Source organism: Apteryx rowi, unplaced genomic scaffold (assembly GCF_003343035.1).
Source record: "Apteryx rowi isolate R43461 unplaced genomic scaffold, aptRow1 scaffold_415, whole genome shotgun sequence".
In the NCBI taxonomy this organism is placed as follows: domain Eukaryota; kingdom Metazoa; phylum Chordata; class Aves; order Apterygiformes; family Apterygidae; genus Apteryx; species Apteryx rowi.
Window position 1 is genome coordinate 545,737 of NW_020450650.1, and position 72,089 is coordinate 617,825.

The 72,089-nt window shown below is 41.6% G+C and overlaps 1 long non-coding RNA gene across 1 annotated transcript; it reads left to right on the forward strand.

Annotated features, from left to right (window-relative positions):
* Positions 1–17,924: 17,924 nt before the first annotated feature.
* On the forward strand, positions 17,925–53,078 carry LOC112970982. Its single transcript, XR_003255212.1, has 3 exons — positions 17,925–18,113; positions 41,173–41,269; positions 51,376–53,078. It is a non-coding gene; the product is annotated as an uncharacterized LOC112970982 (long non-coding RNA).
* Positions 53,079–72,089: the final 19,011 nt, after the last annotated feature.

The window sequence follows — 72,089 nt, forward strand, 5'->3', positions numbered from 1 at the left end:
GAGTTTCCTGCAGAGATTTAGGAATGGGAAAGAAAACTGACTCCTGAAGGTCCATCAGAGGGAGACTTGTTTGCCTGCTCTTAAAGGAGATCCACAATCATGAGCAGGGGTTCGAAGCCAGTTTGTGTACCCCCTTCTGGGGCAGAGGCTCGTGGGCCCACGGGCAGGTACAGTAGGCAGCGTTTGGCACTTGGCTCCCCCAGCTCTTGCTGACCACTACCAGCTGTTCCCATCTCTGCCAGGCAGAGGTGGAAGGGAGGAGATGGCCACCCCAAGCTCCAACCTTTCCCCACTGGCCCCGTGCTCCCAGGCCAATGGGTGGCCTGGGCTGTGATCAGGGAGAGGTACGTGGAATAACGCAAATTGTTAAAAATGAGTCTAGCTGGGGATGTAATGGGCTATGTGGATTGAGTCCAAATGGGGAGAATGTAATACACAGTCAGCAGTGGATTATACCCCCATACCCTGAGCAACTTTTGCAGACCGTCTTGTACAAGGACAAATTTCACAGCTGCAGATGAAGAGCTTTCTGATAACGGCTTCAATCTCTGAGAAATTCTGTAGGGATTTTATGGGCTCTGATCCTTGCTGTACCCTAAGTTACATTCACTTCACACGGGCTCTTATGTGTCGAAAGTCTGGTTTTGTTTTCAGTAGAAACCATGCAAAAGGCAGATTGTCATCAGCCCCTAGCAGATGTGATGAGCTGATCGTTATTGAAGATGATATATTTGGGATTTGTAATTAAAATTAAAGCTATTTGGTATAAAACATGTAGAATTTAATTCCTTTCATTAGATATCTTAGACTAATTGTTGCATCCAGCAGGGAGCAAATGGCATTGTAATTGCTTGATATCTCATGCTGGTTTGATTAGAAGATGATAGGAATAGGAAAAAAGAGAGACAGCTCTTGGAAGGACTTTATCTTTCTTTGATTTCTGCTTGGTGCCAAGCATTTCTAAAGTAGGACAGAAAATTTCAAACTGACTTTCTGGTCTTGTCTCAATGAGAAGGCTATGGGGTTGGGGAGTGAAAATGCTGTTTTTATTTACCCCTGGAGAGATGCTGAAACACTCTGTTAAGGAAAGGTGTTACTTTACTGCCGAGCTTAAAGAGCAGTCACTGGCCACACAGAGGATTTCTCATGTTGTTTTTTCCAGCTCCCTGACAGGGAAACTGAGGCACAGAAAGGCAAAATGACATGTCTCACATCACACAAGACATAAATGCCAAGGACATTCTTTCGTACAGTGCACACTAGCCAGAAGTCTAACTGGTGGTGTTCAAGTTAAATAGTGAGGTGTGCATGTCCGTGCGTGGGAAAATCCTGTTCCCATTGCAGCTCCTAACATAGCATGAAGCTTCCTCGCTCTGTGCCCGTGTAATGTCCACACCGGTCACTGTGTGGCTGCCTTGCGTGGTGGAAAGCACCAGTCCAGCTCAGAGCATTGGCCCTGCTAGCTGTGAAAGCACTACTCAGTGGAGGAAGAGTGTGGTGGATCAGACTGTGCCTCATCATGGAAGACCTACAGAGAGGTGAGAATGGGGAACACAGACAGTAACAACAGGCATGAAAGCAGATAGAAAAGTCCGGGGAAAAGAGGGTCCAAGAAGAGAGAGAGAAGAAGACAAGACAAATCAAGTATAAAGAAATATGAAAAAGCAATTCTGCCTGTGAAATACAGGGGTATGATCAACTTGGGTTAACGCAGATCATGGCTGCAAAGATATTCTAGGATCACTGTATACTTATATAAGCCTAAGAGCCATGGCCAAGTGCTTAGTGAATTAGGCTGCAAGCACCCAGTGAGTTGCAAAACACAGATGGGTGTAAAATGGAAGAAGGGATGCGAATAGACAAGGCTGATGGATTTTGGCCTTTTTATGGGAATCTGGAGCCTAACTACAGAGACAAACCTTTTCATGACAGAGATAAAGGTAGGGAGGTTAAGAGCAGCAATAAGAAGAGTGTCTTTGACTGTGTCAGGGACTTGCAGGAAGATATCACTGTGGCAAGGTGAAAATAGCAACCTCTACAGTGACTGTTCACTTCTTTCAGTCTTTATAGAGAAGACATTTTCCGCATTCCTCCTGTACAATATATAATATGATAGCTAGTATTATATTTCGCCCTCTCCTCCCCTCAGCTGAAGCGGTACTCACTGTAAATGTGCAAACCACCCATCTTCCTCTCCCACAAGCCGCTAGCTCAGACGCTGGCAAGCTTCCCCACCCCAGCCCAGCTCAGCGTGCTCGTATTTCAGTTTCACGGCTGCAGCTGTCTTTTGCCATGCAGCATTGCATCCCCTTTGCCACAGTCCCAGAGAGCCGGGATCAGTCGTCTGTCCCCACACCGCTTGGTCCTTCTGGAGGATGAGCCAAGGCTGCTGGTGAAACCTCAGCTCCCAGCGGTGACTCTTTTATCACAGTGCATGTGGCCTGGATCACAGTGCAAGAGGCAGTTCATTCCTCAGTCTTTTAAAGATGTCTTTATGGTACTTGCTACTTCAGACTGTGAGCACCTCATAATCTTTATTAACATCCTCTCCTCAGCACTCCTGTGAGATGAGAAAGTGCCACTGCCTTGATTTTTTTCCAGGTGAAAAATAGAGATGCTGATTCACAGAGGTCTTTCAAGTACCACAGCTGTCTTCTGAGCCTATGCTGAAGCTCACAGGCCTGTGCAGGCATCAAAGCCTCACACCTGGGGCAATATGTGCAGGTCACCTCAGGTGCTGGGAGCTAACAAAGTGTTCGGAGCCAGGGCTGAAATCAGCTCTGCAAAGGCTCCAACATACTGTTCTTTAAACAAAAAAATACCTCTCCCATCTTTCTACAGGGTCCCTTTTCACACTGAAGCTGGGTCACAGTGCAGGTAGGAACACAAAAGTCCTGGGGCCGGAAAGAAAACACAAGATGGACCTTGACTCTAGCCGAGTGATTGCTTTTCTGCTCCCAGCATTATTCTTGGTTGCTTTATTTTATTTTCATTAAATTTAATCTGATTTTATTTTTATTTTTAATCCAGTGATCATCTGCTGTAAAATGCTTCAACAGTGCCGGGAGCTGAGGGCAGGGACACAGGTCTTCCTGCTGCCTCATTCAGTTCCCTGGCCACCAATAATTGATTTTAAAGCATGAACGCTCCACGTGGCGACCCCATCCAGAGGCTGCGGGGAAGGGGTTAAGCCAGCTGCCTGGAGACAGGACCACAGGTGCTTGCCTGGTGTGCATTGATCTGCAAGGCAGCTGGGCTGGAACGGCCTGCCAGGGCTGCATTAATTCCCTGCCACCCCCTGCGTGGCAGGCAGGGCAGAGTGGGGAGGGAGAAAGCAGGGTCTGGGGCATGTGTCTCCCCTTCCTTGCTCTGTCTTAAGCTGGAGTTAGCTGATGTGCTTCAGAAGCTTTATGAGAGGGGAAATTCTCTTTTCTGTCTCTGAATAATAAATAGATTGGCTGTTTCTCATATCCTCCTTTTTATTTACAATGAGGTCTGCCACTGAGTTTTTCCAGCCCTGCATGCAAAGGCTTCTGCATGGCCCTGGCGGCAATCTTTCGCTGGAGTTTGTCTTCTGTCCCTGCTGCCTGTTATGACCAACTTTTGCTGATATAGGTGTGCAGGTGCTTTGTGCACTTTCTGCTTTTAACAGCACTAAATTTATACCCCACACTACATAAACTCCTTGTGCATAAAGTTTGTCCATGCTATGTGTGACGTGTTCATCTGAACAACAAATCTATAGTGAGCTGCTCTGCACAGAGCTATATTAAGCCCAGCCAATCAATACTTTTTCTAGTGAGCAGAAGGTGAAAAAGTCTCTGTGGCTGTTGTACTGTCAGCTTTCCTAACCAATTTAATTAGTTCTGTGGAGCTCCTTGACTAAATTTGCATATAATCTATTCTCCCCTCCCTTTGCTTGTTACATGCATTAATTATTTTTATGTGGCATGCTCGCAGCTCACAGATGAAGCATGCATCTCCTTGAACATCTCTGCCTCCAGGAGGCAGTCACCCAGGGAAGTTCTGCTGGGAATAGGTAGAGGAAGAGAAGATTGTGTATGATAAAACTCAAGGTGGGGATGGGCAGAGTGAAAGGCATAGAGTGGTTCTCCTCTAAGTCACAGACACAGGCTAATGGAAAAGTGACTTATGAAACTCGCTGCTGCTGCTGCTAGCTTTAGTGTCAATATTGCATGGTGAAGAGATGACCCTGCTCAGGATTTTGGCTTGGAGCACAAGTCCAAGGCTTTAGGAGAAACAAAACTCATTCTGTGGGAACTTGTGTTTTATGTGACTTTTTGGGGTGGGCACAGCACAAGGTGTGCCAAGGCTCTGCCTGGAGTGAAGGGAGCTGTGCTGCACCAGGGCTCGTGGTGCCGGGGACATACATGGTAGATGTCACCTCCAAAGAGAGTGGGTGGGCTGAAATCAGTCACAGGTTGAAGACTGATGCTCCTGTCACTGCCAAAGCACGATCCAGCCTGTCGGAATGATAACAGCCCTCCCTCCAAATCCAAGGGCTACAGTTAAACCTGCAGAAACTGGTTCTGTTTATTTGTTATATAGAGATACATGAAGTAAAAAGCGGACTGTTTCACACCAATGTCTAAAATCAGCACAGTCATCAATCAGGGCCTGGATTTCCCAAATAGGGTTTGCAGATAGAGAGAAACAGCCTGGACTGTAGCTTTGCGGTCTCTTTGGAAGGAGAGGTGGCATGTTACTGCGTGGCCCTGGGACGAGACAGACAGTGACCTGGGTTGGCAGCTCCCAGCTCTTCCTGCTGCTCCCTTGTTACGAGGAATTTAAAAAAACACAGCATACCTTTTGACAGAGTAGCAAATTTCCTCCTACTACTCAATGGTAAAATCTAGATTTACCTCCAACTTTCCCTTTGCATTTATTTGCTTACAGGGACACAGAGGAATTCAGATGAGCACCCGCCTTTTGCTCTGTCGTGGAGTCCTGGTTTGATGAGACAAGGAAGGGGACTGCTTTCTGTTCTCCCATGCATCCAAATGAAGATGCTAGCAATCTAGTTCTGCATGATAAGCATAAAAAATGGCCATTTTATGCTAGATCATCTCCTGTTGTGCAAGGTAAAATAGCTTTGCAGCTCTGTAAGATAGAGGCAGAACCACTTAAACACAGTTCAGAGGTATATATTGGTATAATCCTAAGGAATGATATTACTCATAATTAGCAGACTATCTTATGGCCAACAGTTACTTCTGATTTTATCACAGAGGGAACAGTTTGTGGGAGCTATTGCATCTTGATTTTGTTATTAATCCATATGTACAGCTGTGTTCTTCCCCCATGGTAAATGTCAGATACCAGAATTTACAGAGTGGACAGAGGAAATAATATGTCTGGAAGGCACAGATTTTTGGCTAAATAAACCTCCCCCAGGAAAGCATTTATGTGATATGGAGGGAAGGGAACAGGGGGAGACGAAAGGGGAAATCTGATTCCAAACGCAAAGAGTGGATTTAGTTTAAATACCTTGCCAATGGAGCTGACATTTGACATGAGCAAATGATTCTTTTTTGAGTGCTTTGTTTACTGCATAATTTAAAGGAAGATTTTTGTCACCCTTATGCTGCATAATTGAATTTTTATAGTGCTGTTAATAAAAATATACATCAAATGTGACAATTATTATTCTTCAATGGATTTTTATATTATTTCAGTCTGAGAGAGATATGAGAAAGCATTAAGAATAACTTAAGATGTATTCTGAAATTGTTTCTGTGATTTAGTACTTCTTAAAATTAGTAAAATACTTAGATGTCTTCTCTACTTCTACAAGGTAATTCTGGGTTTTCAGAGAAAGTCAATATATTTTAACAGTCATAAAAGAGGGGCCAATCCTGCAGTCATTTTCAGGTAAAAATCCCATTTGTTTCTGTGGGAGCTTTGTCAGGGTAAGGGAGACGGCCGCATCAAGATGCATAAATGTACGTAAAAAAAATGTCAGTTCCAGTATGTCATTTGTTTGAGTGTTGAAAACAGCATTATCCTTTCAGGTCCTATACAGTGAGGCAGTAAATCATTTTAAAAAAGGTTTGGAAGTAAAGACAAATGCATTTGACCCTTTGCGCTTGATCCTGGCCCCTTACTTATGTTGAGCAGGGCTTTACTCAGCCAATCACTCCCTTGGTTTCTGTGGGACGTGTTACAGAATAAAGCTGCAGAATTTAGTAATTTGTATCCACTAGTGGAACAACAATGCAGTTCTCTACTTCTCTTCTTTCCCTTATGAAATGTAAACTGATTGAGTTAAGAAAAATGTTTTCTTGTCTTTTTTTATTAAAAGGAAAAAAGAGACACATGGTGGTAGATTTATTTGGGACTGTTGTTTGCAGCCGAAGCATTTCTTAAAAGCATATTTTTCCTTTGAAGAAGAAATGGCATTATTTTCAGAATGGAGAAAATGATGATTTAAATATGTTTTCTGATAATGGGACACTTTGTTAATGAACAGCAATTTTCTGACTACCTCCAGAGGAATTAAGCTCATGGATTATATAATACATCTGTGAAAGCTTATCTGATTGCCCAGTAATTGTGACCTCATTGTGGGTTGTGCAATTAAGCATTAAGCTACTATTTGGCACCGTGGTTAATTGTGTTTTACTTTTCTGATATGCTTGTTGACAATACGGAACAAAATTACTGATAACAGCACAGGGGTGGGAGGAACAACACTGCCTAAGCACCGTCCCCACACAGCACCACAGGTGCCCCTCTCCAGCATGGAGGAGATAATTAAGTAGGCAAATAGCTAATGACAGTGGGGAGGCTGTCACATCTAGTGTGAAGGCTTTTAGGCCAGACACCAAAGTCCTGTTTTCAAACCACTGTGTTATGCTGAAACAGGCAGATGGATGTAACGTGCAAGGGGTTAGTTTTGCAGGACAAATCTGCTGATTTGTCTTTTGGATATTTTTCTGCAGCAGATCAGAGCTTCCCAACTATAAACGGTTGTTCGGAAACATGCAAAGCAGCATCGTTTTAGACACATTTTGAGGGAGCTTGTGTGCAAAATATAAATGTTAGTCAAGTTGAAGTTGGTTTTTTGGAGAAGCAGTGAGAGAGATGAGAAAGATGAATAGAAAAATTCATGTTCCTATTTGGAGTTTGACGTATAAATATCTCAACATGGGGAAAGGGTCTCAACCCTTCTGACCCTGCAGCCCACGTCCCATAATCTTCATACAACAAAGAGCCAAGAGATGTTTACCGGGTACCTCAGAGGACTGAAGAGAGCAAGGACTTTGGGAATGGTTTGCGGGCAGGAGAGAACAACGGCTCCCATGTGGTTACAACACTTCATTAGAGGAGAGGGCAGGAAGGTACCTGCAGCCGGACCCTAGGGCAACGCAGTGTGGACACCTTTGCCAGCCTGGCTGGGTTTCTTCTCCTCCCCACTAAGGACTTGTGCTATCTGATGCTCCCACACCAGCAGTGCACTCCTGCTTGTTGCATGACACGGCTGAGCTGGGAAGACAGGTCCAAGCTGTTGAAAAGCCACAGGTTGCCCATGTGCTAGCACGCAAAAAACAGAATGTGGCACAGGACAGAAGGAATTGGTCTCCGCTCTCATGTTGAGCGAAGCAAGAAACAAAAGCAACCACTGTGACTGATTTTAATAATGCAAAGTGAGGCGGTATTACAGGCTTTTCGTTGTGGTGTAGTCATCCCTTCTCAATTAAACACATTTTCTCTTAAACCTCCTCCTTTTTGGACTCTGCCATCTTTTGAGTCAGCAATACGCCCTTTTCCGTCATGATAGATTGCGCTCGTATATCTTCAGAGTGAGCTTTCTTTCTAATGATCTATTAGTGAAATGCATCATTTGAGTGAGGATGATGATGATGATATACTACTCCATGGATAGTGCCACCCGAAGGAAAGAAAAGGTCAGACAACAAATTCAATAGAGTTATTGTATAAAAGTCAGGCAACACATCATCTCTGAGGCCACTTTCCTAATGCTGAGGAGGATTGCTGATACAAGCAATGCATTCCAGGGACCATTTCTTTTACTAGTGTGCCTAAACTGACCCCTGAATGTCAAGGGAAAGCAGCAATTTGTATCATCTGGATTGAGAGAGTATCAAAATATTTTTGTGTTTCAGACTACACATATGACAGGTTCAGCACTGAATTCCCCGACAACATATATCTTCCGGCTGTACTTCTGTCCTCTGGGTGCACATTCACAGATGTTGCATGTATGTCTGCCTGCCTCACTAGTTTTAAATTACGCGCATCTCTGTGGAACCTGATCACTTGGTTCACTGCAATCATATATGACACTAGCAAAGAAGCTCTTTTGTGAGCTGAAGTTATCAGTTTAGGATTATAGAATAATGCCTGCAAATTTCATACTTTATTGCAGTCATTTCCTTCATCAAGTCTGAAAATATACCTTGAGAAGATCATTCCCTCTGCCTCATTTCTACAGCATTCAGAACCCTTGCTAAGCTCAGGCTGAACAAAAAATATTCAGTATACCTTAGATGGAGTTTTTAAAAAACAGTACGCATGTTTCTCTTCTCTCACATGCCTTGCTTGCTTGCTTGAAGTCCTAAAACTTTGCTGTGGAAAGGCGCTGGGAGACACACATAAATAACTTGCAAAGAGTTGTATCCCGAAATAGCTTAATTGTTTAATGCCTGCTGAAATGTAAATGAAGCTTATGAGAGCGCTAAGAGATTCATCTATCCATCCAAGGTCAATATATCGAGTAAGGTGCAATTTGCTGTGGGGGAGGGGGTCTTCCAATGAATAGTCTTGATTTTCAGAAAAAGGCTTCAGGCTGGCCTTTTCCTTCAAGCCCCTGTATTTGCATTTGCTGATAATGAGGAAAGGTTTTGTAGTGCCAAGATGTGACATCTGACTGCTTGATTTTGCCATTTCACACTCGAGAGCGATATGCAATGCAGCTGCTCAAACAGCAGGAATGTGGCCTGGCACTGGCCTTGGAAAATTGGAAAGGATGTTTTCACATCCAAGGTCAGTTCTGGAATGTATGGACATTACAAGATGCTAGAGGGCCCGTCAGTACCAGTAGCTGACCCCCATGTCCCCTTTTCTGCAGGGTGTGGGGCATGCAAGTAGCTTTTTCATCATGGAGGTGGTCAGAAATCTGCCAGCTGGGCTGTGTGTGTGGCTTATGGAGTGTTATGGAATAAATTCAAAACATGATGCATGCAGTAAATCTATTCCACTAATATTTTTCTGTTTTTTCCCCCGTATGATTGTCACTAGAGGCGGATTACTGTTAGTGAAATTGCACGGTTGGTTCTTTGGGAACCTTAGCACAACTGATCCTCTGCCTCCAGTGAGATTCTCTGTGATGAAGAGTTGCTTTTGGGGAGAGGATAGAAAAAGATTCGTTCTGCCTTGAGCTGGCTTCCTGAAAATTGTGGCCCATTAATAGCTGGCAGCAACTATTCTGAGGCCTTTAGCTAATCCAATTCTTGTCTTCTAGTCAGAGATAGCATACAGAGCACTGTGTGGGAATTACTGTTTACTACACCTTAAGTGATAGAAGTCTAAAACAGCAAAATTGCAGAAATTTACCAGGCTCTAAATAATTCCTGCAGAAAAAACTTAGAGAGTCTGTTGGCACCTCTGCCGGATTCCACAATCTTCATGTCACTTGCTTTTGTTTCAAGAACGGTATGTTCAGGAATGCTGTCGTTTCCTAATTCAAAGCCGTTTCACTGAACTTAAATTGCTTCTGTATTATTAAAGCTGCTCAGCAAGCATGATTTCTCCATGTTGAGTTAGGGGATCTAACAAGATAGAAAAATGAAGTGTGTAGGTTTTGTTGTTTTTAAAAGCTTGAGCAAAACTCTGATAGTGATTTGTCAAATGCAGCTTGTAAATTACATGTTATTTCAGGATAGCGTTTACAGCTATTCCAGACTTGATTCTGGTTAAAATAAAATTGAGAACCAGTTTAGCATAAAGAGTTGTGTGTCTGTGAATCACAGAATTAGCCTTAGGAAGGACTAATCTACATGTTCCAGTAGCTAAAGCTGTTACAAATGTAACTGCAAAATAAGTGATGTAAATATATGTATGCAGGTATAGTTAGAGAAAAGATCTTATATTTTCCACAGACAAACAACCTTTGAGTATATCTAGGTTTAGTTGAGATGTGACTCTATTATCTGTCCTGTCCTTGCACTACCTACTTTTTAGGATGACAGGGCTGATGTAAAATCAATAATTTAAAAGATGCAAACACACATCCCTGTACCATACGGTCATGAACATTTCCTTGGAGGCAGCAAAACAAAAGCTCATGCTTATCGAAGAAATCTTTCTGTATGAAAGACCAATAACATTTCAGTATGAGATATTTTTAAATATACATTTTTGCTTCTCAGCATGAAAAATGAATTTCAAGCTAACTTGAACAAGGTCCAGTTGACTGCCATTTTCTTCCTTGGTTCCAAAAAATACCACCTTGAGTTTAATAGACAACAACAAATCTTTTCCTACCCAGACTACCTTTTTATATTGGTTCCTTCCTTCACCCTCCCTGCCACCTCTCCAAGCTGTTGCTCTGAATCCCTAGTTAGCTGGGGCTCAGTTTAACCATGGCCTAAAGATGCAGTGATTCACTCTAAAGTGCCGCTGTACCCTGGTGTCCCCAGCCCTGAGTTCATAACTCATTGCACCTGCAGCCTGATTTTGTAGTATGCCAAACTTTCTCTTTAAAAATAAATAAATAAATAAATAAAAGAAATGTCATCTTGTCGCTAATGGTATTTGCGTCATTTTGCAGCTGTGTTTGCTTTGAAGTGAGCAGTCAGTGATTTTCGAGTTAGCTAGGTGAAGTGGAAAAATAATGATGGATTTGGTAGTCCTTTGTCACTTTTGGCCCTGAATTTTCCTTACATCTGTGTGAGCGCTGGCCGTTCACTGTCTGCTGGTGGTGAAAAATAGATTCCAGTGCTGGCCCTGCTGGAAGAAAAAGTCTTGGCCATTTAGTTTCTCATCATTTCCCCCTCATCCCTCCTTATAATGAGTGTTAATAAATAACTTTTGGAAAAACGACTCATGATGCTTTATCGCTCAAATGTGCAACAAGGAAAATTAAAATGGAGGAGAAACCAATAAAATGTCTAATACCTCATAAACATTCTTTGTCCAAAACAATGAATAATAGGAAATGGAAGCAGCTCTTAATGGGAAGATTTGGAAGCTTGAGACCAATCTTGATTAGGCTTTTTTTCCCCCAATTTGTTGTATAGCTTATAACAGCTCTTTCAAGACAGAATAATATAGGTCAATAGCTGACCTAAAAATCTTTAAGAACTGGAATGATTAGCAGTTTGAGCAACAGCCTTTAGCAGATTCACCAATTCATGCTCTTTCAGAGCTGAGCTTGTCTTTGGGCAAGGAACATAAATCTAAAACTCCAAACTATGGTGTTTGTATAAAATAAATCAATACTCAGTCCTACCAAGGGATGCATAGATTCGGTGAAAAGGAAGGAGGGCCTGATGGCTACAAGCACTGTTTTTATGCTGCTTTCTTCAAGAAATGAGGTTTATGATACTATGTGTGCCTGTCTGCCTGATGAAGACTCTGTTACTCCATTTCAACCAAATTTGGGCAGTGTCACAGGATCTTTAGGACACTGGGCTCTGGAGTTGGGAAGTGAGGCCTCAACAACACCCCTGAGAGGATCGATGCAGGGTGGGCTCACTGCCCGCTCGCACCAGCAGAGTTTTCTGAAGCTCTTGGTGCACATTTTCTGATGTGCCTATCCGCAGGACACCGGGGTTCTCTGGAAACCAACCTGCCTCTTCAGGCTCTTACCTTCAGCCCTTCTCAAGGCAAAGAGGCAATGCAACTCCCACAGCCCAGCCCCTGGGGCCTCCTTATCTTTCCAGCCCAATGAAGTCTTTGCTAAACTTTGAGAACGTGGTTCAGATGTTTCTGAAAGGATTGTGTTATTCTTTCTGACTTCCCCCGTGTCCCTGACTGATTCAGGACATGCAGTGAAGTGGGTATTTTCTTTGCAGAAGTGATCTGACACATGCTTATTTTGCCAACTGACTGAATCAGTGATATGGAAAATGAAATGCAAGATGAAACAGGTTACCTTAACTCTCCTCCTTTGCTGACCCAGCTTTCCACAGGATTTTTACTTTCCAGCATGTAGATTACTTCACCTTATTTGAACCCCGATCTCCCTTTGGCAAGCAGTGACCTCACTTAAAGTCACCCATCACCTGCCACCCATCAAACCATGAGCTGGCAGAGAGAGGGAATCACCTCTCGGAGCAGGTGGCCCAGGTATGACGCGGGGAGGAAAGGACTCCTCTTCCAGGCCTGCATCTGGCTTCCTTGCAGCCAGGGTTGGAGGGAGCTCTGAGCCAGAATCACGAGCACAGCCACAGATGGGCACTGCTTTCGGAGCCCTGTAGGGAAAGAGCAGCAGGGGAAGCCAAGGGATGGTTGAAACCAGGTTGGCTACTTTTCATGGTCAGCCCACTGTTCACTACAGAGGAAAATATATAAGACAGTGTTGTTGGTTCTTCAGGGCCATTTAAGGGCAGCAGCCAGCAAAGAAAGGGAGGAGGTGGGTTAAGGAGTTGTAACTTTTAGTGGTTAATAATAATCACGCTCATTTTCCTTCTTGCAAACTTCCTCCTGCAGCTCCTCTCATTAAATGGGAAATCAGGGAAAAAAGCTTTTGCTGTTCCCTATATCTCTGCACAGTGGATTTTCACTCCTCCACTCCGTTGTGTTTGGAGGAATTGTCTTCCTGGCTTGGCTGTCTGGCATGAAAGGGGATGGGAGGAGAGCAACAAGGCCCGAGCATCTGCAGTGGTGCACTTAGCTTGCCCCACATGCTGCGGTGGGGGGAGGGAAGGTGCTCTCAATTAGCAATGATCATTATCATCAGGCAAGTGATTCATAAATATTCCATAGAACAGGGCCCTGGACTGCACAAGCAACAGCAAATATTGTAGCAGATTTATTAGTGGAGCATGAAACATTTATATTTTTCAGATGACAGGGCAGATGATGACTGTGTTATGCTAGCAGGCAGGATGAACCTCATTCGAAAAGTGCCTCATAGGTGATGGCTAGATATGACAGCAAGATGAATTAAGGTCTTTGAGCATCAAGATGGTATGATAGACCCTGGGAATTGAAAACTAAACACCAGTGGTATCCTTCAGAAAGCAGCTGAGCTTTCTTTGTGCAAGTCAAGGCACAGTCTTGGTAATTGTGGTGCCCTGGTGACATTGGCAGGGATTGAATTTTGCTGTCAGCAGGGCAGCTTACCAGAATAAATGTTTAGTGCTTTGAATTGGAGTTATAGTTAGCAAGAAACTGAGGGAAACTGGTGTTCCCCAGAGATTTGGACTTTGGCAAACAACTTCCTTGAAGGAGCTGGAGCCAGTAACAACTTCCTTTTCTGCTGTCCATCAAGCACATTACTCCCCAAACTTGTCAGATGTGTCCCGCAAAAAAGTTTGGCTGGGGTGTCTTTGTATGAAAAGCTGATTGAGGAGGACAATTGAGTAAGATCTGACTTGGAGCTGCAGCCCAGGTAGAGCTAATGGAGTAAATAATTGGACGGTATTTAACTTGAACAGTCAGCCTCTTCAGACGTACTAGGGTTTAATTACACCCATTTCAGTTCTTGAAGGGAAAGGAAAAGACCATGGAGTACCATCAAATAGGGCTTTACCTCAGCCATCAGTTACCCTGATAGAAAGATTGGCATCTTTATCATTTGTGTATTTTTCACCCCCTTCTAGATTTTGCCATTTGGGGATGACACTTATAGAACGACATTTCCAGATGACAGGTCTTCTCACCTTCCACTCTGTTACCAAGTTTAAATATATTTTCTTGAAGCAGCCCAGTATGTGAATGAGTTTCCCACCTCTTTTAAAATGTGTATGCAGGTGGATCAAAACTGTGCCTGAGATGGCAGCTAGTCTGACTTATATCCTGGGAATGTGTCCCCTGTGAAACTTCACTGTATACATCAAGATCACTTACCTTTCACACTCAAAATATTTCGAACTCAGCTGCTTTCTGACAAATTGTAATTGTCTCCATCAAACCGAGAAAGGAGGAGGGTGTGCACAAGGTGTGTTTTTCTTTTCTTTCTCCAGCAGGAAGCAACTCCTGTCATCTTTTTTAATGAGAACTTTGCATGCAGTTAGAATACCAAACTCAAAATCTGATCTATTCCCCATTTTCGGTGGTGTTTAACATTGTGCATAGCTATTTCAGTCTGTACTGGACTAACTCACAATAGTGTTTGTGCTTGCCTCTATTTTACTGAGGAATGAATTATTGTTATGTACTGTAGTTAATCTTCTCAAATTTGCCCAGTCCTACTGGGACACTCGTTTCTCTGCCATCTTAAAAGCTGTATTCATTCATGTTCAGCACTAAAGGGGTTTATCTGTGATCCTTAACTCTCCAGTGACCTGACCTCCATGATGCATATTTTTGTTGCCGGAGGACTTGGGGAGAGGATGGGGAGCCTGCAGGACTTGAGCAGACTGTTCATCCTTTATACACACTGTGCTGTGGTTGTGTTAGTGGCAAGTGAGTTAGTAACCACCGAGGTTTAGCCTATTTCCATTTTCAGTCTGGTTGGCTCCAGCTACAAGTACTGCTGGACTAGTGGGAGAAAAAATACGGACAAATAAAATTATTTAGGAGGAAAGGCAACCCGCAGTAAAAAAAAAACTGCGTGCCACACTAAGTAACTGGACTAAGTAACTAAGTGACTGGAAACAGTCAGTACTTCATTTCCTTTCAGCAAATCTGGAATTTCTGCCAAAGAACAGTATTTCCTATGCTTTATTACAGGCATATTATGGCAACTGTGGCTATGGGACAGCAGAAAAATGAATTCTTCTCATCCTGGGCTGGTTGAGAATGAGCCTGAGTCCCATGCTTCATAAATACCCATCCTTTTTTCCCATTAGTCCAGCAGTACTTGTAGCTGGAGCCAAACAATCTGAAAATGGAAGTATGCTAAATTTCAAGTGTTCCCAGCTCACTTGCTGCTAACACAACCATAGTGCAATGTGGATAAAGGATGAACGGTCTGCTCAAGTCCTGCGGGCTTCCCATCATCTCCCCAAGTTCTCCAGCAACAAAAATATTCAGCATGGCCTCCTCCCTGCTCTCAGATGCAGTAAATGCCTCCTGAGCTCTTGAGTTTCCCATGTTTGCTTGCTTTTCTGACACTTCTTGGTGAAGCTAAAGCTTGTAGAGAGAGAGTATCTTTTTAAATTAGAATAGCCGATAGAGTTGGAAGACAAAAGGTGAACTTTTGGTCTTCAGTTCTCTCTAGCGTATTTGGCATTGTGAGGGGCACACGGGACTGTGGATCACACTTGCTAGATGTATAAGTGATGAAAGTAAAATGTCATAATTTAGTGTCTTCATATCTTACAGTCTGTTTCTTAGAGCAGATTTTGATACTTTCTGTGTTACAGCAGACACAGTGCTTCTGCGGCCATGACATTCCCAGGATATAAGCAAAGTGGGGTTTGTTAAGCATTCTTTCCAGAAATAGGCAGAATTCTCCTCACTCTGAGAAGTTCAAATCTAGACTTGCATTCTAGTGTCTGCAAAATGTGACAGAGCCATACATCTAATGATATGAGATGTGACATTTAGATGAATTTTCTCACCGTGGTCTCAGAAAAGCTTGTGGATTCATTTACATTGCTCAATTCATCCTCCTGGACAATAGCTGTAATCCTATTTTTAGTTACTTTGGCTGGATGATGCAAAATAGCTTTATGTACTTTTGAATAGTATTTAAATGGTTGGATAAAAGGGCCCTGATGGCTAAAATGGATTTGTTATGTCACCTGAATCTTCCAGTGCAAGATGCTCAATGCAACTTGAATTCCCTTTTGTGCCAGGCAAAAAGCATTCCCTTTTTCTTCACTCATACCATGAAATCCAGGACTAAGAGTTACATGTTTGGCAACAAGTAGGTCCCACAGGAGTGTGGATGTTAGCATAGAATGGGCTTTCATTGCATAATGAAGAGGAAAAAGGGAATGAACCCCTAAAGATTTTTTACCAGATTCTTCCCATGGACACTGTGTTACTAGAGTAGCTAGTAAGTTAAAACATCTCAAATCCTGGCAAGCCAAGAAAGATCATAAAACTGCAAGGAGCAGGAAAAACAGCATAAAGCACACAAACATGTAAATTAAGACAAAGAAAATGACTGTAAATGCCAGCAGTCCCTAAAACATTAGGGACTAATTTCTAACAAACCATTAGCTGCATAGGGAATTGTCAAACATTATTAAATGTAATTTGCTACATCTGTTTTATTATAGAATTCATTTGGCACATATGCTATTTATGTTGTACACTATTTTTTTTTTAATGGAGATACTGTTATTTTCTTTAAGCCTTACCTGACACCAAAGCGTGGTACATCGATTGGATCAGGACTTGTTTTACTCCTGCTATAGGAACCCAATTTGTGTGTTTGCATGCACACTTACATGCGAACCAGCTTCCCTCCTGCCTTCCCCTGCCTCTCCCAAGCAGCTGCACATGAATGTTTATGCATTTCAATCAGCAGCAGGCCCCCCATGAGTGCTCTTTCTGCTGCCTGATGCTGTGAATGCATGTATGGAGGACACAGTCTTCAGCCTCTGCAGGGATACTGTTACCATCAATATCATTGTGCCATTAATATTTAAATGGAAGTATGCTCTGAATTGCATTGGGTTTTTTTAGGCTAATATTCAAGAAGTAGCTGATAGCCTGTAAGCATCGGTATCACCTGCATCAGTCAGCCAATGCTGTAATCTTGATCAAAAATAATAATGTCATCCATAACACTGTAAAGATTTATTAGTTGTGACAGATCTATACATTAACAAATCACTGCGTGGCCCTGAATCCCAAGTAAACAGAACCAGTCTCAGAAGGGACATTAAGACCTTTTGGAAACTCTATTAAGGAGTATTTCACACAGGAAAAATTGCTTTGAAAACAATGCAGAATTTTTCTGTGTGTGTGCATGAGTGATGGAAGGCTGTATTTCCACTCTTCTCTTTTACAGTAATCTTCTGTCAGGAAGGAGGATGACTAGCAAACCAAAATGAAGTCCAACAGGTATTTTTTGGTGCAGAGTTCTGGTTTGGGTTCTGATGTAACCTGAATTTGTTATGACTTGGTTCTGCTTTGCCTTTTACAAAACTGCAGTATAACTCACACTGAGTTCTGTTTTGAGAAAATATAATAGTTAGGATCACTTCTAAGTTTAATTTAACTCCATTGCTATGATGGCAGTAAGGTGATCTTTTTTTTGTATCACTCATTCTGGTACGTTTTATTGGTGGGAAGTTAGGAGTTTTCTTGCTGAGGTTTTGATTTTAACAAAAAAATGTTAAAATCATGGAAAATGCAGACTTACATTATCCAAGCCGCCTCGCCCCTCGCCTCGCCTCGCCTCGCCTCGCCTCGCCTCTCCTCGCCTCTCCTCTCCTCTCCTCTCCTCTCCTCTCCTCTCCTCTCCTCTCCTCTCCTCTCCTCTCCTCTGCTCTGCTCTCCTCTCCGCAGAGCTTTGTCTGGGTTTTGCAGACTTTTCCCCCTTTACATTTAATCCAGACTTTTCTCTTCATCCACACACCTCATCCGCAGTCCCTCCAGCTCTTTCCTTCTGTAGGGTTACTTTTCTCCATCCCTTGCCGGGGGTGTCACATTACAGCTCATCTGAATGCCAGTGCAAAGATTTTTTTCTTATACTGCTATTTTTTATCTTCCCTTTTCTGTCCTCTCAAGCAGATCAGCTTCACTTTCAAGATGTTTCACAAACTGTTCATGCTCTAGTGTTCTTTTCTGTTGATAACTGTCTCCTGGATGGCCCTGGGACACCGGCCTTCTTTGCCCACTTTCTGAACGTTTCAGTTTTCCTGCTGTACATTACACTTAAGAGGAACTCACTTTGAGCATCCACCAGCCTTTATCCTTTTTCCACACTCTCTGCAGGTCTGTGTCTGGCTGAGGAGTACCATCATAATCCTAACAATGAATGATCGTACAAGAGGAATAAGGTAGGATGGCAGTTTTTATCCTTTCTTTTGCATTTTCTATCACTAAGACAGTTGCAGGAAGTGGAAATCTCAAGGTAACAGCCACCACTGGCTGAACAACTGATTTTACGTGATCTTAGGGAGGATCAGCCTTTGCCAATCAGTTGTGTAAAGGGTGGGAATGCAAAAATTTGAGGTTGTTCTGTAGAGCTAATTTACCAAAGATACAAAGGAAAATTTGATTTTGACTAATTTCATTCTTTGGAGAAGAAAAGAAGTCCTTCCTATTTGTCAGTGTCCTGTTTTGACTCTTGAAATATTTTTAAAAGGTTTAATCAAAGTAAAATGTTTAAAAATGAGTGAAACATACTGAGAGACCCTCTCTGTATTTTTTGAATACTAGTGCAAAAAGATTTTTGAAACTTTGGTTTTGGTTCTGAGCTGAGACAGAAGGAGAAGTACATAATCCTCAAAGCTTTGCAGACTGGGTGATCCACTTCCTGCCCAGCAGAAACCTTCATTGTCAAGGTAGTTATGGAAAAAAACAGGCAGTACCAAAATTCACTCTCATAATGGTGTTTTCTGTGAGGTTTCTGCTTCCTAGTCAATTTAAACGATATGGCTGGATCAACTGGACAGAATTCTAACCTGTATTAACTGCTGAAACATGTAATTTGTGGAGCTGTTACAGATAACATGTTAGAAAAACACTTATTAGAGTGCTTACCTTGCAGGTATAGAGTTCCTGATATTAATGGATAAATGCCTCATAAACTCTGAAGTTCATGGCTGAGAAAGAAACAAAGTACTAAAATCCTCATTTTAGAGATGGTGAAGTGAGACCAGAGTGGTGAAGTGATGTGCATAAGGGCGTACGCCTACTCAGTGATCGGGCTGAGGTCTGAACCTAGATTCCTGATGGCACTCCAAGTACAGGGCTGCCTTTTCTTCCCAACTCATTCAGAGAAAAGTTTTCCACATGGTTTGGGCACTGAGATAAACATCACATGCAACACTTAATTGATAAAATTTTCTACTTGGGATGGGATGCTGTGAGAATACAGAGGAGGCCTGAGTTACTTTAAAAGCTTTATTAACAGTCTATAAGAAGGTGTGATGAGCACATGAATTGAATTTGTAGGTACTTCTGAATGAGATATGTCTTTTGCCAGAGGATTTAACATCAGATCACCACATAACTGGGATGTTAGGAGCAATGCTCAGAGAAATTTTGAAATGAACTGAAGTAGCAATATGCTGCTGGGACCGTGCAGAGACCTTGAAGCAAATGACAAGCCTAATGAAATGTGAGTGACTTTGAAGGAAAATACCTACGAGGAGGTTGTCAAGGCAGATCCAGGCTCTTCACAGCACTGCATGGCAGGAGGACAAGAGACAGCAATCATAAGATGAAAGAGTAGACGTTCAGATTGGATATAAAGAGAAATTTTTTCACCATGAGGACAGTCAAGCAATGGAGCAGGTTGCCAGAAGAGATTGTGCTATCTCCATCCTTGGAGGTGTTCAAGTCTAGTTACCCACTGGATAACCCTGAGCAACCTGGTCTGCTCTCATGGCTGACCCTGCTGTGAGCAGGAGGTTGAGACCTCCTGAGGTCCCTTCCAGCCTGAATTGCCCTATGATCCTATAGAAATGGGACTCACCTCACCCCTGAGGCTGTTCTGGGACCTGGAAACATGTTGTTTCCACTAGAAGAGTGAGGACACATGAGGAATTATTCAGCAACTGTATAATGGGGCTAGGATGCAAGTAAGAAAAACAGGATTTGGCCTTTGCTGACCAGCTTCTCAGTATAACAAACTAATCTTTGTTTTCCCTCCTTACCAACTTCAGGCCAAAGAAAGCCTCTGTACTTCTCTTTGTCCCTCTCTGTCTGCCCCCCCCCCAACCCCCCAAACTCTGTTATGCCAAGACAACTGGACAGGAGACGTCTTCTGAATCAGAGAATGGTGCTCAAGATTGATGGTGTAAAATCATACACCTCCTTCTACAACAGGCTTTTGCATATTGCTTCCAAGCACAGCTCTCCCTACTAGCAGGCCAAGATTAAATACTGTACTGATATCCCCCACATGGCAGCAACTCTGACTAGACCATCGAATCAGTCAGTGACATGCTACTGGTGGAAAAGTCATCAATCTGTCTCCATAGTGACACATCTCCTGTGGAGATATTTCTGGGCAAGGCAAAGGCAAGAAGCAAAGTTACAAAAGGTGGGGGGGTTTTATGCTGCAGATGACATATATGTATATTTTTACATTTTTTTTGAAATATGTCTTGTAGTCATACATGCTTAGGGTATATTTTCCTTCTTATGAGTGCTAGCTTCTCTCATGTAAAATTTATCCATGAAAACAGCTAATGGGTTGGAACCAAAGAAGAAAAGCTTTAAAATCTGGACCTAAGTTAACAATAATGGTATCTACATATTTCTATAATGGATTCATTTAATAAGAAACCCCTCAGATCCAAACTCCCAGGACTATTACATGCGGCCAGGGTTGAAATGTGGGTCTGACTTCTCCAGAGCTTCTTCTCTAAAACTGTTCTCTAATAATTAACATGCCTTTGCCGAATTAATAAACATGCCAGTGAGAGAATCTCATGCTCATTTTACTTACTTTCAGTCTTGTCCATATTAACACATAACTTAAAAAAATTCTAGTGTTACTTATTGTAGTATTTGGGAATTCTGAAAAATTGCCTGCCACTAGAGGTTATTCAAATTCTGGTCTTGATGTATTAGCCTCGACAGTTTTAAAGCCATATCTACAGCGAGTAGTTAGCCATACTGCTGAACTGACATTTTTTTAAATGAACTACAAAGAATAGCCTTTTGTGGTTAGCTTATTTTATTTACAGCGTTTCACATGGTGTGAACATTAAAAATTTACAGAGTAATATTGATTTGCAGCTCCATCAAACCATTTCTACTCAAACTATGAAACCAAACTGTTTGAGGAAAGGTGCCTTATTCAAATGATTATCTGTGCTGCTCAGAAGACTGTTCTCTGCGAGGCAGCCATAAATTCAGCTTCCAGCAGAAAGTTAAAGAAGAGGTTTGGAAAGTAAATAATTGCCAGAAAGCATCAGTAAAGGAGTTTTGCTAGTGCTTGTGATCCACAAGAACTGAAGGAGACTAATGTGTCTGATATGGGTTTAATAAATCCACTTTCACGCAATGTGGAGGAGCGCGCTGGCTTTCAGTCCCGCAGCCGCAGAGGACACAGGGTGGCAGTGTTGTCAGCCGCTTGGCTGATTCTGAAGAATCGCCCATTTTCATCCAGTGAGAAAGATTTTTGTCAATTCTGTCGCTCCCAAGATAAAAGCTAACAAATTTGAACAGATCAGAAACCCAATGATACCAGGCAATGGCACCTGGCTTTGCAGCGGCATTTCCACCTGACAAGTGGATTGCAAATGGGAAACGAAAAAACCCTTCACAAATCTAGAAAGCTGCAGAAATCCAAGTAACCTTTCAAAAAAAAAAAAAAAAGCACAACAAAAATCCAAAAGCGTGTGTTGGAAATAGAAGTGCCCTTTTCAACCCGAATAACGGGAACTTAATTAGGCATAAAATTTATGAAAGACATTTGAAACGTGATCTTTTCCCCGTTAGGAGAAAACTGGACTAGCTTCAAGTCTGTGGGAGAGCTGGGTGAGATTCATATGTAAAAAGATACATCTCCATCAGGAAAGATATATTTGAAACATCTGGCAAAGTTCTTTGGCCAGCTATGTGTACATCTTGAAAAATATATATGGAATCCTTTTGGTCTTCTCTGTAGTAGACACGTGGAATTAAACTGTTTTTTGTGCAGATGTTATAAACTAGATTATTCAGTGCTCAGTTCCTCTGCTCACAAGTCTTGTTCCCATTTCGGAACTAAACTGCCAGAATTTCAAAAGAAATTACTGCGATGGGATGACCAGCTTTGAAAATTCAGGCTTTGTTCTTTAGAACAAAGCAGCTAAAAATCCAGATATTTTGGAAGTACTGATCTAATTCTGCTCTCGCTTAGCCTTGTTTCATATTCATGTAACCCAAGCAAGTCTAGAGTAAATCTTTTAGATTTGCAGGATCACCAGTTCCAGCAGAATCAAGTTCATCTTCACTTATTTAACTCACTGCTTGTATTAACTCACCAGCATAATAAGGGCCAGAGTCACAATTAATACAGCTGAAAGCAGCCAGAGTGGAAGAGAAGGATATAAAGACAGGATTTGGCAGCTCAGTCTGAGACTTCTGAACACAGCACATCAAATGAAGATCTGGAAAAAGCAGAAGAAACTTCATATGAGGTCTGCAGGTCAAATCCAGTGAAGACATGGACACTGGTACCTGTTACGCAGTGGTGGTGTAAAGGTTATAAAGACATTTCTGAGTAACTATGAGTAATGTGAGTGCTTAGATTTCTCTCTGGAAGGGCAAGTAGCAGCAAGAGCAGCTTGAGCAGAAGAGACAAGGATGGCCCCTGACCCTCCACGGCATCACTGCCTGCTCGTGGGGTTTAGCAGTGGGTGTCTGCCAGTATCTCTCAGGGGACATCACGGAGGCTTAGGTGTCCTTGAACCCATAGAAAAGGCAACAGGCAGGAGTGCAAGTTAGAGCAGCTCTACATTAGTCTGTCGCTGCTCTGTTCGGAGTCCTTTGCACTGGGTGTAAATTACCTGGTGTGTTCAGCAGCTTAGGGCCAGATCTGCAGACACTTAGGCTCTCCAAGTAAATGTAGGTGATTGAGTCCATCAGTATAATCCATTACCTCTCTCAGCCTAATCTTTTAAGTCTCTGGTAATTTTTTTCATTGGTGAAGTTACTTCAGCACCTGCAGTGTTGCTCTAGAGGATATAGCAGGAAGGAAAATTGTCCCTGTGAATACAGAATTGCTTTGGTCCATAAACATCCCAGGAAGGATTTATTATTTGTAATGGTCTTATAAGTGATAGTGAGATAAAAGCAATGTGAGACTTGAAACAACATGAGTGTTTTAAGGAGGGATATGAGTGACAGGAGATAGTGAAAATACCTTCCTTCCCTCTGCTGGCATTTCAGTGTGTCCAGTGAATCAAAAAGGCTTTGTATTGGAGAAAGAAAAAGAAAGAAAGAAAAAAAAGAATACAGTTATAGGGCAGTTATGCTACTGTCAAAATTAATGGTAAAGATCCTGTTCATTTTTACCAGGCAGAATCAGCCTTCCTAATGAGAATATGTTATGGACTGGGCCCTGCCCGCCGTCCCGCTTCCAAAGGGGTAAAGTCGGGCTACTTAATTGAAATGCAGATTATGTCACTGGGAAAATCATGCGGGAGGGAATTGAGTCTCGTTCTGAGGCCAATTCTGTATCTTTTGCGAAGATCTGTCTTAATGGTACAGTCCTGTGCTACCTTGCCATATAAACCGCTAAAGGAGGGAGGGGGAGGAAGGCAATTCATTCTACAGAAGTAGGTCCACTAGAGAGGTATTTAGGTTTTATAAATAGGTCTATAAATAATACATTTCTATTTCTACTGGTTTTATTGCTATTGATATGCAATATAGTCCTCTGGGCTTAAATCTGCAGATATTTTTATTACTGCAGGTCATTGCCATGTTGCATTGTACAAATAGCACAGTGCATTCACCTCAGCACATGTTTATTTTTGCATGCCTCAGTGGGTATCTTGAAAAGGTAATGCATTGGGTGTTATCCATCTCTTCTACCTGTCCTTAGATTTTGCTAAGTGCATACTTTTATGGATCAGCTGAACAGCCCCAATCACTCTGTAATTTAAGATTTTATGCCTGAATGCTGGGTGCCATCCTAATAAGCGAGGTGTTTGGTGTGTGTGTGTGTGTGTGGAGGTATAGAAGAAAATAATGCTTTGTTTCTCCTACAGGCTTCTGCAACTATTTCATGATACCGTCTGCATTTTTGCTAATTGAATAAGGATTATTTTGGAAGTAGAAAAGCTGTAACAGCTGAATAAGATTCAGTCAGTGCAATTAAAATATTACTGTAGCTGACTGTTAAAGAGACAATTTCCTTTTTCCCAATGTAAATAGCAGAAATGAGTGGTAGGTGGTCAGCTGCTGAGTTTCATTCTGTTTGAGCTTGCAGTGTGGAATACCACTAGTTTGTAATAATCCCCTCTTTGAGGATTACTTTAATTGTATTGTTATATATGTGAGGTCACCAACTGAGAACAGCGACCGCTTGCCTGCTGCTGTGTAACTACCCAGTAAAATCTTGCATCCTCCATCAAGATAAGTGTGTGTTGGTTTCTGAATTTTGCCACGTGGTGTCTAATATATGCATGAAAAGCCTTGCTGTAAACTCACACTGCAGGTATGACGCTTGTGTGTTTCTGGTGCGGTGAAATCATGCAGACACCTCCGTAGTCCCACCAGTCGCTGAGGCTGAGCCAGATGGGAGTAGGGCTGCAAACCTGCACATCGGAAGTGACAAGCTGTCGTGGCACCATAGAAGCAAAGAGCACCTACAGCGGGGCTGTGGATGAATCCAGCTCTCCTAAATCCATCCTGTGTCTGTGCCTGGAGAGCGATGGAAACCCAAAGAGGTGTGCCAGCACAGGCTGTAAAGAATTTAAACTGCCCTGCCATTTCCAAGCAGTGTCCAATGAAATGAAAAGCTCTTCCCTTTTCCCCAGTTGTCACCTCTGTCATATCGTCCTGCAGAGATCAACTCCTAGCTCAGAGAAAGGCTTTCTCCTAAAATATATTAACCTTGGCTTCCTCCTGTGTCACTACTCTAATTGAGACTTAATGTATTTACCTCTGCTTTCTGCCACCCTCCCTCCCACTCAGCTTTCATTGGTATTGTGTTGTATTAGCATCCCTAAGCATATGCCCTTTCCTGCACATGTCACACAAGCAGAGTGCTATCGGTAAGACCTATCATTTATCCGGTGGTGTTCTGGATCATTAGCACACGGTGTCTCAGTCTTGCCCTCCATACTGGTGCTTTCTCTTAAGTAGATTTCACTGCATAAGTCTCATTTTCAAAACGATGGCTTAAGTGCACATGTTAATTGCAAGATTTAATTATACGGCAGAGAAGTTGTGAAATTCTCCTCCTAATTAACAAGGAAAAACTTGGCTCGGGAAAAAGGGTATATAATGGGGAAACGCCTTTTGCATTTCATCATTAATAATTCTCACACAAGGTTATCATTGTGGTGCGTGCCCTGCCTCATTGCCTTCCCTGCATGAGGACGGATTGGGTGTAGATAAAGGCCAAAAGGTCTGTGGCCAGAGACCTGCAAGAAAAGCTGAGATGTGGGAGCTGGAGGAGAGCAGAGAAATGGCATCACAGGAGAAATGTCCAGAGAATTCAGCGAGCTGCTTTTCACAGACATGTTGACCTGCAACAATCAGTGTGAGCCCAAATCAATTTTATTCTGAGATTACTTCCCAAATTGGTATCTAGAGACTTGGTTCGGAGTCATATCCAGTCTCCAGAAACTACATCCCAGCATTAGATGGGAATCAGAAACTCAGACAAAAAATTTGCTGCTTCCTAGAAATGAGAATCTGTGTCTGTTTTCCCTAATCTGTCCACCTGTCTGTGTACTTAGGCTCTCTTCTTCTCTTAAAGTGGGTTTGAATATAGGACTCCTTGTTTATCTTATCTTGGGTTTTTTTTTTTTTCTTTTCCCAGGAGCCAGTTCAACAATTTAGCTTTTCTATTAGCTCTCCTTTCCTTCCTCTTCCCAGAACCGACTCAGAGAAGCTGTGTTGCTTGGGCATGTGAATAGAGCCAACGTCAGTACCAGGGAAGCGGAAATGAAAGAATATCAGAGAGTTAATGTCTTCTTTTGGCCAAGGCTGTGCCACAAGCTCATGCTAAACCAGCACAGGAGCTGAAGGGACACAAAAGGCTGTTCACATCCAGACTGCATCCCCCTGTTCCTATACCTCGTCCCCTTCTCCTTTAGCCTTTGTCATCACATTATGCCACATTTTTATTTTACCTTCGTGCCTCTAACGTTAAATGGCAGCAGAGTTTATATCCCTCACTGGGAGAGGAAAGCACCTTCCTTTCCTTGAGATTTCCCACTTTTATTTCTGAGAAACTTCTCAAAAGCATGAAGAAAGCCCAAAGACAGGCACTGGCTAGGAGTGAGGTCAGTGTGCTGGGCACAGGCTGGGAGAGCTGAGAGGGTAGGCAGCAGCTGGCAGAGGCACGGGGTGGCACGGTGCGCTGCAGATGAGGGCACCCTGCCTATAAATCCTCACTGTGCCTATAAATCCCTGTGTGTCTGTAAATCTGATTTTGTTTGGACCGGTTTTCAAGGGCTCGGTGAACTCCCCGAGTGGGCTGGGGGAGACGGTCCTGACCGCAGGACTCTGTTTCAATGAAGCGCTTTATTGCTTTGGAACATGGAAAAGCAGGTGAATGTTTCTGGAAACTTTCCTGCAGTGGAGGAGTCTCCTAAATCCCAGCAATTCCCTTCTGGGGAATCGGGGGTAGCACTGGAAATTCCTGGAGAGACAAGATAGCAGGACGACCGTGGGGAGAGGCTACAGCTCTCTCTTTGCTGGAGCTCAGTGTTGTGAACTTTACCTTAAAGCATAATTATGCAGTCTTCATACTGTAAGATATTGCAGTGTTTCAGGAATTTCAGATAATTTATTTGAAAACAATTGAAAAGAGGCATTTCTACTAAATCGAAAAACTTCGTCCTTCTTTCAAACTTCTTTTAAATAATGTATTATGTGGTAATTCATAAAATAACATAAAAGCCCTTCTAAAATGAGGATTTGAATATTCGATTTTGACCTTATCAGAAAAGTTTTTCATTTTTTTCTTTGTTTCCAAATGAACTTCTGTGGAAATCAACACACTTCCATGGAAAGTTCTGAAACTAATAGTATATCTTTTTCATTCATCATGCACTCACAGTATCTGATATTAGAATTCCACATGCTTTTTCTTTAAGGAACACTGCAAAGATCCATAATTCTGTACTCCCAGCCTTCAGGTAATGAATAATCATATTCACAGATCAACCTAATTAGGCAGCAGACAGCATTTCCTACAACAGAGAGAAAAAGTGTATATATTCACGGCTAGACAACTGTTCATTAAGGGCCTGACCTTGTAGCCATTATTCATGTTGAGTGGTACTCACTTATAGGAGTTACTCCTATTGTCTTCAGCATGCATATTACTATGTAAAATATCGTCTGCCAATGTTATGACTTCCTTAACATCCCAATATTTTCTACCTACAATGACACCTGGTGTAAATTATGCAAGCAAATTTTTGAAGAGAAAGCAGTGAAGAGCAGCAGTGCTGTGAATTTCACCTCATCACTATGAAAAATTCCTCTTGGCCATATCAGTCCAGTTACCACCCTGAAGCTGAGGTAATCGCAGCTGGCCTTGAATATGTTCCTAGGACTGCTGCTTTATGATTTAAACTCTGTTTACTTAAACCTTGTGAGGGAACCTGTTTGACTCCCCGTTGCAGGGCAGCAGAGGGAAATGGCCAGTTGACCACACTCCACCTGACGGGGCCATTACCAGCAGCTGGGGGCCAGTTAACATATTAAAATGGACTAAATGCAACTGCAAGCAGTTGTTTTACCAGTCCCTCAGGGATGAGTGGATTTGAACTGTGGATTCTTCATTTCTTTCTCTGGGGCTTTCTACATCTTTCTGTCCATTTTCTGTCCTCTTAGCCAGTATGTCTAAGCCTGCCCTTCCAGCCAGGGGCACCTTGCAGCTTAATCTGCTCAGGCTGTGCATGCTGAGTGTGCCCAGGAAGTCCAGCCAAGGTGGGCTGCCCACACGCCACGCAGCTCTGCAGACAGACAAACCTCTGGCGAGGGAGCGAGGATGGCTGGGAGAAAACTGCTGCTTCCAGACCAGTTCATGCACCCGTTTCTGCCTGTCCTCCTTCCCCAGGGCCCTTTGGGAGTGTGCAGGGAATGGGCTGCAGGCCGGCTGGGTTATTTGGGTAGCTTCTTCCTTGCTGTGTTGGTTTTTAGCCACTCCTCTGTTGCGTTAGAGAATAAGCTGAAGCCACTCGTCATCAGGCACCAATTTAACAGAGCCACGGATCGTGACATTATTTTTTATTTCTCAGTGAATCCATTAGATGGTGGAAAGACTGTTTGAAGGCTCCACCCTCAGAGTACATACGCAGGAGATGAGTCTGTCTAACATGAAGGAAGAAGTTGTGTTTCAGGGTCTAGTAGTCTACTTGAAGGCTCAGGAGATCTGGGTTCGTTCCTCACTCTGCAGCAGACTACTTGCAGGATCTTAAAGAACTCACTTATTTCCTGTCTCTTCCTCAGACCTTTGTGCCTTTGTGGTCTGGCACCTTTGTGGTCTGGCAGAACATTTGCTGACCTACGTCTTCACTGGTTTTGTCATTTAATAGAAGCTTTTCAGGGGCAAGACTATTTTACAGTGCTATACTGCCTTATAGAAAGGGAATAATTCCCTGTTCAGCCAGTCTGGGTAATGAGAAATGGGCAACCCTTTCGTTGCAATAAGGTAAAATCCATTTACCTGTGCCACCTCTTGACTGCCACACTGATTCTGTCTGTGTTTCTGTGTGCAGCATCTAGCACAGCAAGGCCCCCACCTTGCTTTGCTCTGCAAGCACTCCTGTACTGCAGACAATAATAATAAGGCAGCCTGTGGATTTGTTTAACGCTTTGCTGTGTGACAGCTTTTCAATATGGGCAAGCTTCATGGAAGAAGCGGAGGTAATGAGCTTGTGTATTGGCTTAATATATCAGGCAACAACATTTGTACGTACAAGGCACCTTCAAACTACCGTGAGTGGTTTGTGAAGCAACAAAGATGCTACCTACTGCCAAGAAAGGAAGCTCTTTTTAGTATGTGAGGCATGTGTTGCTGTCAGGTTTTGTCAAAGAATGTATGCTATATCTTATCTTGTGATCGGGTAGCTCTGAATACAACCATGGACACGGTGGGGTGACATGGAAAGGTGAGCTCCAGAAGCAGCCTGTACATGTAGAGTTGATACAAGGACTTTGTGCCCAGCATATCCTCTCTCTTTGCTGACAGCACCCTGAAGTGTTCTCCAGTGAAGAGCTGCCCTGAGAAATATGTTTAAGCTGTTTCTCCTTCAACTATATTGGGATGCACATGATTTGGTGCCCGGTTGATGAGCGTGCACATAGGGCCTGGGGAGATCAGACACCATGTAATAGGGCACTGACAGGAGAGGTGGTGCTGTGCTGGCTCCCAGGTCCCTGTGACACTTTTAGTAGTGACTGCTGTGGTTCAGATTTCTGCCCTGTCTGATGAAAGCAAGAGCAGAGACATGTTCCTATGGTCCAGGACTTACAAGGACAGGACTCTGTGTTCACACAGGTAATTTCAAGCCCGTCAGCATCCTTCTTACTGCTGAAGGTCTGGATATTAAGTATTCCTCTTCTTGCTTTTCCCAGTATCACTCCATGTTCACCAGGGCTCTTATTCTGTTTCATGGGGAACTGGACAAAACCTTTGGACCTGACGATGGTAGAACATGATCAGACTGAGCTGGAAGTGACCAGGAGATCAATAACGTATTGACACCCTATTAAAATTAGTCTGGTCTGGATGGGTCAAGCATCTGTTCAGAAGTTCACTGAAGCAGTGGAAATCTGTGTTTGATTTGAGGGGATCAGGCTGTCAGGGCCTGCTGTTGGCCAAATCTCTGATGCCAAATTGAGTTTGAATACTGGTATGTTCTTGGTGTCTTCTCTCTTGTTCTTCTCCACTTTTTTACAGGATTTCTCCTTCTCCTCCTTTACATGTGAGCGCCCAAACTGGCCAAAGGCACTGGTTCTGTCTGAACACACAGGGATCCCAGGATAAGGCCCTAACATCTGCTTTGGGGTGTGGAGACCCACAGCCAGAGCAGCTCTGCTCTTCCCAGCCAGCTGTGATTCATGCCACCCTGCCTAGCTCTGCCGTTCAACCTGTTGTGACCATCACGAGGGCTAAGCTCTCAGCAGCTTTTAGAAGCTCCTTTCTTATGTTCAGAGGGAGACATAAAGTGATTGAAAGAATTATCTCAGCCTTATTCATCTGGGAAGGGTCCTCTGTCAGGGTTGTTATTTCCCTGATTCGTTTTCCACAGTGCTGGAAATGATACAAAAAAAGCAAAAAAAAAAAAAAAAAAAAAAAAAGAAAAAGAAAAACCCACAGAACACGCTGGTTCTAAAAAGAGCGGTTGCTGTACAGCAGTCCTGTGATGACTTATTGCCACTAGACATCTGAGTTTACCATAGATCTAGTTTAGGTCACAAGTGCAAAAACATATCTCGTTAATAATTTAAAGATGCTTAGCACAAAAGCATGCATAATTAAACAGTGCATCAGAGCTGATAATTCCAAATAATTTGTCTTCTGAAAAGGGATTTTTGTAGTTTGTTAAACTGGTTTGAAATTTGCAGCCTAGCATCAGAACTATGTTCACATTACAAAATGAATGATTTTAAATGTTGGGCTGTGTCCATCCTCTCTGAGAAGGAAAAAAGACAAGGTGTGGGGGAGGTGTTTAAAAATGTATATAGGTGTGCATTCAGCATCTCACAAAGCTCTCTGTCTGTGTCTAAGCTGTGTCTCACTTTTAAAAGGAAAACTATATTCTTGCCAGGTGTAGCATTGCTTTTTCTCCCAGGATATTTTCATGTTCCATGAAAAGCTCATTGTTATTAACCATGTCATTCTCTAGATAACTCAATGAGAAAGGTTTGCCTGTAATAGGAATGATCTATTAGTTAGTGAAACAAGTGACATACAAGACAAATATGAAAAAATTAATGGTGTCAGGTACAAGATACAATGTACTGTAAGCTTTTCATTATATCCAAAAGGCTATCTGAGCACATTTTCTGCTTGGATGCTAAAAATCTATGAGGAAAGAAAATGTGCTTATGATCCATTGCAAATCATGCTTTTCAGAAGTGCCAAAATACAAATTGATGTGTGACCACAGCTATTCTTTAATTTAATATAAGATCAAAATTAAATGGCAAATGTTCCAGGCACACTCAGATCATTGATCACATAGCAGAGTTATTTACAAGGCAAATCTAAAAAAGCTCTTTTACAGGCTTTGCTGAAGGTATTTCTAGAAGTTACTGAAGTTATCAGAGTCTTGTTTACCTAAGACAGTACTTGGAAAGCAAATCTCGGCAGGCACTGCTCTGTTGGACTGAAGCTCTATTGACTGCTGTTAACTGAGGACCTGGTGCTTTTGGCTTAACTTCTTACCACATATGTGTTTTCTGTTTAGACAGTTATGGGGAGGGACTGGAGGGCACTGGACACTGTCACATATTAATGTCCTACTTAGTGCTGTGTTTTATGTAGCAGTCCAGCACTTTATTATTAATAGACATACAACTTAAAGACTGAACTGTGTCTGCTGGGTATTGGTCCTGCACTGAAGTGGCTAATACCAGTAGTGGAGGGAGGAAGGAAACGTTATGAGTTTGACTTCACAGCTGGAGAATAAAGCCCAGAGAGGTATATTCAGATGGTATGTTCTGAATGTCATGGCATCCACAGTGTATTTATGATGGATGCAGGAATTTAAATTCAGTAGATCTCAAATGCCCATCTGTCAGGGCGGCTATACCCTGATTCTGCAGGGAGTCAGCAGAGAGGAATAAGCAGCCATATCACAGCTGCCTGCAAAGGCCGACCAGGGTTGCACCTGACTCTCTTCTCTGAACTGCTTATTGTTTTCTTGAACTTAAATTTCCCCATTATGTGTCTGAATATAGCTCATAGAAACATTAAGACCAGCTCATCAAAGATATTTATTTACATAACTACTTCTTGAATGCCTAATCTTCTGTAAAATGAAAGGGATTTGGCTTTGCCTAACTTGACTCATATGGTGCCATAAGAATATATCAGTAGATCAAAGCAGCTGGTGCTGAGGCCCCTACACCTGTGCCCTATACCTGTGGTTTGGAGGTTTTACTTTAGGCTAGATTTAGTCTGCTCCGAAAGGCTGAATATCCTCACGGGACTGATGATTTGACATTGTCTGAAGAACTAGTCACTGATTTAAGTCAAAGTGTCCTCATTATGGAGTACATTAGTAGCACACGTGGAGTGCAGCTTTTCTCCAGAAGGAATCCAGTTTGTATGCATCAAAACTGCTCTGTGAACTGAACCAGCCTGCAGTAAGTGAGGAAAAATGGGGGATTTACTTCAAAATGGCAGTAATGCTCAGAATCAAACTATTGATGGAGATGCAGCCTGGTGCCTAACTTTCAGGCATCTGGGCACGGAGAGCTGTGCAAGGACTGCAAGGAAATCTATGCGACTGAATCTGTGTCTTTTGGCTCTGCCACAAAACACCACTGGACCAAAATAGACGATATGTAAAATTTAACTCATGAAGAATATGGCTTGTATGTATTGTCTACAGGCTTTCCCATGCAGCCACTGTAATATATTTCTCCCCTAATTCCCTCTCTCTTGTCTCTACAAGTTTGATATTCTGGGAAGCCAATGACGAGTTTGACTGCCAATAAGGTACTTCAGACTGGCCACAAGAAGATAATCAATAGCTGCATAATTTGGCATGTACTTTTTCTCTCTTAGAGCTGACAATATTCTTCCACTAGGAAGTCTCAGAACAATGATTGTGCTATTAGTGGGACCACTGAGTTTGTCTCTTTGACATCATTTTCTGCTTTTCAAGGGCTGTGGTCTGCATTGACTGTATGATGACAGAGAGAGAGGGAATTTCCTGCTATTTTGAGAAAGCTGAAGATGAATACTAAGAGTTCATCCTTTCGGCCTCCTTGGGGGAAGGTTAGAAACAGTTTTCTTAGTCAGATTTCTTGCTGAGCCAGTCAGACTTCTGCTTCAGAGCAACATCTCTTCAATATACACTTAGACAATGTGGAAGAGGAAGGCAAGAGATACCAGTTGTGATCCTACTCCCTGTCTGCCAAAAAGTGCGGAAAAGGGACTAGGAGGGAGAAAAGGTAAAAACATCTTTGGCCCCTTGCCACTTTAGACTGGGCCAGCACATGGGCAATCCAGAATGCCCCCCAGGTCCAGCCTGGGGCTTGGCTTAGCTAATCACTGGGAAAGATCCCCAAGTGCAAGCTTTGAATCTAGACCTATATTTCAGTTTTCTCAAAGGAAAATGGGGTTTGGTTTCACTCCATCTCCATTGTTCTTAACTTAGGTTGTTGCCAAAATGTCAGTATTACTGTCAGACTGGAAAATCCCTGGGTATCTTGCTGAAAACTTCAGACCTGCATTCCATAGTTATTAATGAGATTCATCATTATTATCCCACAAATTGTCCCTGGACATTGATATAAAACATAGCCCCATGGTGTTACCTTTCATGTTAAGGTATGGCCATACAGAGATCAGGAAATGTCAGATATATATGTTTCCAAACTGGATATTTTCACTTCTGCTTGTATTCCCCTTTTCTAGCAAAAATCCTTGAACCAGATTCTGTCATGATATACATGGGACAGCTATCAAGCATTCATGGGTCAGCTACCTCGCTGGACTCTGGGAGTGGGATTCGGCTTCAGATTAAGACACTCAAATGTAGGTATGTCCAAGTAGGTGCCAGGCTGTGAGCTAGATTGTGAGCTTAGGTGTCTAAACACCTATTATAGTCAGGAGGACTCAGGTCATTCAGTTGCCCGCTGGGACAACCTAAAATATCTGCTTGGCCTCCAGTTGCTGCTACACAAAGAGGCAGGTCCCTTTTCCTGTCCACCCCTGCAGATGTCTTGGGTACCTTGGGATGTCCAAAGTGGTCCTAGGCATTTGTATTTATGCAACTGTCTCCCCCTCCTACGCAGATCTCGCTAATGGATGTTTAGGTATTTATAAGTACACATCTGCATTTACATGTTCTAATATCAGATTGAATCCTGCACATGGTACATCATTGCTCTTTGAATCTGTTTGCTTCCAACCTAACCTTTGTGGAAGGATCTCCCTTGCTCAGCCTTCCCCTAAAGCTCCATCACTTCAGGCTTATACTGGGTAGAAAGGAAAGGCAGTAAATAGAGGTTATGGACTGACGATCATTTATGAGCATTCTAGCACTTCTTTTTGGCTGTTTGCCCCTGCCCTGAGGGCTGAGACAGTGGGAGCAGAGCACATGGGCACTGAAAGGCCACTGCCATGCAAAGCAATGCCAGCTTTACTTAAAACAGTCGAGGGATTAGCAGCTCATGCTCAGAATCACAGTATCTCTGGTGAGAGGAGAATAGTTGACTCAAATATCCCAATTTGTCTGCAAGGAATAGTCTTAACATATCACTAAGTGATGCAGTTAAATGTTTTTCCCTTCTGCATTTGCACCCAGCTCTTGATTCCCCTTTTCCATCCATCCATGGGAACCGAAAGTGAGTGAGCTGTTGAGCAGCTGAATCATTCTGGATGTGTTTAGCTACAGGTTGTCCTCCTCCAGGCAAGCCTTGGCAATGGGACTGAGGGGTCTTGGTCTATCTTAGGCCTTGTGTGCAACTGAGCATGTTTGGCACTAAAGAGAGTCAGCACTGTGTAAGCAGCTAGGCAGTTACGATGCCTGTTGTAAAGAAATCACAGTCCAGTTAATAATAGAAATAAGTAATCAATAGTTAGCTTGCCCTTCTTGCCAGCCCCTCCTCCCCTGAAGTTTCACTGAATCACGCTCTCCAAGGCCAGAAAGAGTCATTTCATCACCCACTGCAACTTCCTGAGTTTTGCAGGACATCAGTTTTTGACCCAGCTACCTTGTGCTTGACTGAAGCACATCTTCCAGCATTCAGCCCTGATCCGAAGGGCAGGTCAAGGTTGTGCAGACATCCCACTGGGCTTCCTGAAGTAGGCCTCCCTGGCAGCCAGATCAATGTAGCTATGTTCCTGTGGTGACGTGCCCGGGCTCTCCCTGTGTTTTGCCCATCATTAACCCCTGCAAAGCCAAGCTGGCAGAGCAGAGGCTTTGACATGGGGCAAAACCTTATTGCCAGCCCCTCCAAGAGATGAAGTTGTGTGCAAAGTGCAGATAAGAGAGAATACAAAAGAGGAACATTTTACTGCATACTGTATATTTTCTAACCTAGGAGGGTACTATCAGCCAATTGTAGAGATCTGGCTAAAACTCTGCACTAACTGTCAGCTCGTGGACTGCAAAAAGCCTCACACTGGGCTGATATTGTAGTTTCTTCCATGTCGAAAGTTTCTGCATGATTTACTTGGTAAAGCACTGAGAAAGAATACTACAGGTTAGGGCGAGCTTTATTCCAGAGTTTACCTATCTAAAATGATTAATGCATGCTTAATAACTTCAAAGATTTCCCATCTCTTCAGAAGGAGGGGGCTTCTTCAAAGCTTTCGGAGAGTCTCCCTTTCGACTTGATGAAGGCATGGTCCCAGCGGAGATTTCACATTGCCAGTACGTACTCCTTCAAAGATTTCATTGTTGGCATGCTGTATTTGAAGAATTCCTGCCCTCTGTTACCCGTTCATTTCATTTTCCAAAGAAAAAAAAAGAAAAAAATCATATCGTTGGGATGCCCATCAAAGCAATTTCATGTTACACCCCAGCCCTGGAGAGTAACAGTGTATACCAAATTTAGGGGTTTGCTGTAGCATAATTAGCATCTCTGAGGAAGAGAGCTGCCCATTTCTAGAAGATTTGTTTTTCTTGCTGGGAGCTTTCTTTGATGTGCTTTGGTTCAATTGCCAGATCTTTTTTCAGATTAATGCAATGAGTGATTCTTTAGCAAGTTCATCATATAACTGGAAGGTGCTTGGATCAAGGAGACACCAGCTCATAAGTTTAGAAAGATTTAATGGTGCTTGCAGGAATACTACAGCAAAAACTCCTAGGATTTAGCAAGCAAGGGAAAATTCTTATCACACAGAGTTGCTAGGACTGTAGGAAATGTGCAAAATTGTTATTTGCTAGCTGTTTGCAGAAAGAGATGTACAATAATATATTAACTTCTGGAATGCATATTTTAAAAGTTTGCAAGGATTGCAAAATTTATAGCTGCTTCACTTCCACTGCTCAGTCCTATCAATATAGTTTAAAGTAGATCTGAGAAAGATATAATTCTTCTAATGGTTTAATCCATTTACAAACACTGCTTTTACTCCTATTTTCCCCTGTGTAATAAATTGTTAATTAGTGTGTGTCAGAAACACATGAAAAAAAAATCCCAGTCTGTACAGGCTACTGAGGAGGTTATTTTTGAAACTGTATATAAATCTGGGCAAACTGGTAGAGCTGAGATTCCAAAGCACAGTCAGAGGTGTCTACATCCCAAATAAACAGTAGTGATCTTTTGTTTTAAAAGCCTATTCTTTCCAGTTGTCCTTTGTTTTGCCCAGTGAGTGCATTCATCAGCTCTTCATGGCTCAGTAATTCATGAAATTCTCTTTCCATTAAAAATAAATACTGCATTTTATATCCTTGAGATGGACCCCATATTTGATTGTCTTTTCTGTGGCAGTGTATATTGAAAACTATAAAATTATAATACAACTATTAATCCCCTGTATCTGCTTGTACCTAATTTTTATTAAAAATGTATTGTGCTCCAGCTGGCTCATAAATTAGAATGCGGTTGAAAAGGCTCCAGTTGGATTACTTCTGAAGGAGAACATATTGAAATAAAGAAAGGCTTACTGATTAATATTTTGACTTTATATACAGTGTTACTAAGGTAGCAGCTTGATTACCATAGAAAAGAATTTGTAGTTAACTATATTGCAGATCTGGTGAATGTAGCAGTGTGAAACTTGTGGAAAGTTGTATTTACCAAAGAAACCACATTATCATCATTGATCAAATCTTTCATGTCATCTTCTCCTTTTATGAATGACGTTAAAAAACTACTTTGTTTCAATAGGAAATTAATACATTTATAGGAATGTGGCAGAATCTAGAATCACATACCATCTGTTCTCAGTCTCTCAATTGCTACCAGTGAATTGTTGATAATCCTTCTAAAAATGCCTAGAAATAGCTGAAATAGCTTTATCTTTAGTTTTGATACCATGAGAAACAAAACTGCTTAATTATGCCTCATTTGGGAAGTAACTGGGGAAGCAGAAATGAGGAAATTTGGCTTAGAAGCGACAAGGGGCCTCCGTTCCCTTTTTGTATGCTTAACAGTCAACTCAGTTGTGTGGGTAAAATTTATGCATCAAAAAAATCCCATGGAACTCTGTGAAGGAACTGAGAAATTTCTGCTGAAAGCTGAATTATTTTAATTCATATTTGCTGCCTAAGACTGAATACACGAGCTGAACTCCCACGATGCACTCAGTCATCAAACTAGAAGGCTGTGACGGCTCATGGGTGGCAGAAGTTGATTGAGAAAACAAGCGTCTTTCTATAGTCAAATGGGTAAACATGGCACTTAGACCACAACCCCCATGACACCTGGCAGCAGCATTTCCAGCCTGAAACAGTTTGCTTTCAGACTGGTTTCTTTTTCAGATGAAAAGTTCAGTTTCCAAAACAGCCTTTCAGATTTTGTCCGTCTTGCACGTTCTCTCATTCTTTCTCACACATGCACACCAGGCAATATTCCCCTTTAAACTAGATGACAGAGAAGGTGAATTTTCTCTTACATCTGTGAGTTAAATGAGAATAAAGCCCCTTTATTGCCTGTACTTTGTTCCTGCAGCTTTGCCAACAATAATGTTGGCTTTATTAGCTGTGTAGGATTGAAGATGCTATCATGGTGTCAGACCACATACCAAGATGCTGGAATTCATATGTTTTTAATTTTCCAGTTATTTGTCTTGTCCTTTTTGGTCAGCCAAAGACTCATGAGAATACCATCAAGCAATGAACTAGAAATTGAGTATTGGAAACAGCAGGGACAGCTGCATAGGAGTGAAAAAATGATTACTTAATGGCTGCCTTCCACATTTTTCTGGGCCAGCCATACAAGGAGATTTACATGTGCTCTCTTAAGATGTCAGTGTAAGAACATAAGCATTATCCTTGATGTACCATAATGCTGACTGACAAGATACATTCATGACAAGACTACTTTAGAGAGTAAAGTGGTATTCCTTTTGATCACAGGTATTTACAGTCATATGCAAAGCCCAATTTGTTCCCTTCATTATCTGATAGAAAAAAGACAGAATATGGGATTTAATGCACAGTGATTATTGGGTAGTGGAACACATACAACAAACCACAGGGATTTTGATGTACTGTGGTATATGACCTTTCTGCCCACTGAGGGCAGCAGTATGGAGGCTTGGAAGTACTTGGTTGATGTGGACACATGGAACCAGCTAAGGGTATGGACCTGTATCACGTCCGTCCTTGAAAAAAAAAATCATTTATTTGCATCTGTTTCCATTTTTTTCCCATTTTTTTACTCATGATTTTCCTTTTTTACAGGCAATTCCTCTACAGTTTCTTTCCTTGGTGTGCGTCCTTGCTAAGTGTGTCCAAGCAATATCTGAATATGGCAGCTCTGCTCATGTCTGTGCAAAGCTCTTTCTGGTTCTGAGACTAGGCAAATAGAAAGCAAACAGACCCGCATGAACTAATGAGAGACAGTGTCATTATGGCAAATCAACTGGGTGAAGCTATTTGAGAAAAACACTAAGAAAAAATTCAAACGACAGGAGCTTTTGTTTTTTGTCTCTTTCAAAATTTTCACTCCAACATCTCCCTTCTGCCTTTATTATCTGCTTTTTTTTTCTGGCCAAAAGAGGAACACAAGGCACTGAGAGCACTGAGACTGCAAGGTGACAGTGTCTCAATTGAAAGATGAAATTTCTTGGATTTCTAAGGAAAAGAGGGGGGAGGATATCCTATACTAAGGGAATACAACCTGGGAATTTATAATTTTGACAGAAAATTCAAACTAAGTTTAATTTAAAAAAATTAATTTTCTTGAAATTGAAAATTTGTCTCAATTAATAAAATTTTGATTAGCTTTAGCCTAATATTTATCATACATATATCAATATATATCACTTCACAGATCTCACATGACTTTTAAAATTGCTATGGAAAAAGCTTTATGACGAAAATTATTGAGGAAGACAATGATATGATCAGACGAGAAAAGCCCCACTGGACACTTGTGGGGATGCCAATGTTCGTTCCTCATGGAGAAATCTCCTGTGTTACTTAAGGAAAGAAGTCACTCATAACTTTCTAAGTCAGGCTGATATCAGTGATCCACAAAACAAAAGACTGGTTTTGCAGGTCTGTGGATGTAGTACTGAAAATAGGATTAAATTTATATCAGAAAGCTCTTTCTGGTGAACCTCACACTGAGAACCTCAGACACTCCCTGTCACTCCAGTAAAGAGTTAGAGGAGTCAATCTGCGCTTCCCAGTGATCGATCATCTTCCTATGAGAGCAAAGTCATGCCAAAGATAGGCATCTTGGGATTCATGCACCTCTTCATCCGACTTATACCTCCTGGAAATTGCCAAAAGGTCTGTGTTATCCAGTTCCATATGCTGTGCTAGGAGAATCATGGGTTTGGTAGTGATGACACCTGAATAGTACCTCAGGGAGGAGTTGAACTCTGTCAAAGCAGCACCAAAGCAAGTTTCTTCAGTGCAACCTGTCTGGCTAACTCAGCAGCATTACTCCTCAGACAGGTGTGCTACCTAACATGTACTAGTCCTGGGGGTTAGGCAATTAGCTGTATCAAACTGAAACATCTCCAGCAATGTCCTGTCTTGTGTTGGGGACACATCCCATTCCCTGTCCCCTTCCCCCCAAAGCAGCTGTTTCTTTTACAGCAGTCAGAAAGCAAGGGCAGAAAAACTTCCCTGTGTTCAGGTGCTTTTCTGCTTTCCTTCTAGACAAAAATATGAACATATCCAAGCCTGGGAATTAATAATGAAGTATGGTGCCTGCAGGAATCTGTAGCAATATTAAAAAGGGTGAAATACTAAACAGAGGAAATAAACCACTACATATGTGCTTTCATTTACTAAAAAACTTCCTAAGGAACTTCTAAGCACCCTAAGTCACCACACAGATTTAGATCTGTGGATGTATTATTCCTAAATACACACAGGGGCAGCTTTAGCCTTGTGACCTACTATTTCAGTGACTCACTAACTATATAGATTCATGTGACGGGCCATGCCAACTCTAAAGGAGACTACTCTGTGTGCGATCTGAAGATAATGGGTCTCTAGGAGATTTTGGAACTGTACTTTTGAATTTATGTTATTGTGCTTCCAAGGTGAACAAAGGCTCAGCACACTTAGATGCACCTCAAAGCTTCCTCAAAACACCTTGGGCTCTGTCCTGTACATGTCGATTGATGGAGCCATTAAGATCTCAATGGACGAACAGTAACGATTCCATTTGGACCGATCCAATTTCAATGACATTGTCTCATACAATTCCATTAACATTGGAGCTGTTACAACCTCAGTGACAGATTATTATTTCTTTTAAAAAAGGAAAAGGAAATTAACACAATATATTGAATTGCACTGAATTGAGATAATAAATAATGGCATGTACCAGACACTAACCTCTCCCTTCTGTAATTCCAGGAGGAAAAATAGACATATTTACCACAAAGTTGATGACATATGTAGCACTTACATTAAAATATGTGGCAAACCCTTATAACATACAGGTGGAATTATAAAACTGGCTAGATCTTATATTGGCTGCAATATAACTTCAGGTGTAGAATTAGACAGTATCTATCTATCTATATCCATCTAATGATGGTCATTGTTGTTGTCACTGAGAAAAACACATCGGTAAGTGTTCTGCAATGGAAGAAATGAATTTGAAGAGCTACATCTTCAGAAGGCACAATTAGACCAGTGGCAAAACAAAGTGTGGCCCACCACAGCCTGCATGAATATGCTCAGATTGATATTTGCATGGACAAAGGAAGTAGTTGCATTTGTAAGTATACTCAGAAGCCTCCCTCTTCCTCCAGGACTACTTAAGGGCATGACCCAAGTAGCTTTATTCCCCAAGCAGAAGAAGAGCTATATCATATTAGATGAGTACCATAAACCTTTGTTTGTCTAAAAGTGTTTGTTTTGACTGAGATTTCTATTACAGATCACATTCTCTCCCAAGTCCCCATCCTGGATTTAGCTGATCCTGCACTTGAACCTGATGTGTATTTGCATATCTCCATTGAAGTGAACAGTATCAGGTCAGTTCATATTGTCTGAAGAATATGATGCTAAAAATAACACGTTCCTCCTTGAATTGTCTTACTGAGTTCAGCCTCAGAATTGATGTCGGGATCTTTGAAGATGCTACTCATAGCTGTTATTCCCATTAGGTAACCAACACCTCAAGACACATTTCTTGAACGCACAGGCACACTCTAGGGATTAGTGTAAGGTTACTAGGAGGAAATGTGTGGAGCCCTCTATCTCCATGATAGTGTCCACTCCTTAATCCTGGCTAACGTAGCAAGATAACATAGGCACATAGCAGGGGCCATCCAGACGAAAGAATGTGCAAAAGGCACATTTTCAAAAGAGGATGCAAAAGTGAATTAGCAGCAAATTTCAAATCCACTTGTTGCATCTTCTTTTGAAAACATGTCCTCTTATCATTTCCTCTCAGGAAAGTTTCCATGGATTTCTAGCCATCTTGAATAACTCCTCTGCATTTGTGACATGGTATTTGAACAGTATTTAGAGATGTAAGGCTGTTTGTCCGTTCTCTCCATGCACAGCCATTCACTTCCAGTTTGCAATGTCGTGAACATCAGAGACTTTGTGGTACTGAATTTAAAGTAAGCAAAGCGAAGGGACTAGATAGACAAAGCACAAGGGTCCTTCCAACAGCATCCAGGAGAGTTCAAGAGCCCTTACTAATTTTTCCCATTCATTTTACTTTTGCATAAAACCATTTGTCTTCAGTGGTGATAACCCAGCTTACAGCAGTATGAGAGAGCAGAGTACCAGACGAGTGGCATTTGTCAATGTCTGACAGCACCAGCTTTGGTGGAAATGTGCTATTTCCAGCTTTGTTGCTGAGGGAGCTCCCCAAGAGACCCACCAGCTTTTTCAAGTCTTTCTTGTCAATAAACTTGTTGATTGAAAGACTGCATCCATACTTTGCTCAGAATTAGTTCATATGGGCCTTGAGTGTTTGGCTCTTTGTATTTTTTGCACAGCTTTTCTTTACGTTTATTAAAGTTGGCCACTTTTACGTTAAAAAGACATAGGAATTTCTTGTGTGGCTATTTTTTCCCGTGAGCAATTGCCTTATGATTCTTATCTCTGCCTTTTCTTTCCTGCCCTGATCTGAAGTCTTAGCACAATTAAAATAAGTGAAATACAGAGATTATGACTTATCTCACATGCACATGTATCTGATATAAAAAGGCCGCTCACTGATGCTTTCCCTTGTCAGGCTGGAGGATGCTCAGGGAGATTTCCTCCAAAAATACCTGGCTATTGAGTCTAACCTTTCTGCAGCTGAAGACAATCTCCATTCAGCTTTTCACAATGCCAGAACAGTCACACAGACTGAAAGTGCATCTGTTTGAAATGCAATTAGGCTCATAATGGGAAGTGAGTTTCAGCTTTAATTAGGAAGAGAGAACTTCTTTTCTCTGTAATCTTGCAGGTCTGCTCTGAGCAGGTCTGCCTATCAATATGTGAATCTGTTCCCCTTTGTTTGTTTTAAATACATAGAAAGTCTGCACACAATGGCAGAGGCTAGAGGGAAAAATTATGTCTGCTGTAAAGACACAAGGAAAGTGGCCATGTGGCCTGGTCCCAGATCTGGCTTCCCGCAGACTATTCCTGAAGTGGAGCAAAACCAGTATCTTTAATCCTATTTTATGAAGTCCCTGCTCTACAGGAGAGGACATGGTGGTCAGGAAGCGGCAAGGAGAGGAGAGAGCGTAATGGGAGAAGCTATGGCAATTTTGGTGGGGTTGAACTGCTGTTAACTGTGAGGCGTTAACACAAAACTTAAAAAACTTCCTGATATTTTGCAAGGGCAAAGCTTGATCCTGACTGAGCATCACAGGAAAAGAACAAAAATGAGGAGTTACCACCCTTTCTTCCAACTGTGGTAGCTGCTGCTGATTTCACACCTCCCATATCTGCTGTTTTATCTTCATCATTTCTACAGATTCATCCCTGCAGCTGTGCAAATAATTAAAATAACTGGAATGCTTGCGAATGGCTGCTTTCATCATATTGGCTGCAACTGTAGATGAATCTTCCCATTAAGAGAGCAGTGGGGTTATTGTCGGCCGTAGATCTGCAAAGCCTTTCTTTGTAATACTCACATTTTGATATTCTTAAGCCCTACTTCTGTGTAGATTCATTGTTGTTGTTTTGTAATCCCTGGAGCGCTTCATTGCACACTAAGAGCCTTTTTGCAGCCTCTTGAGGTATTATGAGTAGGAATGAGACTTTTCTGGGCCCTTAACTCACACAGTAGAAGAGTTTTATTAGTAAGGAGCTCTTCGGGTTTCATTCTTATAGGTCCTATGAACTGTACGGACTCCTAATTTGAAGGTCCTGTTTATATCAGGGTGACATTGAGCTGGTCACATTCACCCCTAATATGAACACAGACCAGCTCAGCATCTTTTTGTATGATTTACAATGTTTTCTCCTTTCACTGGGAAGGAAAGCCACTCACCACTCTCTTACTTCTCACACATTACATACACAGAGTAGGAAATTAGCTAAATAAAATGGAAAGACTTTTTACTATAACATTTTTGTGTCATAGATTAGCTGGCTGATTTGTAACATTATAAAGATACAGGAACTAACACTAAAAACAATTTAGCAATAGAAATAAAAAATTCCAAGCATGCAGAGAGATCACATGCTGAGTTCTGGTCAGCAGGGATCTTTGGGAATTCTCCTTGCCTTAAGGGAGGAAAAAAAATCTTCAATTTTCACTTTCCCCTGTGATCTAACCTTATCTGGCTCCTGCCAGCAAGAGCTCCCCTTCAAACTGCCCAGGAAAGGTCTTGTTCTGGTCCAAGTACTAAGCTTGTGTTTATTTATTTGTTTTGTTCATTTCCCTTCATAAATCACTCTGATTTCAAAGCATGTTTTATACATGCTAGAATTTTTCATGAGATTGCCATATAATAAGAATTTTGCATTTCTTTTTAGATTACTTCAATAGGAGGAACTTTGGAACATATCCTATTAACTCTGGAGATCTTGCAGTATGTGTGCCTTTGTAGGTATCTGTAAAGTTGACTTTATCCTGGTTCTATATTCAAACGCAAGGGAAAAGTAATCAGTAACATTCATTTTAATATCAGATTCCATCAGTAACCTATCAGTTTAAAATGGGATCTTTTCTTCCATTTCCATTTAAAAAGAACTTCTTTTACGCATATTGTTAATTATCTGCACTCATGTGATCTAAATATTTCTTGCAAATAAATGACTGCAGCATCTTGAAATATCCTGAATTTAAAAAAAGGAAAGAAAAAAAAAGTTGGATGCAAGATATAACAAGTTTTGCCTGGGTTTAAAGATGTCTATGTACATTTGGGGCTTCTATAAACCCATTTAAATGAAAGAAGTATTGAGGGGGGGAGACTCCTTGCCTTAAAGATGCACACAGACATAAAAACTTATTCCCCATGGAAATTGTGCCTTTAAATGACATTTCACTTTTATGAGCAGTTTTATTACAAAATAGATTTCCTGCAGCTAATTTCTTCAGTTGTCCCACTCCGCTGCTACTTTCCACTGCCTCTCTAACTTCTTGTTATCTAAGTAAGGGTACATTAATTACTATATGATGTAAGAGAGGTGGCTGCATGCCAAAGCCATAAGCAAGAAACATTGTGCCTAGCAGGCCTCACTGAAGATGCCTGCACCCAGCTGACTTTGGTAACAGTATTTAAGCAATATTTCCATGTGATGGATTAAGTGTCATTGATGGATGTGGGTAATGGTATCTCCTGAGTGTCATTTTAACAAGACGTATATGTTGTTGGATGTATTTCACAAGTCTTTGTAATAATGCATAGTCTCCCTGAGAAGGAATAAGTGATTAGTAGTACTAATTAGAAAGTTCTTGGAGACAGACTTTGGTTGATAAAGTACAATTTGAGCTTTCAGTCATTAGCAATAATACAACGAGTTCAAGGTAGAATCAATCTAGGAGGGTGATTGCACAGATGACATTAAAAATTATACTTTCCTTATTAATATGTTGATTTGCATTCTAAATTAAGTGAGGGTATTTAATAAGGATGAAAAAGATTAAAAGATTTTTTTCCTATTGTATTTTCTGTGAGAGTGATGTGTAGCTCAGTATCAGACCGAGGACTTTAATCTTCTGTTATCTGCAGCAAGACCTGCATTTATGGAAAAAGAAAGAGAGAGAACACAAGAGAGGGAATTACCTGGTGCCTGCGAAAGCTCATTATCTTGGATCTGGGTGGGCTGGGAAGCCATTCACAAACATTGTCAGTCATTTCTTTTCTTTAAATGTGGTAAAAGTGAAGAAGAAATCAATTTCTCATTCTGCAAATTCCATTTCCAATTACCAAAGTTGGGGGAATCTTGGATATGGATGAGAAATGGATAATATTTATGGCTCCATTCAAACTATTCACCCATCTAGACCAGCCCTCACTGGGAAACAGACTCTGAAGCCAGTCATCAAGGAACCACACACTGTCTTTGCAGGACTGGGCTAGAGGCAATAGCTAGCTATCTCTACCTGCAGTGCCATGTGTTAGTATCGAGTGGCTCTGCAACCATTTAATTCCATTAAATCACATCACAGCAGTAGTGGTAGCTAGAGCTCCTGCATGGAAGGAAGGAATTTTGGATCTCTGGAACGATACAGCTATAAAGTCACCTTGTCTCATTTCTATCCTTGCCCTAGCTTGCTCTACAATGCTCCTTATAACCTTTTGCATTGCAGGATTGGTAACATACCTACTTCACTGCTTTTCTGTTGCCACCCTACTGAATGGCTCTTCCTGTGCAAGAATTGGGGGGAGCAGGCAAGACAATATTTTGGGTCAATGCCCCTGTTGAAAAAAATGGTATGTTCAACCAAAAATGTGTCAGAATCCTGAGGATGGAAATGCATCACAAATGACCACTGCATGGGGGAGCTACTCGCCAGCACATGTGCTCAGCATGCTCAGCAGTACCACTGGGAGGTGTGTGAACACATCTAGTAACCTCTGAGCTGGTGTTGGTCTCTCCTGTTCAGGTAAATCTGACATAGAAAAAGGTGGGCATCAGCACTCTGTGTTGTGTAACACAGAAGAGAGAGGTAGTCCAGCTCTAAACTTCATCAAACCCAGAGAAAAAGAGACTGCAAAACTCTAATATGACTCTGGCAGCAACACCAGCTATTTGAGGCAGAATTAAATTCTTGGGTACTCTGGCTGTAGTGCCATAGTTATCATTAGCAAGCAGGAATGTGCTGAACATGGGTTAATCTCCAACTTTGAAGCAGTCTCCAAACAGCACATGGTTTTTGTGCCTCAGAAAATTCTTCATTGAGAATTGCAGGTGCATCATTTTCAGGCGCACAAGTCCAAGAATTACAATGAAATTGGAGGCTTACCATACCCAGAAAGAAGGATGCAGGCAGGTATAGAGGAAAGTAATACTGCCTCTAGCATTAATGTGTGGTGCTAAAGAAGGACAGCTCCAACTCTGTGCCAGGACCTCAGGTCCTTGATACCTGGGAGCTRGTCTGTGCCTTTGTATCTTCACTACTGTTGCTACCCAAGCTACCACACTGCCATGAGGACACGCTTTTAGTCTGTCATTTATCTGCTGATTCTAATCTATGCTCTCTTTGTTTGTTAAAATGCAGAGCTAGACACACAGTTATGGTGTCAAAATATCTTTGTGATATAAATATACTTTTGCAATATTGTCCCACATTTGTAGCTCAGAATTAGTGTTAAAGAAAGGCTTTTTCTATCTGTAACTCATGGAGGTTCAGCTCCATTTGCTCCTTTGTCCTCTTGGCCTCAGTTTGAGAATTAATTTATATTGAACTATTATTTGAATTATTCTTGAAGATTTGGATAGATGTACATAGTGCATGTGTCAAGTGACCTCCCTGATGCTAGATGTGTCACAGCTACATTCAAGAAATTGCACAGCAAGCCAGTGTAACACACCTTTGGACAGCATGGACACATTCAAGGGGATTTATAAGTTGCAGGTAAAGTGACTTCAGATGTGTTTCCTTCCCACGGAAACAAGGTTGGGATTTGATGCAACCTCAAATCTCATCCTGAAGCAGAGCTGGGATGTGGCTGAGACAGGCACCAAGTGTGGGAGCACCTTAGCTCACTCTCAGGTCTTAGATGTCAGACAGAGCAAGCTATGGCTGTCAAAGGTGGTGCTCTCCGATTTAGCAGTAGAAGAGTTACGTTAAAATGTAGAGGTCATGAGACTGATGCCTGCCTCCTGTTTGGTCTATTTCTGGTGTCACGTATAGTCTATCATATGGGAGAAGCTGCTCATCCATGCTTTCTCCAATAGTGTTTGGCTCACGTTCAGTCCTTTGATACATCTGTCTATAGTGTATAACCAACAGCAGACTTTCTGTTCCTTAGGAAAATCCATGTGTTTTGGGATAGCTTCTTTCATGTTGAAGGAGGCTTCACAGCATAGCATGTATCACCTACTGAGGTAATAAGAGCTGGAGAACCTCTCAGCAACACAGGACATCTGGGTTTATGAGGATGAAAGTGGCAGGCTGGGAAAACAGGTGTCCAAAACTGAAGCTGAGCCTTTCAAGAATTACATTTTCAGCATATGCTCAGGTCTGAATTCTGCTGGTTGATAATTAGCAGGATGGGCATGAGAAACCTGCTCGGACCATGAGTGCTTTTTGAAGATTCTGCATTTCTGATGAGTTATTCAGAGCATTTTGAGAGAAGACTTTTTCTTTTTACTGGTTAAAAAAAAGAAGCAGATGGTTTCTATTGAAAAAAAAAAAAAAAAAAAAAACATCTGCTCAGAGACTTCCCTGAGAATTTTTGTAGTCTATCCCCAGAGTGCCTGATTGCAGACCTGGCACACTTTGGTTTTGATGTCTGAATTTTATGGCATGGCAAGGCACAGAGGTTTAACAACTCATTCTGTGAGTACTAGGGAGAAATTAAAGACTGTACCCTGCAAGGAAGAAATAGGGTCAGTAATTGTTAGCAAATCCTCTTAAGAAGACTGAGTCAGAACACAAAACCCTCTTTAATCAAAAGATTTCTCCAAATCTTGTGTTGTCCTGAAGATTAGGGACATGCAAAAACTCTCCAAGGATTTTTTTTTAACTGGAATTCTGCTAAATTTTGAATGCCAGCCTATGAATAAAAATTAGGCAGCTAATTTCAAGTACTTCTCAGAAATTTCTGTGAGGAGTAGAACTGTTTACAGAACACATGTGTATGGGAGGCTTCATTAAAGGAAGAAAAAAGGTCTTTTAAGAACACTTTGAAGTAGTAAAAAGTAAGGACACCAGTGTGGAGGAAAGTGGTAGGAGCTATAAACAACTTTATGTTTGAATGTAAATAAGTTATGAGCTCACTTAAACCTAATGGATGGCAGAAGATAATCTATGAGAACCAGGACTAGATGGAATTTCAGAGTGAATGTATTTATTTTAGTATGTTTATTCCTCCTCTAGAATCCTGCGCAGGAGAGTCACAAGGTCTGTTGGGAGACCTGAGCCAGATTTGAAAGCTCTCCATTTTGTCTCTGCTAATTGCTACCTTTGGAAAAAAATAAACAAAAGATAAGTAAACATTAAGTAAACCTGCCTATATAATCTCTAGAAGGTGGAAAGGCAAGTGTTAGGCTGGACCTGCAGTCTCCTCCTTGCCCATGTTCCTTGTGGCAGAATGACCCACTTTCAAGTTGAAGAGTGGAGATTTCCTCTCTACTTCCCCCCAAACCTCAGAATCCCCTCTAAGCTTGTGGTGAAAGAATTCCCCTTTGAAGAAGGAACAATAGGTTCAAACCCTTGTTAAGAAGAATGACATGACAATATGAATCAAGCAGCCTCCCTGGCGCAACAAAATCGTTCCTGGCAGTTCCTGTCTCAAAGGACAGTGTTTGCAAGAAGATGCTTTGAGCAGGTTTGCATTGATGTGAAATACCGCCCTCTTCCCTCCTATTGTTCAGTCTCTGAACAATATCTTTGTGAACATGTCTGTCTCAAAAGATAGTTTTCAGTTTTCCATGTGGTTTGGTCCTTGTATAGAGCTTGATTTTGTATAGAAATCCTCTACCAAGTTATGAGGTCCTCATTAATTCATTAATGAATATGTATACTTCATCAAAACGATAGCTTTAACAAGAAACAGAGATAAATACATGGAAAGTTAGTATTCAACCATCCGAATGTGGATGTTTACATATTACATAACTGAGTCTGAGCAGGTTGCAATAATCTCCCTTTATACTCAACAGAGAGAAATAGACCCCTCTGGATTTATCTCATACCAAAGTGCCAATGAGAGATCAGACAGATTGCACCCCATAAGTGTGATACTTATTTGTTGACTGTGAGGACTTCCTAGGGTGACTAGCTCAGACCTGAGCATCTAGCTTTTAGCTATCTTACATTAGGACRCAGAAATCCAGCCTGCAATGCCTGATTCTGTCTTTTTATATTGGGAATTCTGGAAAGACAACTGATGCACAAATGTTGATGTCATGCCAGCATATGTAGCTCAGCATAGAACAGCAGTGCATCCCCATGGTATGGAGAATGGAGATCCTTCTTCACTTGATCCTCTGCTTGTGGACAGGTTCTTTTCTGCCAATGACAGGAGGAAACTCCCTTCCCTACAGTGCAGTCATGGCTAGCCTTAGCATTTTGATCTGGACTCCTCGAGTGTGTACACATTAGCTTTTTAGTCTGGATCAGGCATGTTCTTTTGAAGCAAATATCCTGATTTTTTTCTGCTTACCACACTTTGGCTAACATTACAGAGCAATCTTGAAACACACAAACTGGATTTCTTTTTCGAGTTGCAAGCAGCTGCTAATGGGTGTTCAGTCCATGACACCAGATAAGAGCTCTTCAAGACCAGAACCCCTTAACCCACTATAATGTGGGCATTGGTTCCTCAGCACCAGCTGTTTAATTCTGCAGACACACTCATACCGGACTGGACTACTTGGTAATGTAGAAGAGTCTTTATATTCAGGCCTTCCTAAAGTCTGGGTTGCTCAACACTGGACTGAAAATAAGCTGACCTTTTCTGATAGTAGGAACAGATGAAACTCTGAAATTCCACCAGCTTAGCTAAGTCCTGCAAAATGCAACTATTCTTCCTGAACCCCATAAGGTTTGAAAGTTGTACTGAAAATATAACAAGATTACTCCACCTAGAACAGGAATAATCTATGAAAGTTGCTGGGGGGAAAAAAAGATTACCGAAATGGCTTGGTTGGTGGGTTTGAGTTTGGGTTTTGTTTTGTTTTTTTTTATAATTTGTTTAGGTTCAGGTCATCTTTTCTTCAAATCTGCCCTCATTCATTCATCCAGTGGAAAAATAATTGCATCTTGTATGATAAGGTAACCCTAAATGATATTTCAAAATGTGTGTACAGGTGACATTTAGCATGGGACAAAAGGTGAAGGGTATAAAAGAGATCTGAGGCATGGTTCTACCAGGAAGAGCTAATGCTGTTAAGAGAACTGTATCATTTTTATGGCTCCTATGGCTTATACAATCCAGCGTATCTGATATGGGTTGTCATATCTGAGGAGTATCAAGCCCCTAGTTTACTGAAACCCATTGCAACAAGAAAGACCTTTGCTTTCAGGCAGTCTCTAGGAAGAGTTTTCTTATGTCTGAACAAAGATCCACTTTTTACAGAAAATCAAGGACCAGTTTTCTAAGGCACAATCTGTGCAGAAAGGCCTGTACACTTCTCCTTGAGTGGAACCTGGTTGTACCCTTGATATAAATTTCATCATTATACATGCCATTCTTTTTTATTAAAATAATAATATCTTCCAGGCAATCAAGCTGAGTTTCTTGAAACTCAGCAGTTTTACCTGCTTATTTATGGTAACATCAAAGTGCGGGCACTCTCATTACAGTCTGTAAATAACCTGGGTTATGTCCTTGATAGGTGAAATATTAGWGTGTTGTGTGAGGGGGAGTGTCTGTCTGTTACTCCTGGGAGGCTATAAAGTGCACAGAAAATAATTACCTGACTTTTTTTTAAAGTTTTTCTGATAATACAGCCATCCTTTGCTGATGGGCTACCTATCATCACCTGCTATCTCTTATATTGTCTTCCGCAGCGTGTCAAACAGAAGCTGAAGAAATCATCAGACTACACAACATGACGGTTGCCTGCATATTTAGTCCCACAGACAAGTCCAAGCAGAGCAGAAGGAAAAGACTCAGTCATTTTTCACACATTAAATGTTAATGAACGGGCATCAGGGAACAGAATCAGGGTTTGCTGATGACGTCTTGTTGCACACCATTTCAGTGCCATCCCATGAACTTCCCTCCACCCAGCAAAAAGCCAAAAGGCTTATATACATTGGAAGTATGCTGGGAGGAAGCATTTCAAGGTGAGAGCTTGCAGGGACGCTCTACTATTGCCCAATACCGTGAAAACTGTGAGGCCTATAAGTGACTAGGAGCTTTTATGCTCTTGATTACCCCATCTCAGCCAAGGACTGTCTTAATACCATCTTTGCCTAGGCCGTACCTAGTAAACAGCCATGATGTTTGTAACTGTTCACCACTTCAGTATTTATTAATTTGTAGTCATTTGCTCCTGGAGGTGAGGTGTTAGGGGTAGAAAAGTGAAACCACTGACTGTTGCTGAAATATTCTGCCAATGCAATATCTGTCTTATTCACATTTGTGATATTGATGCAATGTTGATGGGGGAAGTCCAGATGCGTGAKTGAGAAGGATACCTGGGCAAAAGCTTCAAATGGTGTAAGAGCTTCCAGAAATGTGAGGCCTGCAGCAGGAGGGAGATGAGGTCTCTCCATTCCTTAGCAGATCATTAGTATGTTGTGAGGTTATTTATAGACCTTTCATCTTCAGAGTTCCCTGAATATTTGCAGGTTTACCTGTAGCTAGTGCTTCATTTTAGCATTTTTCCAAATGTTAGATGTCCTGAGCAAACCTATTGACACATCACAGTCTGTTACAAAATCTCCCACACTCAGGAGAGATGTGTAAATTGCTTATATTATTATTCTTTCCTTTCTGACCTCTTTCTCTATATTTTTGTTCTCATTTAGCTGTTCTCACACAATGACATGCGCTAAGTGTTCCCTTCAGCMTGCGAATGTCAAGATAACCTGAGGTTAAATTATAGCTTGCTAAAGAGGAGCCTTGAACCATGTGATGTTATGCTTCCATTTCTTTCTTGCTTGGGGGGAGGGGGCAGACAGAGTGGGAGGGGGATTTAGTGGCTGCATTTAACAAAATAATCCAGATTCTAGCTTGTGATTTTCCCCCTTATTCACACTCCCATTTAAGGTGAATGCTATGCTCGTGTGTGTGTTAAACAACATCTGAAGAATTTGGAATACATTAGCATTTTAAGTAACATGAAAACGTACAGGGTACCATCTGGGACTGCGCAAGTTGTAATATGAAGAAACAAGTTGTATTTAAAAGCTGCATTTAATGTTTGGAATAAAATCTGTGTTTTCTTAGCAGCTGAGAACAAAACAATTTCCAAAACAAGGCTCCACTGCCTCTGCTCTCCCCGGTGGCCTGATGGTTTGTGTAAGGGGGAAGGATGGTTCCACTTTAGGCGGTCGTTCTCCTGGAAGTCTGGATGGCTTTTTTTGGTTTGCTTACTTTTCCATCCTAAGGGAATGTCAAGAACTCACATGCTGTGCTTGGGAAAATCAGTTCTGAGAGAAATTTATCTGAAAAAGCTTTGTTTTGCTGATTCCTTTTTAAGGTTCATTTGCTCCTGGCTGAACATCGAGCCACTCCACCTTGCCCAGCACATCTGGGGAGGGGGTGCTCTTCTGTGAGCAGTCCGCTGCTCTCGGTAAATCACTTCACTTCTGTGTGCTGGTGATCGATTTTGCCCTGACTTCACTTACATGTCAAGCCAGTGTTATGCTATTTCACTTGTAAAGTACTTAGAGTTCTACAGGTGGAAATTGCAGTATTGGAAGAGATGACAACTGAAAATTAAAGCAAGGTAATTAAGCATCTCTGCTCTGCTCTTTTCTTATGAGCTTTGTTGAAGTTGCATTTAGGGGTAGATACAAAGGCTCCACATGCTCCAGCTCGCCTTGATCAGTCTCAAGGTGATTTGATCAAAGCTGGTAAGATGTATAATACGAACATTAACTGGGGATAGGCTATTCTGCTCATGCTATTAGATTTACATATACCCTTGATTATTAACACGCAGAGTATGCTGGAGATAATCTTCTGACATTGAATATGATAAGCGGGGGCTCAGAATGTGTTAGTCATTTCACTCCTGATTGGTTCCAACACCATCTGAGTGTGTGCTTAAAGCTAAGCATGTTTTATTGCGCCGCTAAATTTAATTCTTAAGGATTCCTAAGGCAGGTTCCTGTGAAACACCTAACACACAACACACATTAAGATGGCAAAATAAGAAAGTTTTACTTTCAGTCTTTAGATAGCCGACACAGGTCCTTGTAGCTTCAAGACTCTTAACGTGGCAGTCCACTCTCACCAAAAACGTATTTATACTGTACAACACCACTATATAACCTTGATGTCTGCAACAACCCCCTAATGACTTCTAGGGCTTTGTGTGTCGCCCAGGCAGTAAAAGTGGTATGGGTCTGCTTTTGCAAGGGAAGCAGTGCACCTTCYGAGACAGGATCTGGGCTCTCCAAAAGGGGAAGTGAAGGTAAGAAGGGAGGTGGGCTGGGTGCCAGGGCTGCCTTCTTGTCCACGTGTCCTCCTGTGGCTGAGCTGTGCCAGACCATACCCAGTGCTGAGGAAGCCTCTGCATAGCACTCTTCTGTTCCCTTGCTTCAGGCATGGATAAGGTCATGGGATATAACCTGTGCTCCTGGGGAAATGGATATAGGACTGCAGAGAGTAGATCAGAAAATGACAGGATGCAGTTTCCTACAGGATCCACTTTCTCTACTGGGTAATAACCAACTAGACATAATTGATAAATCAAAGCTCTCATTGCTTTAAAGCAAAAGAACAGTTCATTCAGGAGTACAAACCCTAAATAACAAATAATAAGAATAATGTTATTGAGCAGCTGCAACACTGCAGTGAGTACTTAAATGTCAGCGTTAAAAACCTGTATGCGAAATRTATCTTTTCTTGGAAAGAATATTTACCTTAATGCTCTCTAATGAAAAATATATCTAAAAGATTTATAATTACAGTGGACACTTAGAAAGGATTTATAAGTATCAATGTATCTACTGAGCTGAAAGAAAACCCATTAAGTTCTGTCCCCTAAAAATGGCTGTTGCTTTTCCTGTCCCCAAATAAAATAACATGAGTAGATGTTTTTTTTCTGTGAACATTCATTAAATACTCATCAGGCATAATCTAAGTGACAGCAGAGCTTCAAGACACAAATCACTCTCATGTATCCTCACATTGGATCATTCATTTAAATACATACTTGTCTCTTCTTTTCTTTTTTTCTAATGATGTCTTTTCTGTTGCAAGAAGAGATGTTTGATTGCTCTTTACAGGTACAATTTTTTCACCCCTTTTTAAAAATCATTAACATAATAGAAGAGTGACATTTCTCCATTTAAATGATGCACAAATAAGACAGAATTTTTAAAGACATTTGTGCTCTTGTTCTTTTAATGGAAATAATTCTTTAAAACAAACTGCCTGAAGTTAAAAGACGTTATTACCCTCCCCCCCCCCCCCCCGCCAATAAACTTCTCTGTACAAGGAAAACCTGAATATAAATGAAATCTTTTAGTCTGCAGAGAATGGAGAAAACTAGATAAATTGAATGAAAATGGACTATTAGAGGAAATTAGGAGCATACGCTGCTTTTTTGAAAAGTCTCAAACATTAGCTATGTCTTTTAAATTGGCTGATTGTTGGAGGAAGAAAGAAATGAAGTAGGCATGATATGCATAAAGTAGACTCCAAATGCATTACTACATTCATTGCATGCAAGTTGAAGGGAACAGCAAGGTTTATTCTAAAAGCGAAACAAGGCAGGGAGAAACATTTACGTTGTCTGATGTGGAGAAAAGAATTATATAAATTTCATTTAGAGGTCATTCTGCCATGGCCATAACTCAGCTGCCTGGTAAAGGGGAGGAGACTATCTTAACACAGTCTTTCGATGTGCTGTGGCACACAGTGAACAAGCTGAGGCCCATTGTAGTGGGATGAAAAGCCCCAAGAGACTTTTCTCTGAAATGGGAACATCTAGTCAATAAATCTGTTGTTTGAATATTGTCAGCCACCAATGAAGCACATATGTTATCGTGTTTGCCGAGATGCAATTATTAATGAGCACGTGACAGTGGAGTTTTTAAAACCTGAAGTCARCCTGGCTCAGAAGTGGGAGTCTGGTTATGGCTCCACAGACTCTCTTGGGGGTCTCCTCATCTGCAGGCTGTCTAGGAGCAAAGTCAAAGCAGCCTCAGGAGTGTGATGTCCTCAGCCTGCTCCATGATGGTGCTCCAAGAATTGCTGGGTGTAGGAACATCTCCCTTGTGTATGAAGGAGAAAACATGTGGATACCCTCTAACTTGAGAATTTGCATAAGGCCAGCTAAGCCAGCTGCAGAGAGTGGASTGCTAAACTGCATACTAGTCTAGATTCAGCACTGATCTAATCCAAGACAGTTATTCTCATATTTATACATATCAGGGTACAGGTGGCTTGGTCCCATGAGTCCAAGGCTCTATTTTGCATCCCATGGAGAAGAGATGTAAATCAGCAAAGCACATAAATCAAGGTTACTGATGTCTTCTTTTGCATTCACTTACTCTCTTGATAGCAGTTTTTCCCATCTCCATGGATCACTTTACTGTAATTTAGAGTCATCATACACCATCATCTATTTGCATTCCTGCAGTTTAGWGTCTTTTAGAGGTTGTGTATAAAGCAGCTTTAATTCACAGGTGTGGCTTAAGCAGTTATGGATCAGATCCAGCTCTCAGGGACATCCATTGGGAYGTTTCTGCAAGATCAGTTTGCTCTGCAAAAAGCGAACAGCATGGACAAGAAAAGGGAATGCTGAACTTGATGGTTTACCTGTCACTGACATCAGGACCAAGAGACCGGTCTTTATTTTCTTATTTGATATGGCAACTCTCAGGAGAAATCTGTGAATATCATGATTCTGTTCACTTATCCTTGAAACATGCCACATTAACTTTCAAAGAAGGTACGTGTCCTGGAGATTAAAATGAGTTTATAAGTAACTCATAAAATATTAGCAGTGGAGGGCACAATTCTGATTTTACTTCCATGAGAGCAAATCTGAGCCTAATGGGATTATGCCACAGCAATTCAATATAAATGGAAGATATGCTTAAAACATTCATCTGTGTAAAAGTGCTTGCCTGGACTCCACAGAAAACAGGAGTGATCAGATCCAGTGTTTTGCTTCTTGGGAGAAATTCATTTCCCTGTTCCAGTAAGAAGCTGTATCTTATAATTAGAAACCAGCTGACTCTGTCTATCTCGAGTAGCTAATATGGTACAACAGCATTTCTGATTGCTTCAGAAAATAGCCAGCAGTATGAGCAGTGATGTGAGAACCAAAGCCGTCTGGCTCACTAACAGAGCCAGAGTGTTTCTTCCCCCGTGAGTTTAAACCCAGCTTGATGTCCTTATCCTTTTCCCTTTTCTAAAAAATTTGCTGTAGCTGAGAGGCCAGGATCCCTCTGACTGTACTCTAGGATTGTCAACATGGTATATRGATACAGGTCATGGATACGGATAATGTAATAACTACATACACAAATTACTTCCCAATCTGGCCTCTAAATAAGCCTCACCTTTGCTCAGGGAGTCTAGCATGTATGTCTTTTCCTGTTCACCATTTTTGTTTTTTAATTTCTTGCACACTCAAAACTCTCTGTAAGGAAGAGAAGATTGGTCAGCATTACTTTAGGACCTGGGATACCTGCGTCTGTGCCCTGTTCTGATGCAGTTACAGAGTGATTGGGTTTGGACCTGCCTGAACAGAGAAGAGAACTGAACCCACTTCACCCATCATGGGTCAATGTCCTTCACTTAGTCCCTCCCTTCACTTCCTCCTCAGGCCACATTTTAAATAAAACAGCACATATTTAAGGAAGGGGCCTATGGCCCCTTTGCTCATCAGGACATCATCTACCTACGCCTCAGTTCCCACCTGCACGCTAGAAATGATGGTCTTTCCCTCGCTCATTAGAAGTTGTATATTGCAGTTAGCAGGCCTTATCACACAGATATTTCCTTCTGTTGAGAGGTTTACCAGGAGGAGATTCTCATAGCAAAAGATGTCTTTAAGCAGCTTTTCTCTACAGATGTAGCATCACCATTTTGGAATACGTTGGGACCTTTATGCATAAAGACATGTATGTATCTGCTATTCTATGAAAATGGAGATAGTGGTAGAAGGAATAAATCCTTTTAACTGGAATTACATTATGTTTTCTAGCAGATTTGTTTTTTTATTTCCTGGAGAGATCAAGTTTTCCTCAAACATGTTGATAAAAGATATTTATTGATCATGGTTCCTCATTTTTGTGGCCAACATTTGCACTAGCTGCTGTGTAGCTCAAGAACATAGATATGTGTCACCTGGGTACCTAGTTTTCTTATACTGGTGTCTAGATCTGCATTTTTACACACTGGCAGGGAATCAATATGTAAAACCCATGAGCTAGTCCTTCCAGTGTTTGTAGTAACCCTATAGACCAATAAACTGGGAAACTGCTCAATCTTATTGCTTTCTCAGACACCTGAAGACATCCTTACCTTTAATAGTGTTTTACAATTAATTAAATAATCAGAGTTTCTTGGGACAGGATCTAAGAGGAGCACAAACAAACTCTGTGCTCTTTTCTTACTGCTGGGCTAAGAAACACTATGGCTGAGTGGCTCAGGTCAGCTTAGATCCACTGTAGCAAAGCCCTGCAATTCATTTCTGCTATGTTTGCTACGATACACTTGACAAGTGGCCAAGCAGCTGGTGTGCTCTGCTTATTATGCAAACGATAATCATATCACTGCGCCTTATGCTTCCTTGTCTGTTTGATGTACTCTCCTACTGCCTCTTGCCAGATACACAGGGTCCTGATCTTGCCGTGCTGATGTTGAAGCCGACAGTCATGCCCACACGAAGCCGGGGGGGGGGCCTGTGAGAGATCTGCAATCCTCACACTAAAAGCAGCAGCATTTGGTCTGGGAATCATCAGYGCTTGGGTCTGCAAACACTGTAGGCAGATGCAGCAGTTGTCTCCAGGCACCACCGCTTTCCTATATCACCAATGCAAGAGGTGGTTGATCCACATAGCAATCACAAATCACAAGTGAAAGTGGGTTTGAATAGCCCACGTCCTCTGCCAGCTTAAAACCATGCTGCCATAAATAGCTGGGCTGGTAAACCCTGCAGAAAAGCAGAAGGTATTAGCTGGTGCTGATGTCCATGCTGACATGTTCAGCCACAATGTTATTCCTGCTGGTGCCCATCCTGCATGCTGGGAGCAGAGGCAGTGCGTGCACTCCTCGCGCTGCAGAGGTGAGGGCCAGCTCACACGGACTGCTTCAGCATAGATCCTGGCATGAGCGAGTGACCAGAAAATTGGTGCAGAAAGTGCCAATGCGGACACTTCCAATGAAATGTGGGAGTTGTTGCTACCTTCGGAGAAAGTGCTGATGGGAATATGCTGTTGCACTGATTGTAACTGAGGGTGCAGTAATTACTCACTGGAAATCGGTATTGTACATGGATTCAGAAATGTAAATGGCTAGGAAGCATTGCGGGGAAATGTAAAATATTGGGAACGGAGAGGAGAGCGCAACAGTCTCCAGAGGCTGCAGGTGATAGGTCAGACTGACCAGGTCAATTTGACTTATTTGTTCTCCTGGATTTCTTTCTAAAGAGTGAGGAAGAGGGATCGGCCGAGTGGAGCTCCTCCGCTGTACAAATAAATAGTGCTGCTTTGCAGTGCTTCACCCAGGATGACAGCACTTGAAGGGCAAAGATGAAACAAAGAAAGAAGCARCAATGGAACACATTACATTAAAATATCAAAACCCAGTGACAAGTCAGGTGTATCTCAGTGCCTTCTTGGCCTCTTGATGCACTATAATTATCGCACAGGGAAGATAAAAGCATTTCTCGGTGGTTTGGGAGCAAATACCTATGAAGCAAGAAAAGAAGTTTTTGCCTCTGAGCTAAATTCCTTGTTGTTTTAAAAGGTGAAGCACTGCTGAGATAAAGGAACCTCCATCTGTTTCCCCCAGCAGATAGCACATTTGACATCTCTACACGGTAAACTGTTACTACTTTCTCAGCCTTGGAATATGCTTCATTCTCCTCTGTGCCCCAGAAGAAATGACGTCTCACTTGGTACCAAGCGGCACAAAACACTGCACAGCTATGAAAGCTAGCTGGGGATGAATCTGGTACCTCTGGGATATTCAATTGGTTTCAAGTCTGAATAAACACAAGAATAAAAAAATATAGATTATTTTGCAGAGCTGAAAACACACCCACTCTAACTGGAATTTCTTGAGAAATTTTTTCCTAAGTGGAATTTATTAGGATTTTTTTTGTTTAAAATGCCACTAGAACAGCCAGAGAAATAATTAACAACATTTTTTGTTCACCTACTTTGACTTCTAATAAGGAAGAAATTTTAATATTAGTTTTGATCTCAACATATACTATATATATGTACATATACATCCATGTACATACATTGTATTTTAATATAATGTAACATATGTATGATGTATTTCAGCAAAAATTGTGGTAATAATTATTGAAATGTTTGCAAAATTGGAAAAAAAGTCACCAGATCAGAGTAGGGAATTATATTTTTCTTGACTGACATTTTTGACCTGCCCTAGTCATTTCCTTAAGTTAGGAAAATGAACATTCCTGATCCRCTAAAATCAATGGGAGTTTTGCCTTTCTGTCCAGTGCAGACAGTATCACCTTAGTTTAATTATCATTTTCTACCTCCTGAGCAGCTATTTATAATGGACAAAGCAAATCATATGGGGAGGTTCTCTTCTCTAGGAGGAAGAACAAATAAACACTTCAAGAACAATATGAAGTTCACTTTAAAATTTGCCTCCCAGGAATGCTATGTCCGTGGAGGATCGCTTGGGGTTCCATATATCTATTTGAACTAAGGAAGCACAAACTGTAGGTATACAGCCTCTTCAGGAATGGAGAGGGAGGAAGAAGCTTCTTGTGACCTCTCTCATGAGGCCATTTAATTGTGATYATTAGTTGAAGGAACATTCTTCCTTCTCGCCTCAGCCCACAGATGGAGATGTCCCTGGATAAGCTGTGTTTCTATCAAAACACTTCCTTTCCAATTACTCACCTCATGGATTTTCAGTTCTGAGAGAAAATCTGGCATGCTTCCTGGCCAATTCATAATCCATGTGCAATGGCTGCTCAGCACTGAATAGATGAGAAATTGTAAAGGGTGCCCCAAAACTAAGTAAGTTGTATTTCTAGGGTGAGCTAAGTGATACATCACCCAAGCACAAACTGTAGCAGATTTCCATCCTCCATGGACCAGGCTCAGACAGCGTCCTACAGTGTACRTGGACACCGCTCTCTTATTACAGCAGTGAAACCTTCCTCCTCCATTGCCTTCTATCACCCTGAAATGTTTGGCCAGAAACCTTTCTTTTAGGAAGACTAATACATCACCATTAGTGTGCTGGTTCCTCACCACTGCTCCAGAGCTGAAGAAGCCTGAGATCATCGCCCCTTGTGCCATTAATCAGAGGGTTTTTGCTGGAGCTGTTACAGCACACRACTGCTATGATGTGACATCTGATGAAAGGCTAGGTTTCTGGTTCTCTAGTGAAAAGCACACAGTGTGTAATAGTAGTATAAAAAAGTGCTGAGAACTGCTTTTTCTTACCACTGCTTGAGGTGAAAGCTACTGACCATGGACACTCATGGTCATTTCAGCTAAGGACCAGGAGGAAAAACTGCCACTGGAATAACAGGGTAACAGGAGAAAATGAAGAGCTGCAAAGCACAAAACACAGCTGCCATCCTCTGTAACAATTCTGTACCACTGAATAAACTCAGCTCAATCTGGATGTGTCTGTGTGAATAGATTTGTGAAATGGGAATTTTCATGTAAATTGGTGTCAGCAGCCTTGGAAATAACCAGATCTTATAACAGAAAGCAAATAGCAAACTTTTTCAAGGGAAATAAATCTACAGATTGATGGACGAGTTTTGGGAGGATAAATCATTAAGCTTGTGAAGATGAAAGTCTTTATTTGCACAGGTACAAAGTTTAAGTAGCTTTTTTCGATTCATGGTTTCGAACTACAAAACAGCAGCATACATCGTGATATGTGTGACTTTTAATAATCTGCTTTAAAGCAAATGTGAGGCAACACCAATTAAGGCCATGTTTTTAATGAATAGCTGATCAGCCAGGTAAAAAACCATGTACCATATTGTGCCATCCATTTTAAGAAGAACTTCACACAGACCTTCAAAGGCTGGTTCTGCCTAACAAATGGTTAGAGCAATGCATCTCTATTTTACAAGGCAAAAGGGAATAGCATGGGCAATGTACGATCCACGCGCGCTCGTCTGTGTGTGTGTGCGTGCTCACAGTGTTGAAAGCACAAGATTATGTTGAGCTGATTAAACAAGCTTACAATTACATTACAGCAGACACTGTGATGAGAGCCAAAATATGATTGGCAAAATATACATGGCATATTGTAAAACAGATAAAATGATAACAGCTTTTTACTGAAGAGCATCTGCTATTCAGTTGGGAAATTAGGGTAAAATGGAACTGTTCTTATAAATCATAAAATGGCGTTCCCATCATCAAGAATTTCTGTCTTAATTTTTTAAGTGAGATATTGTTGTTGCTCTTGTTTGCACGTTAGAAAGTTAAAGATCCAATATTTTTTCTCTGAGCATACCAGAAGCAAGTCTCTGTAAGCACACAGGGATGAAAGAAGGTCATACTTTAAGGTGAAGTTCCTTAAAATCTGTGATCATTGCCAGACATGAGGAATATGCCTAACTTGCTGGATCAAATAACCTGAAATTAGTGGATTTTGAAATTGTTCAGAGGAACTGCATAAGGGAGAGTGAATCTGATTACCTTGATATTAGCTGAAACTCCTTCCCTTCTCATTGCAGCGGTTCACTACCTGTTTCTACAGGGCAGACTGCACGCACAGACTATTTTGTTTTGTGTGTTGATCTGCCAGGTTCAGACATACTCAGACAGAATGCAGTGACCTTCAAATGCTGCTGTGGAAGAGGGTCTATTTCTTAAGCCAAATAATTAACCATTACAGGATGGATGTTACCTCACTATCTACTGATTTGCCTCTATTAATTGCCTCTACTTAATTACTTTGAATGTTATTATTAGCTGTAAAAAGTTTTTCAGAAAGGAAAGAAATAATTGCAAATGGCCTGACATAAACTGATGTAAACTGACCTAGTTCTACTAACTTTCAGTAATTATGAGTTAGGTCCCTAGCGGATGTAAATCAGTAACTCCAAAGGGCTGTACTAATTTAAGTGGCCCATGACTACTGAGATATATATTTCCAGGATAGGAGCAGAATGCATGAGAAAGTGCAACACACCTAGAGCTCTTTGTAGTCTAACCTCCAGTTACATGATGTCAGGGCATCCCAGATCCAAATTATGTTTGCCGTGCTGCTGTSTTTCTGATCTACTCTGACTAATCTGTTGCCTGACGGGTTATGCAGTAGGCACTCATTTTGCAGTCAAAATCAGGCTTTGTACAATCCCTTACAGGCCTGATTGATTGCTGTGATTTACCTGTCCTGTCTTGCAGTACAGCAAAGATGGCCAAGGAGTTTTTGCACCTGCTTCAACTTATGTGCTGTCCCATACTGGTTGGTTGTTGTCAGGCTTTATTTCCCCTAGCTGGATCAACTTAGGAAGTGCCCATGTGTAATAAGATTTTTATTAGAAAGTAGGGACTCTACCATTTAACCGTCACACTTCTAACAGGACTGGTTCCCGTGTGCCAATTCTTTTCATACCTGAGGTGCATCCGCTCAGCCTCAGCATTGCACTATTACATCAGTGTACCATTTTAGTTTTGAACTGGAGTGCAGGTAGGAGTCGTTCTTGTCTTCTCTCTCTATAATGTGTAAACATAACCTGCGGATCCATGAAGATGCAAATTTTCTGGCTCAGAGGCCCGTTTCTTCTTCCTAGTAGTAGGAAGCACTTGTTAGACCACATCTAGATATCGTGTCCATCTTTGAGGCCCCAAATATAAGAAAGACATTGACAAAGTGGTGCGAGCTCAGTGGTGAGCTACCAGGATGGTCGGGGGCTGGAGCACTTGCCCTGTGAGGAGAGGCTGAAGGACCTGGACTGTTCATTCTGGAGGAAAGACATCTTCGGGAGACCTAATAGCAGCCCACCACCACCAYTGAAAAGGTCATTGAGAAGACACAGCCAGGCTTTTCATAATGGAGTATGTCAGGAGAATGAAAAACAACAGGCATAAATTGAAACAGGAGAGCTTCAGACTACATGTAAAGAGAAACTTTTTTACCACGAGGACAGTCAAGCAGTGGAACAGGTTGCCTATAGAGGATGGGCAGTCTAAGTCYTTGTGGGTTTTCAAGACCCAGTTGGATAAAGCCCTGAGCAACGTGGTCTGACCTCATAGCTGATGCTGTTTTGAGCAGGAGGTCAGACTAGGGACCTCCTGAGGTCCCCACCAACCTGAATTATCCTATGATGCTTAATGACCTGTTCAATCAAAAGCTCAAGATTTCTTCAAAGCCTTTTTCCTTCTCCCCTGTGCACCAAGAACTTTTTTATCAATTTTGCAAACTCATTCATCGCAGGGACCTGCCCTGCTCGGATAAGCTTATTTAAAGCCTCCCAGCTTTTCACATCCCTTCTTTTAGCATCTGCTTGTTATGGTGATGCWTTCACTGTCCATTCTTACTGTTCTGCATCAAAGAAACTTACTTGTAGGAATTACTCAGATCTGCAGTAGTTTCTAAAATCCTGCCCAATTAAACTCTACACACTTTGCTCATTTCTCCATAATTCATGGAGGTGTCATTTTCCTTAAGCCTTGCCATAAGTCCCTTTCTTAGAGAGTCCCCTAGGTAATCTGTAARCCGTCACACTTTGGAACAGGAATGCATTCCACCCTATGCCTGACGAAGAGCTGAAAGACTGAAGCTTAAGTTAAAACTAAAATTACTTCTCAGTGCTTCAGAATTTGTTCCTGTATAAACAAAAATGAAAGCCTGTGGATTGCTTTTGTCTTATAATTTTTATTACATATTATGGGAGAGTTCAGGAACAGTCAGTAAGTTGAACTAGAACCAATTCTCATCTGTTGTTATGGTTACCAGGAGTAGAAAATAATTTCCTGTAATTTATCTTAAGATCATTTATGTCGGATACAAACACAGATTAAGCTGAATACCATGGTAATTTCTTCTTCAATTGTGTTAGGAACCATAAGACATTCATTTTTACTTCATAAATAAGGGTTACAGTATGTCATGCTCAGTCAAAGAAGATAAAATGAATCTAATTAAGTGCCATCAGAAGATCACTTTGCTGTTTTTATTGCAGCAATAAAAGTGCCCTTACCTTCTTATTCTTAGAGAAATGACAGAGATTATTATGGAAATAGGATGAGATCAAGTAAGTCTTGCTTGACCTAGACTTGGATACAACAATATCCTTGTGTCAGTGATTGTTGAAGTGAATAAGCAGTTTACAAAATCTGATGGGCTAATGCTCATCAGAGATGCACTTGCTTTATTAGAATGAATGAAACCATATGCAAGCCTCAGACAGGTCTTGTTTATTGGGTTTTATATAAACAGTATCAGCTTTTTATKGATCTATAGGCCTCAGTGGTAATCATGGCAAACAAGACTTTCAGACTGATGACCACAAGTCCCTAATGTTTATTAGTTGATGTGTGCACATGTGAAAAGAACCATTTAGCATTAGCCGGTATGTGTATACAAGTATAGCAATCTGGAGGTTGCTGCAGGGCATAGGAGAGCTCTACATGGAATAAGAGCAATGGAGAGCCCTGAAAGAGCACAGATTGGATGAAAGACTGTTAAACAATGTCTTGGAGACATCTCCACTGAGTTGCCAGAGCCTGTAAAACACCAGCAAGGAGTTTAACCCAAAATAAGTGAAGTCAGTGAAAAGACTCCTGTAAACCTCAGAAAGTTTAGAGGAGGCTCATTGTCTCTAATGACACATGTGGTAACAACACCGGGAGCTTTCCTGACCCATTTTTGGGGTAATGGCACAGAACAAAAAATATATATATATGTCTACCAAAATCCATGGCTGCAGTGAACTAGCTGAACAGTGAGCCAAGAGCTCCAGAGCTGCAAGGCCATGCACCGCATTGGTTTTACCCTGCACTGATGTCTCGGGCTGGCCTGCCTCCCTCCAGCACCTGTGCAAGAGGGGCTCGGAGAAGTGTGATCTCCCACACACCTTCCCTGCCAGCGCCAGGCAGGGAGCCAGGGCTCCTCAGCTGACGAGGTCACAGCCAGGGGATCTCATCCAGATGACAGCTACAAAGCTAAAACTGCCTGGGAAACATTTCTCTTATGGAAAACTTGGATGCTGCTGCTTTCTTTAAGAAACTCTGTAGAAAGCGTTAATTTGTTCATGTCCATTTTTTTTCCAGAATTTTTTTGGGAAGAATAGGCCTTTTCTCCAGTTTTCTCAAAAGGGAAGTTGACAGGTTTTCTCAGAAGGCAAGTGTGGAAACCAAACCTTCCTTTAACTTGCATTTTCAGTAAAAGTATGGTTCTGGTCCTAACGAAAGCAAAGTCCTGCAGTAGAGTAGACTGGGTCCACACCTTCCTTCTGGGGAAAACTGTTTGTAGAAAATGCAGTTTATAAAAGTGCTCTGTCACCATTCAGCCACCTCCCACTCAGCTGCTTGGACAGAAGTGACTGAGCATGCTGCCATATCTGCTAGTGGCTGCAGGATGGCAGTGGCTCTCAGTGACAGTGGGCACCAAGGTGGTCCAAGCAAGCAGGTCTGCAGGTACACCTGGAGCTAACCTTGTGCATTCCCAACACAGAGGGCAGGCGAGCCTGGCCTGCAGTGCAGACACAAGGATACCCCTAAGTAATAGCATCAATACAACCCAAGTGACTGACGCTAGGGCTCCTCTGTTTTAGATTTACTGTTAGCTGAGGGGTATCTACACAGATGTCAGCACAACAGGGTCAGGCTGGTATAGAAATTTCCTACAGGGGATATTGGCCTCCTCCGGGTAATGAAGTAAATGAATCTGTCCCATTCACCGCATGCCTTTTTCTCGAGCCTAGTGTTYGCTGTTTTGGCTAGTGCTACTTGTGATAGCCTAAAGACAGGCATCTAAAACCTGTAGAAAGATGATAAAACAGACGAGCCTTCACCACTGTGGCGTGCTCTGGGGCTTCAGCTAGGGCTCTAGTGATGAAGGGAAGAGTCAAGGGCCTAATTTTGTGCCACTCTGATCAAGAAGGKCATTGTCAGGAGGTCAAATGACCCCACTGCGAGTCTTTGACTGAGAGAACTATCCTYGCACCAGGCCAGGGGAGCCCAAAACATTGGATTTGCTGGAGTGAATCGTAAGCTTTTGTCATGTGACAAATAACGACAACTTTAAATCTTGGTGAAAAAGAAAGCACTGCTTAAAATCAATGCAAATTAAGCAGAGAGATTCCTCCCCACAACAAACCTAGTGAGTCATAAARAGAAACTCCTTCAATAGTACTAGAAGTATTAAGTACTGTTAACCGGAACTTCTGTATAATGTAGTTTTTCTGTAATGATAGCTTTGTACAGCAGATGTTTGAAAATCCTTAGGCCCCCTTCCCTGACCTAGGCAGAACCGCTGGAAAAGGCCCCGCATCCATGTGGCTGATGCTGCCTTTCTGGAATAGCTGCCTCCAGGCCTGGACGGATAGACCTGCTCACCTTTTGGCATACAGACTATGCAGCACATTTTGGCATGTAGGATGAAGCATGTGCCTCTGGTCCAGTTTTATTTGGTGGCCAGTCAGTTTGCAAGGTGACTAAAAATACGATAAATAAACCAACAAAATGCAGCTGTGGAGTTCATTGGCATGGTAAATACGACTAAACCCCACTTCCCCACTAAATGATCTTGGATGGTCCCTTACTCAGGGACTGTTCAGTGCAACARTTGCTCCATGCAAGAGAGAGCATGTCTACAGACTTATATTTTTGCATGCACTTGGGGCCCAAGCACATATGTGAGTGAGAAGTCGCCTCAYTCAAGAGGATGCTGTCTTTGCCATTTTGACTTTAGCTGATCTAGCAGAGATGTAAAGTGCCACAGAAATCCAATAATGCTAATTTGTTTCATTTCCTGAGCTGGAAGTGACAAGGAGTCGAGTGCATGGTATCCAGCTCACATAAAAGCCAATGTGCACATTGAAAATCAAAAATATTGCCAAGAAGACTGCGACTTGCATGGAATTAAACCATGTCAGATGAGGGCTTCTGATATCCTTAACCTGCTTCAATCAATGACATTTCAGTGCTAATAAGGAGGGAAGCAATGAGGGGAAATATTTAAGGGAAACATATTGTAGCTGCAATGGCTGAGCCAGATCCTCTGCTGGTATAAACATTGTTGAAGAAAATATAAGATGTAATGATTTGCATCAGCTAGGAATAYTCCCCTTAGCACTGCGCCATTAAAGTTCATGAGTGTGTGAGTTAACAAAGGCAGTTTAAAGAGTATTGGAAAATGATTTTTCATTCCATTTTAAAAACTCATTTCATGCATTGTTATGTCATCTACTTTTAAAATTACAGTCCATGCAGAAAGACCAATATGTGATACTGATCTTTTAAATCATGATCCCCAGGGCAGAAGTACATGATTGACCTGTAGTTATTTGTTAGGTCTTTCCAGACCATTCAGCAGAATACTATGCAGGAGAGTCATATGAATAGCTATATAACAAGTAAAAGGTATTTGATTGAGAACTATATTAGAGTAAATAAACAACAGTGAGATGGCTCATGCTGTGAAGTTGTGACTGAGACTTAAATAGCCATTTCTGTTGCCTTGATGTAATTGGTGACCTACCGGAGCCAGCTCTTTGTTGGTAATCTATATCAACGCTCGGACGATAGTACCTTTCAATTCATCGTTTCCCAAGGGATTTAAAGCAGTCATAGAAACATTTTCTTCCGTTGCATGCCATTTATTTCTTTGAAGAATGGAGTAGTCTCTTCTAACCTCCCACTGTGCATTAAATAATACAAATTAAAATAAACTACTCCCCCGTCTAAATAAAACAGTAGCCATGGGGGCAGGCTGGCATCAGCTTATTTTCTAACATTTTTCTCAATTAAGGAGAAAGACTCTAGTAACTAGAATATAATACAATGTTGCTTCTCATTCTTGGGAAATATATATGTACATATATAAAAATATATATTTCCTGAGAATGAGAATTAATTGTATTCCAATATCCTTAGTGGATAGGGAGCACTATACAACTTCTTATGCCTAGCATTATTACTTAATCATATTGGCTGAGCTGGAAATGCCTCCTGTGTATGTATTCAAGATGATTAGACTTGCAGTAAGATATTGACTGGAAAAATTACARTTTATGAGAAATGAGCATTTGCTGATTTCTTTTTTCTTGTGAATGAACAGAAAGTCCTGGCCAGTCCCACCTGGGTCTTTCTGTTGCTGTTCATGGCACAGGAGGATGGGGTTAAAAAAAGATGTCATAAGGCATAAATTTAACTGTATTACTTTAAGGCTCTTTTAAAGTATAAACCTCTGGTTTTCTCCTTTCTATCAATATTAATATAGTTTATTTCACAGGAACAAAAACAAATCCTCTGTGAGAAATTTCTGCCTATGTTCAGAGTTTGTTCCTTTAATCAAACTTCTGTACTTAATCATAGTTCTGGATTCTGTTTGGTCTATCCTGTTAGGACAACTGAAATCTCTCTTTTTTCTTTATTGGACTAAAGAGTGTCTACCTGCATCCCCTATCCTTGATATCCTTCACTATTCCCATCTGAAAAGGGACTCAGATTTAAAGAGTATTGGTGACTTTGGCTTATGCTGACCACCCTTAATTTTAATAGCAAGCTGTATAGAGGTGTCCTGTGCAGGAGCAGAGAGAGGGTGGGCAGGTGAGACAGGGAGCCACTGGCCACTCTCTGCCACTCCTTGCCTTGAGGAGACCCCTTCACTGCTGTACCTCAGAGTGACATGAAGTATATGAGCATGACCCTTGAGTATTCAAGCACCCCGCTGCCATCGACATCAGCTGGACTGTTTACGACCAAGGTCCTTAGCAGTCAAGATCCCAAAACTTGTGTATGGGAGTTGTTRGCTTTGCTTCACTGGTGAGTTATTACAGAGAATGAAATGGTTGCCAGCTGCTCAGCAGAGTCACAGTGGCTYGGAGGCAAGAGGGTTTATGCTGGAGCTGAGGTGATATGAAATATCTCTTGGTAACATTCATGGCCGGGTCTATTTCCCTTCTGGCGTTTGGCCCACATGCTACAAACAGCAGGTATTTTTTGGTCTGTTTCTGAGCAATCTAATTCTCTAAACATATTTGGAGATTTTATGTTCTGTCAGATGTTTTGAAAAAACAGCTATGCCTTGGCCCTATGCTTCCAAAGCAGCAAATATTATTTCATCCTATTCCCACCAATAGGCTTTATTCCATAGAGAATATACGCTTTCCCTATGAAATAAGTGTATGCTGGGCTCAAAGAACTAATAAAAATACACACACACACACACACACACACACACACGATGTTAAGCCTGAGCTGAGATTCTGAAATGTTACCTTTTAATATTATTTACTCCTATGTGTGATGGTAGCTGAAAACCATGACTGAAGCTGAAATTCAAGGGCAGAAGTACTGCACAAAGCAGATAGTGAGAATGCAATGTAGTCAGCAGGGAAAATCAGGCATGTAGAGGCGAGGTGTCCTGCCCAAAGCCAGAGAGGAGGTCCACGGCAGAGCTGGAAATAGAACGTAGGTATGCCAGTTCCCCGTTCAGTGCAGTAGCTCCTTGACCATACTGCTTGGTCTAACTTCTGTTCCAGTTTTGCTTTATATGTCTCCGCTGCCTGCAGAATCAGTGCAGCCGTCACTGTGAGCATAGCAAGGACAAAAGCTCCRTGTTTGCATATCTCCAGATTGAATCTCTATCTCCCACTTTCACAGTTCAACAAGAGAACAAATGCAGACAGAACTGCAGTTGGATTTCTTTCCTGCTATGGGATTTCTGCTCATTTTTAACGTGAGGTAATGAAAGGCTGATTGGGAGATTAGAGGCAGATTCTGTAATCATAAAAGGCTGTRTCTTTTGTAGCCCCAAGTATTTTCTGAAATAAAGCTGCCTGATTAGATGAAAGAATACATCTGAGCTGAAGAATTCAATCTAATATCATTTCTAAGACAATTCTTTCCCATATCTCTCAACTCAGGAGACTTTGGAGGGGTGAATAAAAACAACAGACAATAAATATGATTTAACAATGCAAGGTTCCAACAGCCCTTTGCTTTCTGCCCTTGTGCAGTAGGTAAAGGTGGCACAATACAAGGGTACAACTATGCATGGATGGTGTTCTCTTCCCTGCTCCATGTGTAGATTTGGACATCTTGCTGTGATGCCAACCTTCGTCATACTGCAAATACCATTTTGACTGAGATGTTTCTTCCCTGAGATTTCTCATTCCTTTCATTTACGTCCCCAGGAGATGCTCAGCACCAGTAACTTAATTACCAATCAGATGTATTAGTATTAGTCAGACATGAGCCTGAAATTGTCCATATATGTGATCAAAGTTGTGAATGGCTTTCACACAAGTGACCAGGACTCTTCAGACTGTAACAGAGAAAACTTGTGAAGGGTATAGCATAGGTGACTTGAGTATAGCATTATATAGACTTGGGTATAGCATACTGTGACTTGAGTGGGAAGAGGGGTTAGAGATTGGCTGTTCATTGTCTCTTGCAGTACAATAAATCAGGAGGACCAGAGGAAGTTGGTAGGAGCAAGGTACAAAGCAAGCAAAAAGAGGCAGTTCTTGCACACTGCACTGGATCTGTGGAAGTCTCCCACAGCACCCAGTGTCCCTGCCACTGATTTCTAAGGTTGACCAAGAGAGCTGCAACTTCTCAGGAGCATGTAACCATGCTGGCTTCCTCACTGCCMCTTTTCCATCTGCTAGGCATCCTCAGGGCTGGTTCTCCTTGGCCTGCCTTCCCACAGCAATAATCTCTAGTTTTTTTGTCCATAAATACTCCGCAGTTTATGAGACACCATTCTAAAAATTAATATTGCACTGAAGAAAAAAAGGTTGCAGAAATTACAGTGAATTCCCACCCATCCTTCCTTCCAATTCATTGGGTTTTCRCTTTTGAGGTATCATCAAATGAGCCACCTTCTGCCTGTCAGCCTGTCCCTGTCCCCGTCTAACATATAACTGTCTTATTCATCTTCATCAGACCCCACTTCAGACCTGATATCTCTAAGCAAAGTCAGGCCCCATCTGGAAGAATGTTATCATGAGTTTTCARCCTCTAAAATTCTTGGCTTTTGTAGATATAACTCACCCCACTGCACTTCCTTTAACATACTTTTTTTTCTCCCTTTAATAGGTGACACCTACACTTTGGAAAGCTATAGAAATGGATGTAGATGAAATATTAGAGAGGTGCTGCAAGAAGGTGTGAACAAATAGGTTTTTACAGCCTKAAATAGACCCTAAAGCTGCTTTCATCTGTGC